This window comes from Miscanthus floridulus, chromosome 3, assembly GCF_019320115.1.
Source record: "Miscanthus floridulus cultivar M001 chromosome 3, ASM1932011v1, whole genome shotgun sequence".
Lineage (NCBI taxonomy): Eukaryota > Viridiplantae > Streptophyta > Magnoliopsida > Poales > Poaceae > Miscanthus > Miscanthus floridulus.
This window is the reverse complement of record NC_089582.1, coordinates 101,454,068-101,516,018: the sequence shown is the minus strand read 5'-3', so window position 1 is coordinate 101,516,018 and position 61,951 is coordinate 101,454,068. Positions and strand designations below refer to the sequence as shown.

The 61,951-nt window shown below is 45.5% G+C and overlaps 2 protein-coding genes, 1 long non-coding RNA gene and 1 pseudogene across 3 annotated transcripts; all 4 read left to right on the top strand.

Annotated features, from left to right (window-relative positions):
* The first annotated feature begins 2,237 nt into the window (after positions 1–2,237).
* LOC136544124 (glutamate receptor 2.8-like) lies at positions 2,238–13,656 on the top strand (annotated as a pseudogene).
* A 2,376-nt stretch (positions 13,657–16,032) lies between these two features.
* On the top strand, positions 16,033–22,729 carry LOC136544123 (glutamate receptor 2.7-like). Its single transcript, XM_066536389.1, has 5 exons — positions 16,033–17,242; positions 18,202–19,534; positions 20,394–20,707; positions 21,007–21,413; positions 22,208–22,729. The coding sequence occupies exons 1-5, from the start codon at positions 16,915–16,917 to the stop codon at positions 22,727–22,729; spliced, it is 2,904 nt and encodes a 967-aa protein (XP_066392486.1). The 5' UTR covers positions 16,033–16,914.
* Positions 22,730–40,120: 17,391 nt separating this feature from the next.
* Positions 40,121–46,577, top strand: LOC136544122 (glutamate receptor 2.8-like). Its single transcript, XM_066536387.1, has 5 exons — positions 40,121–40,394; positions 42,422–43,773; positions 44,435–44,684; positions 45,218–45,624; positions 46,137–46,577. Exons 1-5 carry the CDS (start codon positions 40,121–40,123, stop codon positions 46,575–46,577), a joined length of 2,724 nt encoding a protein of 907 aa, XP_066392484.1.
* Positions 46,578–46,705: 128 nt separating this feature from the next.
* Positions 46,706–49,334, top strand: LOC136546272 (uncharacterized). The gene is made up of 3 exons (XR_010781319.1): positions 46,706–47,007; positions 48,044–48,124; positions 49,080–49,334. It is a non-coding gene; the product is annotated as an uncharacterized lncRNA (long non-coding RNA).
* The last annotated feature ends 12,617 nt before the right edge of the window (positions 49,335–61,951 follow it).

Below are 61,951 nucleotides of genomic sequence, written 5' to 3'. Positions count from 1 at the left end.
AGCGGCCATCCATAGGGGTGGCTGCGGCGAGGCATCCCGACGGCACCGAGACGCCTTGGCACGTGCGCCCAGCGGCCATCCACAGGGGCAGCTGCGGCGAGGCATCCCGACGGCGTTTGGGGTTGGAGAAGAGGCCGGGGAGGTGCTCTACTGCCATCGGGCACGAGATAGAGAGCGAGAGATGGGAAGAGCAGAGGGGGCGCGCGCGAGGGATGGCCGTGGTGGGTGGGCTGCACGATGTGGGTGTCTAATCCGCATGGATCGGGCGCGTGATGGGCGGGGCGAGCGACGGAAAGGAGCGATTGGTGCAGGCAAGAGCGAGCAACACAGGCGAAAAGTGGCGAGGTGAAGTGTGGCGCGCGGCGTACGAACATGGAGCATTGGGAAATTTGAATATTTACCATCGTTGCCGGAGGCACTTGCCAGTTGCCAACTTTAGTTTTGCAATTACATATTTGTCATATGAACAGTAGACAGTGCTATATATTTTCCACTTTGAACGACGTGGCAAGCCAACTCACCCCAACAGCGTGTACAGACCGTGGGAAGTTGCGCTTGTGCCCTTGCCTGATCTCTTTCAGCCCATCTCCTCTCTCGCTGTCTCACTTCCATGTGGACCTGCTTGTCATCATCTACCTCCCGCCGGCTCTCACCTTCCGTCCATGGTGACGAAGAAGCCGGCCTGGCACAAGGCGGGCGCGCGCGTGGCCGGGGCTCACCGGGCCAGCCCAGCGCGGCGCGGCGGGAGCACAGGCGCGCGTGGCCGGCCAGTGTGGTGCCAGGACAGTGCGGCAGCGGCGGCAAGCTCGTCCTCCATCTCCGTCGATCTGCTGGCGGCGGGCGTCGATCCGGTGGCAGCTCGTTCTCTTCCTCCATCTGCCCAAGCTTCGCCCAGCTCTATCCGCCATGGCTACTGTCGAGGGGCCCAGCTCCTCCCCGCCGCCTGGGACTGGCCGCGCCGAGAAGAGGGCTTGACGGCGGGGCGGCGACGGTGTCGCGACGGGAGGAAGGGGAAGAGAAGTCGCGGACGGGTCGCAGCCCACGGGGAGGTGACAGCGCGGGTCCGAGGTGGCGTGAGTGCGGTGAGGAAGGGGTGCGGCTGGGGTGGCCGGGACGACGCATGAACAAAGGTAGAAGTCCTTCAGAAACAGAGACCGGCAAGGCCGGCTGGAGGAGAGGACGAGAGGATAAAGAGACAGACGGTCATTTTGCACGTCTTCTCCACGCTGGCACGGTTCATGTGGCAAATGTGTAATTACCAAGCTAAAGTTTACAACTGGCCCAGTGTCTCTAGCAAGGATGACAAATATTTAAATTTCCCGGGGGCATTAACCTTTGAATACGCATGCATGGGGTACATGCATGTAGATGAGAAGTCAGATGAATTGCGACTACAGATCACCGTTGCCATTCTGAATATTTTTCTCTAACAATTTCGAGTGCTACCGTCAGAAAATCTATTTGCCGCAACTACCAGCAGCATAAATTAAAGAAAAAAACTGTTATGCAGCACATATTTCAAAAGTCAACAATCACCGATCAGATTCTAACGTATTCCCTCGAGGTCACTCGTCATGAATCATGATACTTTAATTCCCTCACAAGAAAGCTAAGCCCCCACTGACTTGACTGCTCATTGTCAACACTGTCTTGATTGCTTCTAGACGGCAATCATTCTTGGTTTATTCGCCAGGAATTTCCTTGAATCTCCACTGCCACCGGCCGGCTTCAGCATGCAGGTACATCCGATGTTATATATTTAATTTAAAGGTTAGCACCTTTCACAAGAAAAAGAGATATGGAAGAGTTTTAAATTTTATTTCAGAGCTTACAGAACTGAAATGTAACTGGACCAAGTCAAAGCAAAAAAAAAAAAAAAAAAATCCAGACCTATAAGATTTTCCATATAAGACTGCTTTGGCACACACACACATTCTCCAAAACTGACACAACTCAAGGGGATGGAGTTAGCAGCTACAACCAGCGGCGGAAACACAGGGGGGCTGGGGCCTAATTTCTGGATTTCGCTTAATCACTGTAGCAAAAGCTTGATTTCACCATTAAATCTTCATGCAAATCAACATCTCCATTGTTTTAGCCCCCCCTTATCCCGCATCGTGCATACGCCACTGGCTACAACCACCTTCTTTGTTGTGTTCGTTATCCTCAGTTTTGCTCGTAGAGCTCCAATAAGTGGCGCAGCAACACTCAATGTTGGAGTGATCCTCAACTTGCAGTCATTGGTGGGTAAGATGGCACGAACCAGTATTTTGATGGACATGGAAGATTTCTACGCAGTTCACAGGAACTATAAGACAAAGCTGGTTCTTCACATCAGAGATTCCAATGCAGACAAGCTGCATCAGAAGGTAACTTTTTGGGTTATATGTAACTATCAATAAATTTTACTGGATGGAACTTACGAAACAAAAACCACCAAACTACGCCATATACTATTTGTAGAGACGACTCTAGAGATTTTTTAAGGTCCGGTTTGCCTAGCCGCCTCTACAAATCATGTATTTGTAGAAGCGGTTCCCAGACCGCTCTTACAAATCGATTTGTAGAGATGGCTGGTGTTATCAGCCGTCCCTACAAATCGATTTATAGAGACGACTGGTAACACCGTTGATGTTGGAATCGAGGCGGTTGGTGATTCAGACGCCCAGCAGGGGCGGCTATAAATCGACGTATTTGTAGGAGCAGCTCATATTACCGGCCGCCCCTACTGTGCTATTTATAGGAGCGGCTGCTGTGCAAGAGCCCGAGCACGTCACTGTACCCTAAAAAACTCGTTACTACAAACTGTTTTTCACGTAGTGAATTGTATTTGGGTTTGTGTATCATAAAGAGGTTAATCCATTTTAGTCCATAGTAAACACATCGAAGGAGCAGGTTCTAGCGTATTCTAACAACAAACTATCTATTATGTGTTCTATGTAAGCAGTTGACTAGTTTGCACCTCGAATCTCCTATCTCCTATACGGAGAACCCCATTAGCAGATTTTGCTGCGATCTCATGAAGCCACGTCATCATCTAGGGCCCGCTTCTCCACCTTCGTTGATGCATCAATGACTACTTTGCCTCTTCTCCTTTCCAGTGCAGCAAACGCCGGCGCCTGTTGCCACTCACGAGCAAATAAACAACCACTCTAGCATCTGAACATACCAAGAAGTAAGAACTGCGCAACTCACAAGCAAATAAACAACCACTCAATGGCTCCTTCATTAGTGTGAATGATTGTCAGGAACCGAGGAGTCGATTGATCAGACATATAAGCTAGCTACCTTCAATTCCATTCACCCTTTCATCTCGCCCATGAATTAGGTGTAAGCCTTCTCGATTGTGAGAACCATGCCGGCCATCTCCCTTGGCGCCAGCTTTGTCATGTTGGAAGGGCAGGGGCGATCAGCACGCTGCAGCAGCATGGCACATCACATGTAGCCCCGGTGGTAAGAGGCGAGGTCAGCAAGGAGAAGCGTCGCTTGCGCTCAAGAGACAGCTAGCAGTGGCGGCAACTAAGGGGGCGAGCGACAGGGGAAGAACGGGGGTGGCCTCCATGCCATGGTTGGCACTGAAGTTCCAGTGGCCATGGCTATACCGCCGCCACTGCACCGGAGACGGAGTCGCGCCGAGATCTCCAACCTCGCTCACGCGCACCGCGCGCTCTGGCGACATCCAGCCTCGCGCGCTTGCTGCGCACTGCGCGTGCTTTACTGCACTGCGCTTCACACTGCTGTCTCGCGTCGCTCGCTGGCACCCGTCGTTCCTCGGCTGGCACCAAAGGAAGAGATGGCGATTCTTTTTCTTAACTGAGAGATGGCGATTCGGTCATGAGAGGAAGGAGAGCAGCGAGTAGGCCGGACATGATGCTGTGGAGAAGGCATGGTAGCTCAATCATTTCTCCTATTTTCTTTTCTTCATTCTTTTAAATATTCAACTTTAATATGTAAAAGTTGCTCTATACCGCAGTATGTACAACGCTACAAATAAAAGTATCCGCAGCAACGCGCGGGGTATTATCTAGTATCTGGAAACTTGAATCCACTTATCCACCACTATCCCAAGAAATGTCTAGATAGCATGTCATTGCATCATCTCTACTTGATATCTATATTCTTAACCACAGTAGAATCTTCATAGATGTTCTTAAAATTATTCTTTCCTAATTCAATTACACAGCTGTTGACCTGCTGAAGAAGTACAATGTCAGAGCCATAATTGGACCACAAAAGTCTTCAGAGGCTACTTTTGTGTCTGATCTTGGGAACAAGAGTCAAGTACCAGTTATCTCCTTCACTGCAACTAGTCCCACTCTTACATCTGGCTCCATGCCTTACTTTTTGCGTGCAACACCAAGTGATGCAGCTCAAGTGAACTGTATTGCGGCTCTAATTAAGGGATATGGATGGAGAGAAGTGGTACCAATCTATGAATACACAGGCTATGGTAGGGGCTGTTATAAAACATGTTGCCAGGCGGTTAAGATATTTCCCTCTTCGTCTCTCATAATCAATATTGTAGATGAAAGTAATAAAACACATAGACACGAGATAGGGAGACTATTCTTTATTATTTGAATATTGGTGATTACACCATAAAACTCCCACGTATATATAGTCCTGCCAAGGCCTAAGAGTTCGGTAAGAGCCCACATGCAAACAGACTAAGATTAGAATTCCTCTTTTTTCTTTCCTTCTATGATAGAGTCCGTATGTTTTACAACACTTCTCCTTGAGCGATTACCACGATATGCACATGTCTCATTAAAAACTCAATTCGAAAAGCGAGTGGGAAAAAATGGTTCTCGGAGAAAAGAGTACATTGCATTCGTTAATTGCATTGCACATGTTGTCTCATTAAAAACCTTGTGTGAGAAACCTTCAAGTAAAAACTCACGTAGGGAAAAAAAAGAGTACAACATTTAACCTTCTTGGTCATGTATTCTTCATGATATTCTATTCTTTGTGAATAGATATTTATCTTCATGATAAATGCATAAACTTCAACATTTTAGCAAATATGATCTACTTGATCTGTGTAATTCTAGTGGTTTTAATTACCTTCAAGGTAGATTCAATCAAATTGCCCCCCCTCCCTCGTAAAGCCATCCTTTGAACATCATTGTTCAAACCACACTTTTCATAAATGTGTGCTTAATAATGGTATGCAGTACCACAATACTATATCTTTCAAAATATTGACTCGCAATTCTTCTATGAATTATAATATGAGCAAACAAGAGCAATATGCTTCATGCATAAATGGCCACTTATTAGTTGTATAAAGCAAATAAAATTTATCCTTCAGGATAATCCTTTTAGAGGATTTTGGGGTTAAATAGTTTATAATATTCAATATTTTCTAGATAGTACATCAAACTTATACCAGAGTTTGAATACTTTAGTGGATTTTCAAATTATATGTTATACAAATCTTTAGGACTTTTATTGTATCACTAAAATGATAGATCCAGTCATGTATTTGGCATTTAGGGGATAATTCAATTGCCAAATTCACCATTATTCTTATACCTTCTATGGTATTTAGAGGATATCATCACTTTAATGTTAGCTTTTCAATATGCACTTTCTAAGTGTTTATATGACACCTTCATGATGTTTATGATTCCTCATTTGCTTTCTCTCGGGTCTATATTCACTTCAGGGATTAATGGTGTTTATTTAAGAATCGACTGGTAAATCCTTCGTGGATTAATTCCTTCAAGGATGTTCTCATTCTTAGCGAATAGTATTTCTCTTCTACGAGATAGTCTCTGTCGGGATAAAAAACCCGGGGTCCCTAATGGACCCGCTTCCCTGCAAAACTCGGCCCAACAGGCGGCACAGCGACAGCACGTGCCTGGGCCAGCCCAGATACACAATGACAGGTCAAGACCACGATCCGATCCTCGACCGGCACCTTCGGCCAGGAGATCTGATCGGAGGTGCGACCGGAAGGCCTGGCCATGGTGGGACCACAGTCCGACTCCGACCTCCTTTCTCCGACCGAGAATACGACAGGACCTCTGCTCGCTGCTCTTTCCCGACCGACACGATCGGGGACGACTGGGAGCAATCGACCAGGGACGCCCGCTCGATATGGGCCCAGGGAGTAGGTGGAGCAGATAAGGTAAGGCGCTCAAGTCAACCGTAATACCGAGGACCGTACCCTGTCATGCCCTGCGTGCCTATAGGACGGTGCCATCAGGGCATGTTAGGCGAACACGATAGAGCCTGCCAGAAGCATCTGAACATAAACATTATTATAGACACCGACGGCCATCCCGTACCCGATGACATGGGCAACAAGACTAGGCAACGCCCGTATAAACTCTCTCTTTCTCTTTGACTTGTAAGGCGATCCCCTTTAACTATAAAAGGAGATGCGCTCTTTCCTACTAGAAAGATAGAAGCTTCGAACCCCCGAAGCCCCAAAGACTCGAAGACTCGAGGACTCGAGGACAACAACACAACGGCTCTAGAGCTCGACAGCTACACAGTCTACACGCTCTCAACAACTGATAAGCTCAGACACACAGAGCATACGCTCTAATACTTAGCGCACGTTTGAGCATCTGTCACTCTCTTTCACTCAGCTCAGAGTCCGACCGGGCCTCTAACACCCCCTTCTCATTCCTTATTCGTTTGTAACCCCACAACAAACTTCGAGCACCTGGGCTCAGGAATAAAGTCACCGACCGACCTCAACTAAACGTAGGGCCTGTTGCCTGAACCAGTATAAATCATGTGTCATTAAGTGCTAGGCGATATCCGATCACAATGCACGGTAAAACTACAAATATTTACTTGTTGGCCACATTTCGCACCGACAGTCTCTACTACATGAAAGATTATTATGTGACATACATAATGAAATAGTGTCATTCACTACAAAATCGTTCAATGACTCTTTTCCTTTCAGTACATGCTCTTCTTGAGACTTCAATATTCAATCAGGAATATATTCTACCTTAGACTTCTTCTTAATACTTAGTATAAGATTCAATTTCCATATGTTGCGATTTTCTATTCTTCGAGAATTATATGGATTTTCAGAATCCACTTATTAACTGCGTATTTCATATTTAATCATTTCATTTGCCAGAGATATAACAGAGCATTTATTTCTTCTTAGTAGAAGATTCAACCTCAATTGCTTTCTTCATCGACCCGATATAATCGCTACATGCAACTTTGCCATGTACTTTGTTTTCCAGATATGGGTTCTCATAAAAGAAACATTTACAATTGTAGAGGTAGTGTTGTCGAAACTATTATTTTCTCCCAATATTCTCACAACGTGAGATTATTCTGTCTTTTTGTAATTTTTCAAACAAGAGATGATTTATTGTTCTGCATCCCAACACTAATGATGCGCGTGTTTATTGTGTTGGATTTTATCTTCATGATGATCCTCTTCATGAGGTGCTTAACCTTCTTCATGAGGTGTTCCCTTCATGAGAATGGAGGAGTTTCATTTTATTTCTATTCAAACAAGTACACACTAAACTAGAACCTACAGGCGTCCCCGTGGATTTTAGCTTGGTAGCATACAACATTTAGTTTACTACTAGTAAACACATCTTCTAGTTTATAACTTTAAGTTACTCCTCTCATTTTTCTAAAATATCTGGCATATGCTCCGCTTCATGCTTCACAAGAGCATTAATCAAACTATTGTTTGATTTAGTGCGTGATAATATTCCCGCTTCAAGTTTCAAAGAATATTTTTCTCTTAAGATCATTTTCCTTCTATAAAAATAATATTTGACATTCAAAATAGGCTCTCTCTCCCCCTAATGCCAATATTAGATCTTTAATAGCATACTTCAAAAGATATTCCCTGTCATGGGCTTAAAATAGTTAAAATTCATGTATCTCCAACTACAAGGGGATGCCCATTCATGTATGCTATGATGAAATTTTATGGAAAATATTCACACACATATTTAAACATGGGGGTTAATATTCATTAAATGCAGCAAGCTAGAATATAATACATAAAGTGCGCTTAAGAATGTTCAGCATTCCTATAAACTCAGGGATGTTCTCCCCCTAATTTGCACATATCATAGTTTACAAAAAGTATTTCATTATCTAGCTCCTTTATTGTTTAGCCCAAAATTTTGATCCAAGTACACATACATAAAAAAATAGGCCATAACTTCAAATATATAAAATATGCAACATTCAACCTCACATGAAATTGCTTCTAGAATTTTCTAATTGCCATTAATGCAAAATTTCTCAAATGCCTTTTCTTCGTAAATCACAAATCATTGTAAGTGTTTTATCTATCAACTCAATTTCCACTATAATCTATCCCATTCAATTGGGTCACTTCTCCATTTAACCAATTTCAATTTAAACAACTCCCCCTGATCTTAGGCTACTTGGCCTAGACCAATTTATTATTTTTACATGCAATCCATTGAAAGCAAGATATTTCTTAGTTCAACAGGAACTACAAACATAGCGTATTAGCTAGCCAATCTAATTATGGGGAAGTGCAAGGTAGCTACTAGCTACAAATATAACTTCTATGCTAATATTCATGCAGGAGATAGTTGCAGCTCGATGAGAGCACAACATAGTGATACACATTCGAGTGTGTGGAATGTTGGTATTCAATCCAACGTAATAGATAACAACAAAATGCAAAATCACAAGCTTGCTTGTAATTAGTGCAATGTAGAGAAAGTTAACTCGGCCAGAAGGACGCGACGAGAATTTCAAGTCCTTATACATGCACTTAAAGATAGATTTAGGAAGGCTACGCCTATTAAATATTTATTACCCACATTTTCTCATGCCTTTACCCAAGTTCCTCCCCCTTTTCGTGCCATTAATTTGCTTCATGCATCATCTATGAATAATTATTTTTAATGTTCCATATAATCCAATCATACTTCTATAATATTCATTGGTTCGGGCATGAAATTCACATATCAAGTTTACTATTCATGTACAACAACATATTCAGGGTAGGACATAGACTTTAAGCTTTTGGGCTATTAATACTTAGTTTTAGGGCCAGCGGTTAGGACCTTTCCCTCTCCGTCTCTCATGATCAACATTGTAGATGAAAGTAGAAAAACACATAGACACAAGATAGGGAGACTATTCTTTATTATCTGAATATTGGTGATTACAACATAAAGCTCCCACATATATATAGTCCTGCCAAGGCCTCAGAGTTTGGTAAGAGCCCACATACAAACGGATTAGAATTAGGATTTCTCCTTTTCTTTTCCTTCTATGATAGAGTCCATATGTTTACAACAGGGCTATCATACCATACCTGGTTGATTCCCTCCAAGAATTTGGGGCTCCTGTAACTTATCGTAGTGTGATCCCTGTATCAGCAAGCAATGATCAAGTTGAGAAAGAACTCTACAAGCTAATGACAATGCAAACAAGGGTCTACATTGTGCACATGTCATCCTCAATTGCCTCTACTCTCTTCACGAAGGCCAAGGAGTTTGGAATGATGAGTGAAATGTATGCATGGATTTTAACAGATGGGATTGCGAATATCGTTAACTCACTCAACCCTCCAATTCTTGATTCAATGAATGGTGCACTGGGTGTCAAATTTTATGTGCCTAAATCAAAGAAACTTGATGACTTCACTGCAAGATGGGACAAGAGATTCAAACAGGACAACCCAAATTATCCGTCAGCTCAGTTAGGCACCTTTGGACTCTGGGGTTATGATACTATTTGGGCATTGGCACAAGCAACAGAAAAGGTTAACATGGACGATGCCATATTTCAGAAGCAGCAGGACAAGAAGCCCTCAACATGTCTTGGAACTCTGGGTGTCTCTACTATTGGTCCGAAACTCATAGATGCAATCTTACATAATCAGTTCAGAGGCCTAAGTGGCGACTTTGACCTTAAAAACAGGCAGCTGCAACCTTCCACATTCCAGATAATTAATGTCGTTGGAAGAAGTTCACAACAGATAGGCTTTTGGACAGCAAAGCATGGAATCATCAGGACACTGGATCAAAATGGATCAAAAACAACAAATGCAAACTCCATGCCTGAACTTAATCCAGTGATTTGGCCAGGAAAAGTATATGTTGTGCCTAAAGGATGGCAGATTCCTACTAATGGAAAGAAGCTCCGAGTAGGTGTAACAACAAGTGGATATCCTGAATCTATGAAGGTAGAAAGGGATCCTATCACCAATGAAACAACTGCTACCGGATATGCCATTGATGTATTTGAAGAGGTGCTGAAGGGACTACCATATGCAATACCTTATGAATATGTAGCATTTGATAATTAAGAGTCGAGCTATAATGATTTTGTCTACCAAGTTCATCTTGGGGTAAGAAATTGCTATTCCCATTTTGTTAGTAAGATCAAGGGTCATATATTGGTTGTTCTCTCTGGATTTTTTTTTCAATTTTTTTTATAAAGAATTTAACAATCACAAGTGAATTGGTGCTAGAATCAGATATGCAGGAAGACAATTAATAGGGTGTGTGAAAAGTGGAAACTAAGGCATTAATTCAATGTTTTATTAGCACAGATCTAAAACCATATTTAGTCAGCATTAGTATTTGTACGAATCCACTAGTTAAGGCATAACTCGCTGGATATTTACTCAATGCATAACAGCAATATGATTCCTTTTCAATTTGTAAAAGAATGATACAATGTAAGTTGTAACTGTTGACATTATCTGTTTTTGTTGTCCAGAAACCCTAATAATTGTCAGTGCGCAGAGATCAAGGAGTTACATATTGATCATTCAGTAATTCAAGTAAAACTAACATCATTGTATTTATATAACACCAAAGGTCATGTTTGCAGGTATATGATGCGGCAATCGGAGATATAACCATCAGGTACAATAGAACTTCCCATGTTGACTTTACCCTACCTTACACCGAGTCTGGAGTAGCAATGATTGTGCCAGTGAAGGATGACACAAATAAGAACGCATGGGTTTTCTTAAAGCCATTAACTACTGATTTGTGGCTTGGAAGCATCGCATTCTTCATTTACACAGGGATTGTCATCTGGTTATTGGAGCGACGAATCAATAATGCTGAACTGACTGGTTCATTTTTTCGCTAGCCTGGGATAGCAATATATTTCTCCATTTTTGCAGATAGTGAGTGATGATATTTGATATCTGAATTTCTTATTTCCGCTTGACATACTGCATTGTGTGGAAAAGAGACATAAGTCTGACTTTTATATTTACTAATGTTAGGATGAGCAGGAAGGGCAAAATAAGTAAAATATCTTCCTATATTTTCGCATAATTCATTTTTCACAAATGTTTGAAAACACATTATTTAGAAAGTACAAGAAGGGTATTTTCATAATAAGAACCATTCATATTTAATTTGAAGTTTCTTATTTGGCAGTTTCCCATCATTTTGCAGGGGAGAGGGTGGACAGTATTTTACCTAGATTGGTTGTCATATGGGTCCTTGTACTTCTCATGATTACGTCAAGTTATACAGCCAATCTATCATCAATTCTCACTGTGCAACAGCTTCAACCTACAGTAACTGATGTTCATGAACCCATTAGAAAAGGTGAATATGTAGGGTATCATAATGGTTCTTATGGGGGGGGGGGGGGGGGGGGGGGGGGGTGTCTATTAGAAGAACTTGGCTTTGACAGAAGAAAGATCAGGGCATACAAAACTTCAGAAGATTTTGCTGATGCACTCTCTAAAGGGAGCAAAAATGGTGGTATTGCTGCTGTCATACATGAAGTTCCATACATCAAGATATTTCTTGCAAAGCATTGCAAAGGTTACACAATGGTTGGACCAATTTACAAATCCGAAGGCTTTGGCTTTGTAAGTTAACTACACCAGATATGTTTATCCGTATGCTATAGGAAATGTATAGTTTTGAGCTTCTCGGGATCAAGAAAGAAATGTTAACTCCTGAAAAAAATACTTATTAGAACAGAAAGAACATTTGGAAATAAGGATATAAACTAATGCACTTTCTAAGAGCCTAAGACCCAAGATAATAACAAACAGGTCTACTCAAACAAGGCCAGCATGGAAAGATCTTCTGCACGACCAGTTATCACAAAAGGCACTATACGAATACTGTAAGTCATACAATCACTTGTAAGAAACTTTTTGTTATTATAAGAAAATTATGGTAACAGACACCATTGGAAAATATTGTGAGTTAATGCACTGATGACTGGCAGCTATTCGCTATTATCTTTCTTGCTATTGCAAATTGAATAGTGGCATGCAAACTCTAACTTTTTTTGAGCAGGAACCGTGGGGTATCAACCCCCCGGCGGCATTTATATTAAAAAAGGAAGAACCCAAGAAAGGGTTCAAGGACTAACAAGAAGTTAGCCAAGAGTTACAAACAAAAACAAAAATTGTGCAAACGTAATGGAAATTGTGCAAAGGTATTTTGGGTGGGTTGGGGTTGGGGACCTTGGATTTGTAATGGTTCTCTCTCTTTAGTGAAATGGTATGCAACTCTCCTGCACATTGAGAAAAAATAATTAAATGAAAATTGTTCAAGAGAACTTCGATTAAAAGTAAATCTGATCCTAATAGGGATGAAAACAATTGGAAATAATATTGCAAAACAGAAAACAGAAACAGCCACAGTCAAGATTTTCCCCATGTTTGTGCAATGAACAGTTAAGTGCCAGTTGCAAGTGAAATTGGTTTAAAGTGACAACTTTAATGTCTTTACAAAATCGGAATAATGCAGAAAACGGTATTTGGACAGTATCAGAATTCTCACACCTGCTTTCACCCCTAATACTAATAGACTAGGACAAGGAGAAGCAACATCCATTCATATATTTTAAAAGGAAAGATAGAATATACCATTCACAGATTTCTGTTTATTATAAATCACTCAAATTTGAATCTGGAATTATTAATGACGAATCTAACCACAAAAATGAATTTGCAAAAGCTGGAAACAACAGTGCAATTCATTTACCTTAACCTTTTTTGGATGATTATTAAGGATCTTAGAATGCTAGCCTTTTTAATTTTTGGAAGAATTAATGCATTACTTAACCAATTTGTATATCACTGAAATTATTTTAATTGTTAACTAGGTATTCCCCAAGAGATCCCCTATGGTCAATGACTTCTCCAGGAGAATCCTCAGCATAACAGAAGGAGATGCCATCATTCAGATAGAAAAGAAATGGATCGGAGATCAACATATCTGTCAAAATGATGATGCCATCGCCAGCCCCAGCAGTCTAAATTTCAGAAGCTTTTCTGGACTCTTTCTGGTCACAGGTGTTGCTTCAACTTCTGCCCTTTTTATAGCCCTGGTGATGTTCCTCTACAAGAATAAACACAAGATAAGGAACAGTATAAGTCGAGTCCAGACTCAGGGAAGATATGGATCAGTGCATGCAAACAGACAGAATGAAGAAAGAGAACTAGATTGCAACCAGGCCCAGAGCATGCAGGTGACAGTGCCAAATGATCTAGAAGATGATGCATGCCAACAAGAGATAGAAATATCCATAGAAGTCACTAGTCCTGGTTCTGGATTCCCATCGAGTCCGGGCTTTGCATCTTGCGAAACACCAAGCAACAGTGTTTGTGCAATGACAAGTCAGCCTAATCCAGAATTTTCACACCTCCATTCTCTAGAATTTACCATTTGACATGTAAACGCATGAGCACATGTGCGTCCCCTCATTTCAGTCAGTACTCAGTACACCAGCTGATGAGCATTTCCAACAGTAAACTAGATGCATATGTAAGCTAGTGCGTCCCTGCATTTCAGTCAAATGAACCAGCAACCCAACAGTAAGATTATTGCCTGCGGAAACTAGTCAGGTGTCAAATGTACATCAACCAGGAATAACTGTAATCCAAGCCCCGCAAGAGCAAATAAACTAGTAAAATGGTTATTCATTCACTTGTTTGTATAGGATTAACTACCCCACTATACCATCAGAGATGCAAGCATAAGAACAATACAACTAGGCGTGTACCCTTACGGAAACAGGAATCTAGCATGAGTGCGTGCAAATGCGCCCGCGAGCTTGTGCTCACCTAACTTCCCATGGGCGCCGACGAGCAGAGCAGGAGCAATCCTCAGCGCCTCCAGCCACATCTGCCTTCCTGCCGTCGCATGCTGCAGAGGCCCCCCTCCGCCCGATAGACAGTAAGACTGCACCGTGGCCTCACCGTCCCCAACTACCCGTCAGCTGGTTACATGGCACCACCGCACCACCCAAGGGCCAAGGCGACTTCCTGCTTCGGCGGCGGTGGCCGCCGGGCGCCGGCAGTTCCATTTTCCCGTGGCTAATGTGGACCGGGGACGGTTACCAGTTTTAAGCAAGGCCGTCCTAGTAAAGAGATAGTGGACCGAAAAGCGGGGTGCGTTGTGAATTACGGACTGGGCTGGACGAAACCAGTTTCGTCGTGTTGGCCGACGTTGACGGATACGTTGATGTGTTCCGTTACGCAAGTTCCCGGAAGACAAATATATTTAGAAGGAAAATTAATCACCTTATGATTATTATATACTATTGATGGAGTATTATTTAAAAACTGACTTGCTAGCGGCTGGAGTTCGATCCGGAGCGCTATGGTCCGGATGGTGCCCGCACCGCGAGTGAGCGCTCCAGCAGCGGGCCCGCTTCCCAGGCGTCGCCCGTGCCGCCTAGGACGTCGCCCGCACCGTCTGCTGTTTCCCACGCACATCTCATGTACAACGTCCGATCTATTTTGAAACATCTAGATACAACATATAAAATAAGATAGATGAAACACTTGAAATAAGCGTATGAAACACTTGCAAAAACGTCTGAAAACACTTGAAAATCATTGCAAACATATGTAATATCCAGATAAAACATTTGCAACAAGTATGAAACACTTAAAACATATGCTTTACAACATGCATGTATATGCAACATCCAGATCTATTTTTACAACATCCAAATAAAAAACTTGCAGATGAAATATTTGTAATATACACTTGAACACACACGTGTATAGCCTTTACAACAGTGCAACATCCCAATATACTTTTATAATATCAATATAAACACTTGCAACATACCTCTAAAATATCTAAAACACTTTAAACATACTCTTGCAACATGCGTTTTTCAGCAAAACCTGGCAAGCGTTCATACGTAGCACTGCACAGCGAGATCCGGCGCTAAGCCACGATGGAGAAAGAGGATGGCAGTGGGCACACGGCCCCTGTTGAGCACTGCACAGCGAGATCCGACGCTAAGCCACGATGGAGAAGGAGGATGGCAGTGGGCACACGGCTGCGCGGCCCCTGTTGAGCGGCCATGTGCCCCCCCCCCCCCCCCCCCCCCCCGCGCGGTGAGTGGTGGTGCCCCGGCAAGCGATACCCGCATTGGAGGCAGCAACGACGATCGGGCAAGTGTGGCCTTGCACGGCGAGGCGCCCCCGCGCCAGAGAAGGTCACAGCAGGCTGGTGCCGTGCCCGTGGCGAGGCGCCCCCGCGCTGGAGAAGGCCGCGGCGAGCGGCAATCGCGCTGGAGGAGGTGAGCGGCTGGCGAGCGGTGGGGAACACCGGTGGGGAACACCGCGACAGTTGTGTGAGTTGAAAAATGTCAGTATTTTTTTTAAAGCCGTGAAGAGAGGTAGAGGGGAGTAGCGCACAGGCCATGAAGCGCGGTGTCCGGACGTTGGGACGGCCGCACCACGACATTTCCGTTTTAAAAATAAAAATAATAATAGTTTGCATGATTGAAAGCACTTTTAAAAACGCATTGTTTTATGGCACCGTTTTTATGCCGCGTGGTCAGTCATATCGCGGGTGGCTCTGACTATTGATTTATTGAGTCTCATGGCAGTATGGCAGTTCGCAATCAGTGAGTCTACGCGTCCAACACCCCGATACCACGTAGCACAGGTCTCATGGGAAAAAAAGAAAAAGAAATCCCAGGCGCACCCCTCCCTCTTGCTTAACTTCGGACTTCTAGTTCTGACCGAGTGCTCTTGCTTAACTTCGGACTTCTAGTTCTGACCGAGTGATCTTGCCGAAGAAATCTCAGGAGGTGTGGACAAGAGCGAGCCAGAGAGCAAACATGAAAGTGCAGAAACGTAGCCCACACAGCACAAACGTTAGCACGTAGCTTCCGACGAGCAGCAGCTGAGGTTCGCAAAAAACAAAAAAAAAAGACTAATCCAATGGATCTTGCAGACTTCGATGACCAGCGATCTGATTCTCAAGCAACCAACTCCATGGCATTTGCAACTTGCAAGTCGACCACGAAGGTTTTCTTTTGACTTTTTGAGGGTCATATAAATGGGGACTTGGGACTTCATCCTCACAACAGAAGCACATTGACTTCCGCACCGCATGCTGTCTTACAGCAGCATGAGCTGTGTATGACAAGGCCATTCTTCAATCTGCAGAAATCTCAAAGCCTCTTTTGAAAGAACGAGTAAAGATCATCGCTGCGCATACAAGTTAGGTCAAATGACAGTGGGTCAGTGGCTACATTTCTATTTGTGAGGAGAGACAACTAAGTTCATATACCTTAATTCTCATAAAAAAGAGGCTTAATAGCGGTCCAATGCATAGGATAGTTCTAGTGTCCATTGCATGCTAAACGTCACCTTTGACTTCTCACAGTCCCAGACCCCCAGTTCTTTGGGCCAAAAGATTGACTATATATGTAACCCATCCAGCTCATTGATTCTTCTTGGATTTCTCATTTTCACCCTCATCACTGTAGAAAGTAAGTTTCCAGAAACAATGGCGTTGTACACTTGTACCTGTCATTCCTGTCCAACTAAAAAAAACATTGTGTTTGTCAACAGTGAGGTGTCTCTTTTCGCAAGCAAAATGTAAGAGGAAAAGGTAATCAGAATGGAAACTTGGCATTGTAGATCAGAGCTGACCAAGCCAAAACCTAGTTAGAATAATGGTGCCTCGAACCAGTTATATAAGGCATCACAGTGGCTCCACAGGTCATGTAGAACTCAACCCTCGGGGGATGGAGATGCCATCCAGGATCATCTTCTTGTTGGTATTAATCTCCAATATCACAGCTACTCAAAATGCAACTGAAACAGAGCCCAGAACAGTAAATGTTGGAGTCATCCTCAATCTGCAGTCATTGGTGGGCAAAATTGCCCATATGAGTATTTTGATGGCCTTGGAAGATTTCTATTCAGTTCACAGTAGCTACAGAACAAAGTTAGTTCTCCACATGAGGGATTCCAATGAAGATATCCAAGCTGCCTCAGCAGGTACATTTACAATTTGTTCATTGTTAGAACTTAGAAATGAAAGCATAAACTAGCTGTGGAATTTTGTTTTGTATATCATGCGAAGACTAGAGCGTTAAGAATGTGTGTGTGTGTGTGCGCGCGCGCGCTTGGTAGTCCTAGCTTCAAAAGGTCTGCACCGAAGATGCCATCTGTACAGGTAGTCCTACCTTTTTTTCTTGGATACACAGGAGAACTGTGTATCATTACACTAAGAAGGGACAAAATTCCATATTTACAAGAGAAACACCCACACCATCCCTCTCTACTTAAGAAGGTAGTCCTAGTAAAAAAAGTGGGGTTCATGACTAGAATCCATTAGTAATATGTATGGTGCGGTGCATGCTACAAATTTTATTTATACCATTCTATTTGTTGTTGTACATACGAACATCTGGCATGTTTTGTCCATAACTGAAATGTTATGTTCACTAAAGTGTTAGTCTGATATGTTGTTCAATATCTCCCCTAATCATCAGAAAGTAGAGCTGACGTATATGCAGAAAGTTAGTGACAAGGTATACCTAAGAAGAATGAAATAAATAAAAGAAAAACACATGCTACAAAACTAAACGAACAACAATGAGGCACCCAAAGATAAGGGTAATTTCTGCTTTCAGTACTTTGATACTTATATTTGCACCTGTTCTGAAGTACTCATGTTTTATTTGCCCACATTAACACCATAGGAATTTCTTCCAAAAACTCCAACTAAGAATAATGCCATTCTTAGCTAAAATCAGAAAGTTTTTTAATATGTATAATCAAAAGACTGAAACAGGGAATATGGATTATTATACGGGCCAGTGAAAGTGATAATATTTTGAGTTATAGCACTACTGCTTTGCATACGATTTCAGATATCTTAGCTACAACCAGAATATAAACAAATGCACTTGTAAACTAAAGTTCATCCCTGTTACAATTATTCAATTTTACAGCAGTAGACCTGCTGGAGAATTATAATGTGCAAGCAATAGTTGGTCCCCAAAAATCTTCAGAGGCTATTTTTGTGTCTGATATTGGAAACAAGAGCCATGTTCCGGTCATCTCCTTCACTGCAACAAGCCCCACTCTTTCATCTGGAAATGTCCCATACTTTTTGCGTGCAACACTAAGTGATGCAGATCAAGTGAATTGCATCGCTTCTCTCATTAAAGCCTATGGTTGGAAGGAAGTGGTACCCATCTACGAGGACACAGACTATGGCAGAGGTATAATACCATATCTGGCTGATGCACTTCAAGAGTTTGGAGGGTTTATGCCTTATCGTAGTCCAATCTCTGAATCAGCAAACAGCGACCAAGTTGAGCAAGAACTCTACAAGCTAATGACAATGCAAACCAGGGTCTATATCGTGCATATGTCATCTGCTATTGCCTCTATTCTGTTCATGAAAGCCAAGGAGCTAGGAATGATGAGTGATACGTATGCTTGGATCTTGACAGATGGGATCACAAATATTGCTAGTTCACTCAGCCCTTCAATACTTGAAGCAATGAATGGTGCACTAGGTGTGAAGTTCTATGTGCCTAAATCAAAGGAACTCGATAATTTCACTGCAAGATGGAATAAGAGATTCAAACAAGACAATCCAAATGTTGCAGTTGCACCATCTCAGCTAAGCATTTTTGGACTCTGGAGTTATGATACAATTTGGGCCTTGGCGCAAGCAGCAGAAAATGTTAGCATGGGCAATGCAGTATTTCAGAAGCAGTGGCACAGGAAGAACATAACATGTTTTGGAGGTTTGGGTATTTCTACAATTGGTCAAAACCTCCTAGATGCAATCTTACATAGTAAGTTCAGAGGTCTAAGTGGTGATTTTGACCTTAAAAATAGGCAGCTGCAGCCTTCCACATTCCAGATAATTAATGTGGTTGGAGGAGCTCCACAAGAGATAGGCTTTTGGACAGAAAAGCATGGAATCATTAGGAAGCTGGATCAAAACAAATTAGAAACGACAAATGTAAACTCTATGCCTGATCTTAATCAAGTAATTTGGCCAGGAGAATCATATGCAGTGCCTAAAGGATGGCAAATTCCTACTAATGGAAAGAAGCTCCGAGTAGGTGTACGGTATAGTGGATATCCAGAGTTCATGAAGGTGGAAAGAGATCCTACTACTAATGCAACAACTGCTACTGGTTATGCCATCGATGTATTTGAAGAGGTGCTGAAGAGATTACCATATGCAATACCTTATGAATATGTATCATTTGGTACTGCAGACTCTGGGAACTATAATGATTTTGTCTACCAAGTTCATCTTGGGGTAAGGGAATTCTTATTTTGTTAGGCAAGGTTCAGAAATTATTTTTTTAAGAATTGAACCATCGTAAGTGAATTGGTACCAGTATCAGATAGAAGTTTTTTAGGAACTAAGCCAACCTCAGTTAGTGGGAGATGTTGATATACATTGTCCATCACCCAAGTTCAAGCCAATTTCGTCTTGAAATGAGGTTGAGTGGCTATTTCATATTTACAATGCCGCCTGGTTCGTAGTTCCTTCTAGGTGGTCGATTTTTTTTAAGCGCTGTTTTCTTTTCAAAATGTGTGAACAGTGAAACAACTAAGATATTAATTCCCTGCTTTATGAGCACAGAACTCAAACCATATTTACTCAGGAGCATTATTAGTTGTACGAACCAACTAGTTAAGGCACAACTGACTAGATGTTTTGTCTTCCGTTCTGCTTGTAGATAGAATGCCGACTGTGATGTTTCTATTATCCTTATGTTATTCACAAACCCACATGATTGCCAGTGTACAGAGCTTAAGGATTGGCATAGTGATCATCCTGTAATTCAAGTAAAACAAACAGCTTCTACAAGGAGTAAGGACAGAGTTTAAAGTATATGTACACGTTATCTCTAATACTAAATTTACTTTGTATAGAGGGATATCATTGCCTGAACCTTGATTGCTTCTGCTGGGTTTCAACTCTAGCCTACCCCAACTTGTTTGGGACTTAAAGGCTTTGTTGTTGTTGTTGTTGTATAGAGGAATATCATTAGTTTTATGGGTCCAGTAGTTAGCACAACTGATCAGATGTTTAAGTAGAGGTACAGTTATCTTCCAAAAGTTCAAGTAAAAGAAGTGACTTAATGCCTTATAACACTATATAAATGTTATGCTTACAGATATATGATGCAGCAATTGGAGATATAACCATCAGGTACAATAGAACTTCCTATACTGACTTCACACTACCCTACACTGAATCTGGGGTAGCAATGATTGTGCCAGTCAAGGACAACAAGAATAAGAATATATGGGTATTCACGAAGCCGTTAACTACTGATTTGTGGTTTGGAAGCATTGCATTCTTCATCTACACAGGGATTGTCATCTGGCTATTGGAGCGGCGAATCAATAATGCCGAACTGACTGGTTCATTTTTCCGACAGCTTGGGATAGCAATATATTTTTCCTTCTTTGCAGATAGTGAGTGATGATTCTTGTCATCTAATTTATTGCATTTGCAATAGCTAATAAATCCTTTAATAGGTGATGAATTTCTTAATGAATTGTTTGGAAAACAAAATTAATCTGACTTGTACTATTAAAGTTAGGGTGAACAGAAAATCTTATATATGTAAATATTCTCCCATTGCAGTCTATCACCATAAATTCATTTCAATAATTGTTTAAATTTCTCAGTACAGACATGACCGATAGTACGTTTAGCATTCACGATTTATTTGAAGGCACATTGATGGTTGTTATTGCTCATCGTGTTGCAGGGGAGAGAGTGGACAGTATTTTGTCTAGATTGGTTGTTATTGTATGGGTATTTGTACTTCTTGTGATTACATCAAGTTATACAGCCAATCTATCATCAATTCTCACCGTGCAACAGCTTCAACCCACAGTAACTGATGTTCATGAACTGCTTAGGAAAGGAGAATATGTAGGCTATCATAATGGTTCTTATGTAGTGGATCTATTAGAAGAGCTTGGCTTTGACAGAAGAAAGATCAGGGCATACAATACTCCAGATGATTTTGCTGATGCTCTCTCTAGAGGGAGCAAAAATGGTGGCATTGCTGCCCTCATACATGAAGTTCCATATATCAAAATATTTCTAGCAGAGAATTGCAAAGGTTATACAATGGTTGGACCAATATACAAGTCTGAAGGTTTTGGCTTTGTAAGTTAGCTACACCAGATATGTTGTGTGCATTATAGGCCTCTAAATGTTATGAACTAGGAAACATATACTTGAAATCTGCTTAAACTTGAGAAAATAATAATGGAGAATCCCTGACGGAATTTCTATAAAAACACAGACCACATCTGAAAATAACAATGCACAGTAGCTAAGGCTTTATTTGGCATTGTGGTGGCTTTTCAAAAACAGTTATTTCTTTGTAAATTCAGATTTTGCAGAAAAAATCTTACTAAAACTATTGGCTAATGCTGCAAGTTACATGCAGTCATAACTTGCAGCACTTGTGGCTCAACACATTTCATGTTATTTCAAACAGAATACTGAAATGGAGATGCAAACATGTAAATACATACACAGTGGAGTAGGATTGTGTATATTTAAAGTTTTGTTATTGGTTCTTGAATACAAATTGTTCTGAGAAGATGCCAGATGACCAAAAGTACATGAAGACATTAAATGTACTGACACGCATCAACAAAATTTATGTATCCTACTTTGATCAACACCAGGGGAAAATGGAAAAATGTAGGTTACCATTCACATATTTCTGTTAATCATAATGTTCATCCAACCAGAAACTGGCACTTCCAATGATAGTAGATCACTCCAAAAGTTGGAAACTGCAAGAACCATGCAATTTCATTAATCTTTAATGCATGTTTTTTGTGGATGTTTGTGAAGCTAAGAATGCTAACCATTTCATTTTTTTTAAAAAAAATAACTATTAGGTATTTGGTTTGTGTATTACTGAATCTGTTGTTTTTGTTGAATAGGCATTCCCCAAGAGATCCCCTATGGTCAACGACTTTTCTAGAGCAATCCTCAGCATAACAGAAGGGGACACTATCATCCACATAGAAAATAAATGGATCAGAGAACGACATACCTGTCAAAATGATGGAACCATCGCCAGCTCGAGTAGTCTAAACTTCAAAAGCTTTTCAGGACTCTTTCTAGTCACAGGGATTGCTTCAACTTCTGCCCTTTTACTAGCCCTGATGATGTTCCTCTACAAAAACAAGCACAAGATAAAGAACAGCATAGGTTGTGATCACCAGACTGAGGAAGGATATGGATCAGAGCATAGCAACGAGCAGAACCAAGACAGGGAACAGGATAGCAACCAGGCACAAAATATGCAGATGACCGTGCCAAATGATGCACAAGATGACGCTTGCCAACAAGAGATAGAAATATCCTTAGAACTCATCAGCTCAACTGGTTCAGGAGTCCAAACATGTCCAGATATTTCATCTCATGGAGCAGCAAGCAATGGTTTGTTGTGCCAAGATTGAGTCGATGAACCTAATCCAAATTTCTATTGGGTCCATTCTCCAGAATTCACCCAGACACATTCAAGATGTATTCAAGATGTATTATGTATATGCATGTGCACATGTGCGTCCCAGAATTTCAGTCAATAAAACCAGCTAACGAGCAACCCAACTGAAAGCTAATTGCATTGCAAACTAGCGCATCTTAGCTTTTCAACCAGCCATTATTGTAAAATAAAAAACATCTCAACATTTCAACCAGCCATTATTGTCAAAAAATTATTAAAACAAAACTAGTCTGGTAGTCCACTTCATATCATGTTTATATGCCATAATACCAACACAAAATGTGTATAAGAAACCAACACAAAATGTGTATAAGAATAATCTGGCGAGAGAAATCAAGCAATATGGCATGCGCGTTTGGGCATGCCCAATCGACGACGATCTGCGCAGTAAAACCTCTAGACCAGAGGAAATGAAATTGAGGAATCCTCGTGCAGGACAGACAGCCTCACCGGCCGCACAACTTCGTGGCCGCTGTCACGGCGTCACCTGCGGGATCCCCTTTGCCGACCGACGAGCCGCCCAGCGGCCGGCCAGCCGTCCGTCCCCAGCCCGAGAAGCGGCTTCCTTGTTTTGCGGAGGCTCCATTTTTCCGTGGTGGGTGTGGACCACGACGCAGGAAGCGGACTGCCTAATGGGCCAAAAGGGTTGCGAATACCGGCCGGACTCCTTCTGGCCTGCTTTGTTGGGCCGAAACCCCGACCCGTCCGTGGGAAAGAAAAATGATTTATCCAGTGAGAAATAGTGAAATAAAAAATTTCTAGAGTTTGCTTTTAGTGCACATGAACCTCGTATTTGTCATTTTCGTATGATTTTTTTCTAGTTTGAATGTTGCATCATTTTTTTTGTGTGAGTACATATTTGTATGTACTATAGATGTGCTAAATTTCAAAATTTTAAACCGAAATACACCACATATTTTGCATAATGGGATTTGCTAGCGCCCGGACGTCTGATCCGGGATGCTAGCGTCGGACGGTACCCGCTCAGCGAGCGAGCGAGCGCCCTATCAACGGGCCCACACCACCTCGGACGCTGCCCACGCCGCCAGCCGCTTGCCACGCGCATCCCATGTGCTACACCCGATCTACTTTTAAAACATTCAGATGCAACAGTCGCAATAAAGAAAGACAGATGAAACACTTGAAATATACGTCTAAAACACTTGCAAAAACACCTAAAATACTTGAAAACCATTGCAAACATATGCGACATCCAGATGAAACACTTGCAACAGACGTATGAAACACTTGAAACATACGCTTGCAACATACATGTATATGCAACGTCCAGATCTACTTTTGCAACATCTAGATGAAAGCACTCGCAACATACGTCTGATACAGATAAAACATTTGAAACATATACTTGAAACATATGTGCATAGCCATTGCAATATATGCAACATCTTGATCTACTTTTGCAACATCGATACAAAACACTTACAATATATATCTGAAACACCTAAAACATATGTTTGCAATATGCGCTTTCAGCGCAACATCTCCTTGGCTCGTCGCCATGTGGAGTTCACTGGTGTAGAGCTTGCCAATGGCGCAGAGCTTGCCACTCCGGTGGAGAAGGCCACGATAGATCTGGCGCGAGTGTCACCGCTCCGATGGAGAAGGCCGTCCGTGCGATGGAAAAGGCCGCGACGATGGGAGGCGCAGCGGAGATGGAGGGGATGGCGGGCGGCCACGGTGGGCTGGATGTGTCGGTGCAAAAAGTGACCAACACGTAAATATTTATAGTTTTGTCATACGTTGTGATCGGAGGTGGCCTAGCACTCAATGACACAGTGTTTATACTGATTTAGGCAATGTGCCCTATGTCCAGTTTGAGTCGATCAGTGATTTTATTCTTGGGCCTAGGTGCTCGAAGTTTGCAGTGGAGTTACAAACGAGAAGAAGAAAGATGGGGGTACAAAAAGTCTGGTCAGACTCTGGTCAGAGGGGCCGAGAGTGACAGGAGCTCCACTGTGTGCTATGTGTTCGAGCGTGTACTCGAGGTTTGAACCTGGTGGTTCTATTGTTGTGTACTAGTGAACTTGGTCGATCTAAGTGAACTGAGTCTTTTAGGAGAGAGCGCATCCCCTTTTATAGATGAAGGAGATAGCCTTACAAGTGAGAGGGAGAGAGTACGTATGATGCTAAGTCTTGCTGCCCACGCCGACGGGTATAAGATGATGGTAGGCGCCCACAATATTGTTTAATGTCAGATGCATGTGGGAGGTTGCGTCGTCTTCTTTAGGTATGGCAGATGTCGGCGCTTGCCACACTGTTTTACCATGTTCGCCCGGTATGGTAAATACCGGCGCCCACAATACTGTTGATGCCCCAGAGGCATGTGGGGAGCCTTACCGTATTTGTCTGGTACGGGAGTTGATGGCGCCCATAACACTATAGGAAAAAATGTCGGTGCCTACAACATTGCTTGGGTTCTGTCATGTCACGGAGGTCGCAGGGTACTATCTGGCAGGTGCACAAGGTATGGTCCCTGGTATTACGGTTTCACTTGTGCGCCCTACCTTACTTTCTTCGTTCGTTTCCTGGTCCTTACCGAGCGGGCGTCCTCGGTCGATTGGTCCCAGTCGGCTCTGATTGCGCCAGTTAGAGAAGAGCAGTGAGCATAGGTTTGGCGCATCCTCGGTCGGAGATGCGAGTCGGAGTCAGAAGTGGTGTTTATCTAGGCCTTCTGGTCGGAGAGGCCGTTAGGAGGCGGGCTGGAGATTGAAGCAAGCGCTCTGGTCGGAGAGGTGGGCCAGAGTCAGAAGCGGGTGCCGTTCCTCCTCGATCAGGCCTTCTGGTCGGAGATTGGATCGCCCTTCTGGCCTATCGTTTAGGTTTTTAGGTCGGCCCAAGAGTTATGCGTTGTCGCAACATTGTCTGCTAGGCCGAGCCTTTGCTTAAAAGCCGGTCCATGAGAGACCCTAGGTTTATGAACCCGACAGGAGCCCCCGAGCCCCCGGGTGATTCGGGTAGAATCATCTGGGGGATTTTTTTTGTTTTGACGATCAGGTGCACGCGAGCGCACCCGCGGGTGTAGCCCCCGAGTCCCCAGGTGATTCGGGCAGAATCGCCTGGGGGGTTTCATCAGCGGCATGTGTGCGTGCATTTTAGTCGAGACAGTTAGTTTAGGGATCGTGCGAGACAGAGCTCGTGGATCCTGGTGTCAGTGTAGTCCCGCGCAGCCGAGGTAGTTAGTTTAGGGATCAGGCGAAATGGGACTCGCGGATCCTGGCGTTGGTGCAGTCCCGTGCAGCCGAGGCATAGCCGAGGGATGGGGCGAGTTTGGGGTCATAGACCCATGCGTTTGGTGTGCAGCCGAGACATAGCCGAGGGATGGGGCAAGTTCAGAGTCACAGACCCATGCATTTGGTGTGTAGCCGAGACATAGCCGAGGGATGGGGTGAGTTCAGGGTCGTAGACCCATGCGTTTGGTGTCTTGAGCCCCCGAGCTCCGTTGGGCTTGGTAGGGGTCGGTTTGAGTTTTGTGTGTTACCCCATCCTTGATTTCTCATAACCGGAGGGGCTAAGCTTTGTCGCTTGCCTCGATCACTCGGGCTCGAGTGACATGCTCGGTGAGCTCGCTAACGGGTATGATCAAGTGGAATCCAGGTCCATCGTTCATGACGGGGTCGGCATAGCCCTCTTGTGACATTCCACTGCTCCCTTACCTGTAACCCGGTAGATGCCTAGGTCATTCCAGAGACCGACCCAGGTGGCCCGCTGGCCTCCCCTCGATGGAGATTCTGTGGATCTGGCAGAGGTTTAGAATCGAACGAGAAGGTTGAAATGATCCTATCCGCTTCGGGGTAGACTGGGCAAGGGCCACACGGGGCTCATCTGTGTTTTTCTCCCCGGGCTCTATTTGACACGAGCCAGCCTCAATCCCTTTGTGGGCCGGCCTTCGAACCCTGGTCGGTCGTTGCTCATGTTTGAATGAGGCAACTGCCGCTTCATGACGCAACACGGAGCGTTGTGATGCATTTGACTACATACGTAATGCTTTAGTTCTTGAGCCCCCGGACAATTCAGGTAGAATCGTTCAGGGGGCATGGGCGAATGGAATGAATGTGTGTATGGATGTATGAATGATTATAAAGAAAAAGCGGGGGTCAGTAATATTACCTTGATGACTCGAGTGACGGGGTTTGAAGAGCTCCAATCGAAAATGTCCGACCAGGACCCGCGCTCGTCGTTCGTGACAGAGTTGGCATGGCCTAAATGGGGCATCCCTTTGCTCCTTACCTATCTCTTGGTGTTTTTTGAGCCGTTTGATTGACTTTAGGAGGCCTGATGGTTTCTCCTAGCGGAGATCCCATTTGTTTCAGTTTTTCCAAGTCCCACCTGAGGAGACGGAGAGCCGCCTGCGCGTGGTGGTGCTTTGTTTTTCATGCCCAGTCGTGCGGTATTGGTGGGCCATACCCAGGCCACGTCCCATCTAATCAGGCGCCGTTCCATCGGGCAGGGTGCATCTCATCGGTTAGGACGCGTCCCATCGTATCTCATCTGCATTAAATGGGGAAGGGAAAGGGTTTTTTGCCCCTGTCATTTCGCCTTTCCCTGATTGCCATGCCTTCCCCAACTGCTGCGCCCTTTTCCTTAAGTAGGAGAAGGGAGAGGGCTTTCGCCCTGTTCTTTCGCCTATTTCTCATCTTCCTTCTTGCCGAGAGCGTTTGAGCGCCGCGGCAGTTCCTAGGAGAGAAAAAAGGGGAGAGCGAGGGAGAGGAGAAAACTCACCGTTTCATTCATAAACCCAAAGCGAAATGTTAGGCTGGAGGTCATCCACTGTGAGGGAGTCGGTGCTAGAGGCCTTCGCCGTCAAGGGGTTTCTGCCACCGAAGGAGGTGGCGCACTGGAGGGCTTCCGGGAGGAAGGAGGTGGTTTCCTTCCTTGCTTTCCAAGAGCGTGGGCTAGGATACCCAGCACACTGGTTCCTGCGCAGGCTCCTCAATGAGTGGGGTTTGGAGTTGCAGCACCTCAATCTGACTAGGGTGCTGCATATCGCTGGCTTCGTCATCGTGAGCGAGGCCTTCCTTGGGATGGAGCCACACGCAGACTTCTTTTGGCGGCTGTTATCTGGGCGAACTTTGTCGGTGGTGGATCCGCCCGAGGCTACATCGATGGGGGGCTTTGCCCTATAGAAGAAACCGAGCGCAGAGGGCTCATATCCCGTGTACATCCCCTGCGACTCCAATCGGGGGTGGCACAAGGAGTGGTTCTATATCAGGAACCTAGTGGAGGCGCCGTTCCTAGCGTTCACCGACGAAAGGCCAGAGAGGTAGGAAAGTTGGTCGTGGGGCCCTTCTCGTCGGGAGAAGAAGAATGTGGAGATCATCAAGGTAGAGCTCTAGAAGTTCATGCAGCATGGCCTTGATGGGGTGCGGGTGTTCCACACCCTCTACCGCCGTCGGGTTGCTCCATTGGCAGAGAGGGCGCGACCGATGTGGAAGTACGGCCGCCCGACAGACCCTGATCATGCATCACCGGAGGAGCTGCCGAACGACAAGGTCTGGAGTCACCTTGACCGGGTGCTATAGCTGAAGCCCAAAGAGAAGGTCGACAGAAAGCCCGGACCTCTCAATGCCTCGGTGGTGTCCAAACTGGTATGCTCCCCTTTCTTTACTCCGTGTTCTTTTTCCCATTTGCTTTCCTGCTTTTTTGATTTGGAGTCGCCTGTTTTGTAGGGACTTGAAGCTTACAAGTCCCAGCCACACCTTTCGAAGGGCGCGGCTCGGTAGGCCACCCAGAAGGAGGCGACAGATGCTAGGAAGAAGAAGAAAACCAAGGAGGTTCGGCAGAAGCAAGAGAAGGAGAAGGAGATCGCCTGACGCATGAAGTCTAGGGAAAATAGGAGCGATGTTGAGTCAGAGCTCGAGTCAAAGGCCCCCATAGAGGTGGGGGATGACATGATCTTCTCTGAGGAGGAGGAAAGCCAGGAGGTGCAGCGATGTCCCCACGCCAAGGAAGCGTGCTACGAGCACGGACACCGTCGATGAATGGGAGGTGAAGCAGATGCGGTCATCGTGCCCTTCGTTGGCATCATTGGCCTCGTCCCCGCCTGCTGTGGATGCGACGGGACAAGCTCGGTGGTCGGAGGAGTGGGCTCGCACCCGCACATCATCGAGGCTGGCGTTAGCGCGTGACTCATAGCGGGAGGATGCCCCACCTGCTACTTCGGTCGTCGTGCCCCAAGCCAAAGGTCACGGTGACTCGTGGGCCGAGCAGGACCGGTTGGATTGACTCCACCCCCGGCTGAAGTGAGGGGGCGCGGGTCGTAGCCTAGGAGCGGTCCTCGCCCTATAGGCCCATCGATGTCGGGTCTTGGTTTTAGAGTCATACCACTTACATCCCGGTATGTCTTTGTTTCTTTTTGATCTTGCCATTGAGTCTCTTTGGAGTATGACTAACCTATACTTTTCACAGTGGTCGGACACTGATGGGGTTGAGCATCACCCCAACTCTCGTACAGGAGGTTTGGAGGCCCACCTTGCAGCGTGTCACGATGAGCGGCGGGGAGAGCAGGGTGGTGGCGGTGAGTCCTTCCCTTCCAGGGGTGGTGCTCCCCGAGTTGGTTGCTAGTACGGCGACAGCGGCAGCGATCCCAGTGGTGACCGCAGAGGCTGCATTAGAGGTGTCCCTCATGGCCCCTCCACCGGCTGTGGTAGAAGAGGAGAGGGAGACTGGGCTTCCTGCCTCGCCAGGTGGAGGGCTGCATGGCTCTCCTTCCTGGTCAGCGCTGGCGGTGCCGGGGGGAGATGTGGCCGGGACAGAGCCAGAACGCCTGTCGGTGGCCTATGAGACCAAGGTGGTGAAGATCACCTCTGACGACGAAGCAGATGATGAGGTGGAGCCGCCGGTGCTATCGTGGGAGCTGGTGGTGGTCTGGTCAGGGGCTGGGCCCTCCCATGGGCTAGAGGAGACCGACCTGGAATGGCCCTACCCTGAGGACCCGACCAAGGTTCGGTTCATCCTTCAGGATTCGCATTAGTGTCAGCTCTAGGACATCCTTAGGGGCAGAGGACTTACCATGGAGTCCGATCTTGTTGATCTGTCCATGAAGCTTGAGGAGGCCCAGGAGCGGGTTAAGGCCATCTAGCGGATGGTTAAGGTTGACCTATGCCATGCTGTGACGGTGAGTTTCCCGTGTTCGTCCTTGATCCCTTGGTCTTTCGTCAGTTGCCTCAGCACACTTGCTTCTTGTTTTTTGCAGGGTTTGGAGGAGATGTCGTGCCACAAGTCCTGTTTCCTCTAGATGGAGCATGCCTAGATGGGGGAGCTCGAGCGTCAGCTAGAGTCCGCCCACCACGAGTCCAAGGACTGGGTGGCGGAGGCGACCGAGGAGCGGTCGACGGAAGCGCTTGCGGTGGAGTGGGCAACTACCGCCGAATAGGGGCTTGAGGCGGCCAAGGCCCGCCAGGTGGAGACCGAGGCGGCACTGCGGAAGTCCCTAGCGGACATCGAGGTGGTGCTCCGAGATTCCCTAGAGGCCCTAGAGATAGAGCAAAATGCCCTAGCATCGGAGCGGAAGGCCTGGTCGGAGGCTGACCAAGAAGTGCTCGCACTTCGAGGCTAGGTGATGGGGACAGATTAGGTGAATGCCCAACTGCGCGAGCAGGTGACCCAACAGGCGAAGGGACTCTTCGCCCTCAAGAACTCCCGCCTCGGTACGTACCTTTTCTGTTTTTCATCGTGTTGGTTTCTTCCTTTAGCTTGCTTCTAAGCTTGTCGCCCTTCTTCCAGAGTTGGGTGGAAAGGTGGAGTCATTGGAGCGGGACCTGGAGACCGCCAAGGCGACATTTAGCCAGAATGTGGAGGCATTGGCCAAGTCCCTTGAAGACTGGCGTGCTCTCGAGGGGGAACTTGACCAGATCCACAATGTTTCCTTGCTTATCGTCTCAGAGATCTTCGGGTCGACGCCAAGTACTAGCGTGCCCGCCATCCGGCTGGCGGAGGTTCCAGATGAGGTCCAGACCCTCATCACCCATGGGCTGTTCTATGGGGCATCGGGGGTGTTGACTTCGGTGGTGACGTACCACCCAAACTAGGATTTTGCCACCATCTGCAGCGGGTATGCCGATGGTTTGAGCACGGAGGACATCCAATCGCTCGGGGAGAGCTTGCTGCCACACGCAAAGTTGGTGGCCGAGCAAGTCTCCATGCAGTGGGTGATGGATGCTCGCCGTGCGAACATGGCCAGAAGCATGCTTCAGGAGGACGTCGCCCAGCGAGCAGATGGCGTGGAGCCTGGGTCGGAAGTGGACGTCGCCCCACCTTCAACCGAGCCGAATGTCGTCCAGCCTAGGAGCGAGCAGCCCGTGCCTTCACCGGTCGCACCGACAACAGATGCCACCGGGCAGCCCCAATAGCTTGTAAAGTATAAGTAGTTCAGTAGATGTAAAAAGTTAAGTTCATGGGGGAGCCCCCGTGTAAACGTTCTTGTGTACTTAATGAATATAATCAGTTTCATTTTTGTGATGGAATCACTCCGTTCAGGGAAACTTGTCCCATTCGTTCCTTAGTTTTACCTTAGCATAATTTTGTTTTTTCATTCTTTCTTTTTTGCACTTGCCCAATCGTCCCATAGGCTGCAACCTTAGGAGACCGAGCGTGGCCCATGAGGCTCAGCTGCTCGTAACCATAGGTAGAGGCGGGGTGCGATCGGTCGGAATATTTAAAGCAAAGCTACGTAAGGTAATTTAAAGGAACAAACTACCCTTTTGTTTGGGTAGGAAGGAGTTTTACCATATGATAGTAAACGAAACGAGAGGTGGTAGTGCACCCCCATGGAGCCCCCGAGCGACCCGGGCTAAAAGTTTTGGGTCGGGGCGCTTTTATAGGAGCAAACATTAAGTAAACAATGGTAAGACTGAATTTTAGGGGAAGAAACGACATAGCTGTTCCTAGCGTTGGTGAGAATGTTGTTGTTGTCATCCTTCAGTTAGTAGGCGTCCGGTCAGATCACCTCGACCTTCAGTCATCTAGATCCTTGCCCGCTACGCCCTCTTTCTCGGTCGTTGCTTCTTTGCCTTTTTTTTCCTTTGGCCCGCCGGCCTATCACAGAAGGCACTTGAGGAGCTCGCAATCCTTGTAGAGATGTTTAACGGGGTAGGCGTGGTTGGTGCACGGACTCTCCATGAGCTCATTGAAGTGGTCCGGAAGGCCATGCTGGGGCTGCTTTCCCATGTGATCAGTCGTGGCGATCAACGCGGAGTTGACCGATCGGCGGTGATCTTTTCTGTTCTTTTTGCCCCTCTGCGTGGAGGGGCCTTCGTCCCGAGCCTCACGCTTGGTCTTGCCTTTGCCTCGGCCTTCGTTGAAGCATTGCAGGAGCGGCGCTCTCTGGATGCGTTGGGCGAAGGCCCATGGTCCTGGGCCATCCGGACTAGGACTCCGGTCGTTCGGCTATCGGCCGCGCCTAGGGTGTGTTTCACCACTCCTTGCGATGGTCCGGCCGGGGTTTTGGCTTGGCCCGAGCCGCTCGCGTATAGGCGGTCGGTGTAGAGCGGGCGCTAGGTCAAGCTAGGGCGCAGATGTGGCCTCCTACGCCGCGCTTGGTGGCTGTAGCGGTGAGCGGGTGGAGCGATTCGTCTGGTGCATCCCCACTCCCCTGGCGAGGAGAGAAGCTGTGAGTCGGTGTCGTGACATGGAGCTCTTCGCCTATTGAACGGCGGCGGTTTCCACCAGTGCCCGGAGGTTCCGGTGGATCGCCTATTCCTGGGGGTCGTTCGGCTCGGGAAGGCCGTGTAGAAGCATTGCCGCAGCGGTGATATTCTGGTCAGCCTGAGCAAACTATGGGGGATCGTTCTCCCCGTCCGCGGTGCTGCGTTGGACCTAGCGAGCGTGACCCTAGGCGCCGCTCGCTAGTTTATGCGCACGGGGCGTAGTGTGGTACGCCGAGTGCGCTGGCGCAAGTGGTGGCTGGTTCTACCGCCGTTGTCGTAGCTCCTCGCCGTGCTCTCATGTGAGCACGAGGGTCCCTACACGAGGGTCCGAAGGGGTGTGAGTCTACAAGGACTCCGCTACCATCGGTGGCTGTCCCAGAGCGTCCGCCATGGCGCTCTCCCGGGACGGACGGTGGCTAGGTGCCACATCACCGATGCTGGAGCCGTCACTCTCAACATCGTCATCCATGAGGTTGAGGAAACATGTGGGAGCATAGCTCGCCATCCCCACGAATTCGGATGCGAGAGGGTGCGGCGTCAGCACTTTTTGGAGCCCCCAGGCATACGCATCCGTGGGGGACGCGAGGCCGTAGGGGAACCGGTCGTACGATGGTTGCGGTGCGAACAGCGCGATCCCTCAGGATAATCAGCGAAAGATAGTAAATAGTGAGTAAATAACAGAACGTATATTACTCACAGTAGGGTTTGAGCAGAGCATTTGCTCAAAATGAAGCGTAGGCGCCTCGTCGTCGAAGTCGTTGGGTGTCCCGGAGCCGGCAGGGGGCGTCCCTCTGACGGGCGCCGGGATGGTTGTCTCCTCGCGGAGGTGTAGTACGCCGAGCCGATCGACGACAAAGTCCAGGCTTCCGAAGATGAAGGCCTGGGACGGCTTGAAGACGGGTGGAATCTGCATCTCAACATGTGGGAGTGCGGGAAACTCCAGTGAGCCGAAGCGAGTCGAATCGCTTGAGCCCGCCGTGGCGAAGGTGGCGCAAAAGTGGGCCATCCGATGACCAAAAGGTGTTGAGCGTACAACGTTTTCCCCACAGACGGCGCCAACTGTCGGTGTAGAAAGTGACCAACACATAAATATTTGTAGTTTTACCGTATGTTGTGATCGGAGATGGCCTAGCACTCAATGACACAGTATTTATACTGGTTCAGACAACGTGCCCTACGTCCAGTTTGAGTCGGTCGGTGATTTTATTCCTGAGCCTAGGTGCTCGAAGTTTGTAGCGGGGTTACAAACGAGAAGGAGAAAGATGGTGGGTACAAGAGGTCCGGTCGAACTCTGGTCAGAGGGGCTGAGAGTGACGGGAGCTCCGCTGTGTGCTATGTGTTCGAGCGTGTGCTCGAGGTTTGAACCTGGTGGTTCTATTGATGTGTACTAGTGAACTTGGTCGATCTAAGTGAACTGAGTCTTTTAGGAGAGAGCGCATCCCCTTTTATAGACGAAGGAGATAGCCTTACAAGTGAGAGGGAGAGAGTACGTATGATGCTAAGTCTTGCTGCCCACGCCGGCGGGTACAAGATGATGGTAGGCGCCCATAATACTGTTTAATGTCAGATGCATGTGGGAGGTTGCGTCGTCTTCTTCAGGTATGGCAGATGTCGGCGCTTGCCACACTGTTTTACCATGTTCGTCCGGTATGGTAAATACCGGCGCCCACAATACTGTTGATGCCCCAGAGACACGTGGGGGAGCCTTACCGTATTTGTCTGGTACGAGAGTTGATGGCGCCCACAACACTATAGGGGAAAATGTCGGTGCCTACAACACTGCTTGGGTTCTGTCATGTCAGGGAGGTCGCAGGGTACTGTCTGGCAGGTGCACAGGGTACGATCCCTGGTATTGCGGTTTGACTTGTGCGCCCTGCCTTACTTTCTCCGTCCGTTTCCTGATCCTTACCGAGCGGGCGTCCCCGGTCGATTGGTCCCAGTCGGCTCTGATTGTGCTAGTTGGAGAAGAGCAGTGAGCAGAGGTTTGACGCATCCCCGGTCGGAGACGTGGGTCGGAGTCGGAAGTGGTGTTTGTCCAGGCCTTCCGGTCGGAGAGACCGTCCGGAGGCGGGCTGGAGACCGAAGCGAACGCTCCGGTCGGAGAGGCGGGCCAGAGTCGAAAGCGGACGCCGTTCCTTCTCGGTCAGGCCTTCCGGTCGGATATTGGATCGCTCTTCTGGCCTGTCGTTTAGGTTTTTGGGCCGGCCCAAGAGTTGCGCGTTGTCGCAACGTTGTCTGCCGGGCCGAGCTTTTGCTGGAAAGCCGGTCCATGAAGGACCCTGGGTTTATGAACCCGACAGGATGCATGATGGAGATGGAGGAAGGCGGGTGGCCGCGCACGGGCGCGATGGAGATGTCGGCCGGCGGGCACTCAGATCGGATGTCGTGGGGAACACCGAGGCAGCGCAACAGAGTGCGGTGGAGAACGAAAGTGTCCGAGTGTCGGAGATATACGACCGTTGGGCCGTTGAGCTGGTCTCGTGGTCTGGTTGCCTCCGGACGATCGGACGCCTCGGCACAGCATTTCCGTTTGCCTAGTATCCATCCACTCAGTTTTTCCGAGGCTTCAATGATCAATCCAAACGTTCTAGATGGTCAGAGTCGTCCCACTTCGTCCAAATCGACGCCCACGCCAAGTTGCCGGAATTGATTCGGGCACTGCTCCTGTTGCTCACTTCGCTGGAAGCACAATTCGGCCGCCCAAGTCAGCCGCGCGCGTTTACTAGTTCAGCTGGAGTATATCTGCATCGGATTGCTTTCATTCTTCCATAGTTTCTGAAGATGTGATTTGCATTGTGGCAAACTTTTGGATTATGTACAGAGCAGTGCAGGTACACTCATACATCAGGTTGTAAAAGGGTTTCACTATCGTCATGGTTTCTGATTCCCCTCACGGGAATCAAAGAAAAATAAGTTGACGCAATAACCAGGATATTAACAGTAGTAAGGTTATTACATACCGTTTTTTTAACTAAAGTTATAAAAGAAACTGAACACAAGCATATTGTTGTGGTACAAACGACTGAATCTGTGTTTTTATTCTCACCATTTGGCTACAATTTTCGTTATTCTTTTTGCAAGTATGAGTGCTATACACATTCGCGAACACAACAGGTATGCCATATCCTTTAGCTCTCAATCGTCTGGCTTAGTGCATACAAGAGCATAAATTCGATAAGCATGTTTGTCTTTCCATAGCAGGATCATTCTACTTTAGAGCACTTTGATCTCGATCATAACTAATTTCAGCTTTATATCACTCCTACAAACCCCCTATGCTGCACTTGTTGTTCACTTGAGAGCACGGGAGGCACAGATTAAGGCGATTGGATGGAGAGAACAGCAGCGCATCATGTCGACATGTCCTACACCAACAAGTCCTTGGAAGCTTCGTTCTCGTTCGTTGCATCGCTAGACACGTTCAGTTCCAAGCGTAGAAAGGAAGGTTTCTTAAACGACTGAAGAAGATCTATTTACTTTAGTATTAAGATATAGGTATAGTTGGTTATATGTAAGTTCTCCATATTTTCCTCCTCTGTTTCCCGTAAAATACATTTGTTGCAAAAGGGAACGGTACTTTGCAAGTAAAGGGGAATAAAACTTTCGGTTAGCCCAAACAAAGTAATAACATATTTCAAAACACATATAGGAACAAAACTTTCGGTTGGCTCCAAGAAACGAAATGTCAAAATGATATGGGCTATGATGCCATTGTGCATGGGTTGGACATGGGTTCATAGGTTTTCTCAACCTGTACGAGAATGTCTTCTTCTTAACAAAACGCTTGGGTTGTTTTACCCTCATAGGTCGAGAGCTTTTTTTAATAAAAATCTAAATTTTATCGATCCCTTCCCGGCTTCCCCATTGATGCAACTGTAAATTCCCATGGCACCACAGTAATCAGGATTGAGAGACACGGGGGGTAAAATTAGGTAGTAATAACGCCGTTCGCTCCTATTCACCTTCGTCGACGTATTTATCAGTTTATCTGTGTACTAACTTGTTGGAACTAGATGACTAATTGCTAGTATGTATTACTCCCCCATTGTAAATTTTAGGACTTTTTGGCTTTTCTAGATATACATTATTTAATGTATCTAGAAAAGTTAAAACGTCTTATAATTTAGAATGGAGGAAGTAATACTGTGATAGCATTCAAATATTCAGTTAGACTTTGATAACTTGCGATCTAATCTTTTACCAATGAACCCCAAGTTGAAGAAGGTTTTCTTCAATAATCAACTTAGAAGATGGGGCTTATCCTCCCAACAGGACCGTATTGACTTGACTGCAAGTTGTCTTATGACGACAACATAAGTTATTATGGCAAAGCCATTCTTCCATCGCAGGAATAATCCTAAGCCTCTTTTTAGAGGAAACATGATAAACAAATTCAACGCGCTCTTTGCTTCCTGAGAAGGGATTCCACTGACCAGCAGTCCAGCACACGCCATTTAGTTCCCGAGAACCAATTGGTTTGGATTTGACTTGACTTTGCATGTAGCTTGCTGCAAACCCAGCAGAATTTCCCAGGGCTTTGGGCTACAGCAAATAAGCAACAAAAGTCATGTAACAGAACCAAACAAACATGGATACCGAGTGTTTCTATTAGTTACTGTTTTCTGTCACCGGTAAAATAAATTAAGCCGTGAGACATTAGATGACAGAAACTACTAACTGAACTTCCTTACAAGTTCCAGATCGATGATCAGTATTCAGAAGCAACACAACCTTTCGTCCCGAGAACAAATTCCAACAACCAATTCGATTTGCATGTAGCTTGCGGCAACTCAGCTGAACTTTCCAGTGCTTGGACTACCGAAACTGATATCTAGAAAAGCTGTAGACCAGAAATCAACTAAAACTAAGGTAGGATATAGAAACAATCAACACCGAAACTGATACAAGATGGCCAGATGTCATTATTAAGTATATTGTATATACTACTTCCTTCGTCCACAAATATAAGTACTACTAGTATTCAAATTTTATCAATAAATATAACAATTTCTTAGTATTTAATCAGGAGCTGGCCAATCGGAAGCTAGCTAACCATCAATTGTGCTAATCAAGACTGGCTGATTCAATGATGGGCATAAATGACTTTCCTTCTCTACTTAATTGCCCCTCTTTGATACCACTTGTAGCATTTGCTTGTATACCATTTACAAAACTTGTATACCACAAGGCTGAGAGTTGTGCTCCTCTATGTCCATGGGATAATCAAATTTCGAATTCTCAGTTTTGGGAATAGACATATATGCAGTCCTCCTTGATCCTTGATTTCCTCCTTTGCAATGACTTCCACCTCTTGTTGAAGCCTTCCCTTTGTCACCAAGAGTTGTGAAAGATTGCTTCAATTGACTTCCAAATCTAGATAGCTTCTTTTATCCTTGTAAGGAGTAGCCCTGCCTTCTTTCCTTCTTGGAAAGAACTTCTCTCTTCAATGGAAAGTTTGATTTGGCTACTAGCTCTCCTCCTTTGTCATCTATCTCAAAAAAGACAGCCATACAAAGAGGGGCATTCATAGAAAAATATTCTTGTGGGGGAAATTCTTACCATTGTTCCACTTAGGAGCACTTGGCATATGGGTGAATCTGATTTGGCTTCATTTCTCCACTTATGACATCTTTTGGGTTGTTCATGATGTTGATTTCTATTTCTTCCATACATGGACGTCAAGCTTTAGTCTCTAAAGGGACTACATAAGATAGTCTTGAAAATATGTTAGTCCAAGAGGCACAAGCCATAGATCATCCTCCCTGTAAGGAAAATGGCAAGGTAGGGCTATCTGTGATTTTAGTGGTCTAATGACAACATGATCATTTGGACTAATGTGATTTGCTAGTATACTGTAATAGCCCATGTCCAAAAACTGCTTATATGGTGTAGCTCCTCACATGGAACGAACCATCATACATGTAGCACCTCTCTTACACTTATGTCATCGCTTCGTGTAAATGGGTTAACCTGGAGGTGCTACATTTGGAGCGACAAGGATTATAAGTTGGCCCTCACCCTCATAACTTCCAAGGTGGTACTAAACCCACCAACCACAAACACACATGGGCCTCATTTGGCAACTAGTACATGCTACTAATGGGCTAGGGTGTTATATTTTTTGGGGGAGGCTAGGGTGTTACATATACAAGGTGTTTAGTGTATTGGATACAAGGATGGACTTGGACAAAAGCAACATAAAGGTCAAGTGATCAACACCTCAAGCAAGACAAAGAGTTGTTGGACACCCTAGAAAACGAAAATCTCTTAAAGATCATTTTTGGGCATCACAGGTAAGTTCAAAAAAAGAAGTATAGAAGGAAGACACATTTTTTTGAAGGCTATACAGGTAAATATCTCTTTCTTCATCACATGTTCTTTAGGTGACCATGTTTTGCTGCTCTAATATATAGTGCTTTTGTAAAAAATGGCAAGCAAATTGGAGAGAGGTGATGAAGGGTCGAGAACAAAATAGCAAGAATGGAGGAGGTGGAGGCTTTAACTTTGCATGAAGCTCCCTGACTGGTAGCATGGTGCCACATTACTTTTGTTGTATGGTGACTCAAATCCTATTTGGACTAGGAATCAAGAGAGGTATGTTATTATGACTTCTAGTTCAATTAGGACTTACGTAGTATAGAATCCTACTAGGAGTAGGACTCCTGCTTACATGTATAGAGGTCTTAGAGGGGACTATATAAATAAGAGGTAGAGGCCATAGACATCAACCAGCAGCCAACACAAGGGTCTTATCCAAGGCTTTGTAAGGAGCAATTAGGAGCGTTCAGGAGGATTAGGCTAGAAGTTCTATTGCACTAGATTCTTGTATAAGGCAAGAATCAATTGGTCCTAAAGGGTCAAGTAGTGTTGTGACTTGTGAGAGAGCAACAATTATTTGTACTCTTTTGAAGTTGTGCTTATAGAATTGCGGCTGGGTCCACCAAAATCTTAATTTCTTGTCGTGTTTGCTTCAACATCATCTCGACTACATTGTTTCTTGATATGGTACAAGCTTGTGTCATACTCGCAATATACTTTCAAAGATCTAAGGGCTGCTATGCATAACTAAGGTACCAAATTCTAACAATTGTGGCAAGCCGGCAGCTGTTTGGCACAACTCTAGCTTTGAAACCTAGATTGGATCTGTAGTTTGTTGATTAAATTAAAGTGATTAAATATTTGTATCTAATTCAAATTATTAATAAAACAAATTATCTAAATTCTCTCAATCTCTTTGTATCTTTCGATCCATGAAACTTCTTGGAGCTACAAATATTGTCTTGGAGCTGAAGCTCAGCCAAACCTGACGGAGCTGAGTTTACCTTCGCAGCGTGTGCAAAGGGAAGAAAATGGATTTGAGTGTGACACGTGGGAATAGTGTTTTCCCCCCTATAAGTGATTATATTGCTGAGGTCATGACATTTATGAAAGTGGACGCCAAGCATTCCACTGCAAAACCACTTATAACATGATACAGCCATACATGCCGTCGATTGATTTGCTTTGATAATAGAGGGATTTTTTCTAGGCGGTTCCACTCAGGCCAAATATAGTTATAAAACATTGAAAAGTAAACTTTTTGATGTTACAAGAATCTAGGCCCTCAACGAGCTGTGCTATAAATGACATGCACAGCAGCGCAAAACAATTCAGTGGCCGTGCATGCAGCTACGGTAGCAATGAAGAAAATACCTCAAACCATACTGTTCCTTCTTCTACTGGTCTTCACTTTCGTTGCAGCTGAAAATAGCACCGCACATAGAGGTGGGGGTGGGGCAGACGAATTCCATGTAGGGGTGATCCTTGACTTGGGTTCGTTGGTGGGGAAAGTATCACTAGCCAGTATTTCACTGGCTGTGGAAGATTTCTATTCAGTCCACCCCAACTACAGCACGAAGCTAGCCATCCACGTCAGGGATTCCATGGGCAGTGAAGTCCAAGCTGTTTCAGCAGGTATGTCGATGTTACAAAATCATAGAAATACGTAGATATACTCTTGCTCAGTTCAGCTTCAATCAACAAAAAAAAAACATCCGTATGTTTTATTACAGAAACCAATAATATTATCCTACACAAACATATATATAGCTTTTGATTGCAACTGTCATATATAGACGAAGGCGACACAAGTCATGGTAGCAGTCGCTCAGATAAATTAAAATAGAATACCACTTGAGCACATTTTTATTAGAAAATGGAAAAATCCGGGCCTCTGCGACCGCACACAGCCAAGACCACTTGAGCACATGAGGTTGAGTATCAATTGCACACCAGATTAGCAGCAGCGAATCCAGGAAAAAATTTAGGAGGGGCTGAACAAAAGTGCGACAGCAACATATCTCCGACTGCTGCTCGATCTTAAGTCTCAGCCCCACCTACACGTAGAACTTTACCTAAAAATTCATGGGACCCAGGGACGCTCCACTGCTCCGGTATCGGTAGGGGGGGCTTGAGCCCCCCCCTCCCCCCCCCAAAATGCCATATCACACAAATCTATTGTAGTCATATAAGGAGGTGGACATGGCACTAATGCACTTCTCCTTGCTACTTTCAATGAAAATACCTATGCACCTCACTCTCATGACCAAAGTCAACAATGTTGACATACAATTATTAGTTTACAAGGTTATAGATAAGCTCACATCTTGTATGTTGGGGCCTATTATAAGGGGCGACCAACTGATCCTCACCAAGTCACAATCACCATCTATCTAGCCATCTCAACCAATCTTCACCTTGGGCTACCACACAATTGAAAACCTTTAGAGAGCCTTCTTGTGGTGAGGAACTTAGACCATCTCCTTTGGACATTTCTTGGTTACTTGGCTAAATATGTGTTTCCCAATGGATCTTGGAGGTCTAGGCAATGATGAGATGTTCCTCTTTGGCATTGTTGTATGCATGAACTGGCTTTCGATGAGCATGATAGATAGCTCTCACATTTTGTTATCTTTCCCTATTAACTACAATAATCCCAACATGATCTCTCACTATTTGAACCTTCTGTGATAGTCTAGGTTGGGGATGTATAGTCTTGTTTCTTCTAGAGGGTCAAATGGATCAGTGACCAATTCATTAAGTCCCTTCCCCTAACCTTTTCCTAATAGTCCCAAGGAGAGAAACGTAAGGACTATCCATGAGGTGCTTAAATCCCATCTTGTTGGGTGTGAGATTTGTGAGGAGGTCTCACCGTCCAAGTGATCCTTGAGTACCTAAACTTATGGATACAGTCTGCCTCCTCCTAGATGCCCCTAACTCCCACATATGGAAGTATATAAGGTATGGGTTGTACTCTATGAGTTCAGCCTCTCTTAGTCTCTTCATTGCACAACCTGTCATGGCTAGGGACATGCCAACCATGTAAGGTTTATTCAACAACAAAGTGTCACTTCTTTGCCTAGCTTGAGGTACACTGACATTTTTTTGGACCTTCAAGCGCTTAGAAGCATCATCAGCTGCCTAATAGTGGCCAACATGCTATTTGCTCATAATGAACTCCTAGATCACCTCTTTATGGATGTGTGTACATTAGGAAAACTTGGCTCAACCTTCTTCAACAACCTCACTTGCCTGGACTAGCACCTATGATTGACACACCTTTTTGGAGTTGTTGAGTGAAATATGGAAGTTGGTAAAGCCGTGAAGATGGAGTTTTGGCTCGATTGTTGTCCTTTGTATTTGTTGGAATGAGTGCAATGCGGTCAGGTTGCGGAATACGTGCAATGTAGTCCCCTTATTTCCCACTAGAGACTAGTCCCGCCCTCGCCTATGTTTGTTGTTGTCGCTACGATTTTCAATATTTATGTTCTGTTGTCTTGTGGTGTTGTCACCAGAATCATTTACAACCTTAAACAAGCCCATCATGCTTAAATAATTTTTTCCAATTTTAAAAGCACTGGAAAACAAAGATGCACAAGAATTGCAAGTCTTTTTTCACTGATATTATTTGATCAAAGTTTCATTCTTATTCAATTCTCAAGCTATTGAATTACGGGAGAACTACAAAGTGCAAGCCATCATTGGCCCGCAGAAATCATCAGAAGCTGCATTTATATCAAAACTTGGGAGTGTAACACAAGTACCTATTGTATCATTCACAGCAACAAGCCCCTCTCTCACTTATGATAGTTCACCATATTTTGTGCGTGCGACATTGAATGACTCAGTTCAAGTGAATAGTATTGCCTCTCTTATCAAAGCGTATGGATGGAGAGAGGTAGTGCTGGTATATGATGACACTGACTATGGGAGAGGCATTCTACCACACCTCATTGATGCACTTCAACATAGTGATACTTATGTTCCATATCACAGTGGTATCTCTTTGTCAGCAACAAGTGAAGACATTATGCAAGAACTATACAAGTTAATGGCAATGCAAACAAGGGTATTCATTGTTCATATGTCATCGACAAGGGCCTCTCTTATCTTTACAATGGCTAAGGATGCAGGGATGATGAGCAAAGGATTTGTGTGGATCATTACAAATGGATTAGCAAACATCATCGATTTACTCAGTCCATCTGCCATTGAGGCAATGAATGGTGTAATAGGAGTAAGATTTCATGTTCCCAAATCACAAAAACTTGATACTAGTTTCTTAATAAGATGGAACAAAATTTACCAGCGATATAACCCTAACAAATTGCCACTTAATAAATCAATAAGCATAGTTGGGCTATGGGCCTATGATACAGTTTGGGCTTTAGCACAGGCTGCAGAAAAGGTTGGGGTGTCTGGCAACAGAAATAAGAGACTGCAGCCCCATAAAAACTCTACATGCTTGGACTCATTGGCTATTTCCATAAATGGTACTGAGCTCCTAACAGAAATTGTACAAAACAAATTTCGAGGTATAAGTGGAAACTTTGACCTTACAGAAAGACAATTGCAAGTTTCTGTATTACAAATAATAAATGTCGTTGGAGGAACTTGGAGACATGTTGGGTTTTGGACTTCGAAAAATGGACTTTCACGGTACTTAAATCAAAATGAATTGGAAACAACAGGGTCATCAGCCTCAATGCCTGATCTGAATCCAGTAACTTGGCCAGGAGAATCAACAGAAATACCAAGGGGCTGGGAATTTCCTGCAAGTGGTAAGAAGCTTAGGGTTGGTGTGACCTCAAGTGCATATCCAGAGTTTATAAGCACATCAAAGGATCCTGTCACGAATGCAACAAGAGTGAGTGGCCTTTCAATAGACATATTTGAGAACGCACTAAAGAGGCTACCTTTTGCACTTAGCTATGAATACCAGGCATTTGATACAGATGGAAATTCAACGAGTTCAAGGAGTTATAATGATTTCGTTTACCAAGTTTATCTTCAGGTAAGAAATGATTTATAAAAGATATTGTCCAGTTTCTCAATCTGCCTTCCATATATATTTTAGTATAGTAAATATTAGAAATGTATAGACAAACTGATCGTATGGTTGTTGTATTCTTTTAACAAAAGTTGCACCAGGCTATATAAGTGCAAGTCACTCCATAGTGGGTGCAAGGTGCTTCCCAACTCCTTTCTACCTTTCCACATAGTATTATGAGTCCAAGTTTAGATATGTCGCTTCTTTTAATACCCGAATATAGTTTGCATGTATAGGCTGAACAAGGAGAGGAAATAGGAAAGAAAGAATGCAAGAGAGGTTGCCACATGCCCCCTCCTTGCGTTTTCTTCCTTAACTAATGGGGGCATTGAGTTATTTCTCCTTCAAAATTGGTCAAATATTTTAATTGGAGCTATGTCCACTAGTAATAACTACCTTTTTCATTAGTGTCTAGGAGCAAACATGAATTTCCCCTTGTCCTCTATCAAAATCCCTGAAAATATAGAGTGGCCAACAGAAAATTTTCCCATCAAATGTCTATTGACCACTAATTTTCTCCCTTTTCTTGGATATAAAAGAGCATGCATTGTTGAATCATTTGTATCTCACCATTTACAATCATTTTTTAAGAAAATAGAAATACAACTAACTATTGCTATTGCAGAGGTATGACATAGCAGTTGGAGACATAACAATCATATACAACCGATCATTGTATGCCGACTTCACGATTCCGTATACGGAATCAGGTGTGGGGATGATTGTCCCAGTCAAGGAAAAAGTGGACACAAATATGTGGATTTTCTTGAAACCACTAAGCCAAGGAATGTGGTTCAGAAGCTTCATATTCATTATTTACACAAGAATTGCTATCTGCCTGTTAGAGTATCTAAGTGGCAACAGATATCTACATGGTTCCTTTTCACTAAAACAACGACTGGGGATTCGGATTCTGATGTTCTTCTTCATATTTGAAGAGAGTTGAGTAAAACACTAAAACATTATTATTTTTTGTTGGTCTATGTATTCAGTTTTTTAACAACCATGGCAATTAGTGCCAAATAATTAGATTATTAATGTACAGTTGTCCTAGATAATACATGCATTGAACCTTCTTAAAAATGTAGAAGCATTGAAAAGTTCCTGCAAGAAGATTTTTAACACTAAAGCTCCATTGTTTTAGAAAGCAGAATGCACTGTATAACTCATCTTGATTTCCTCAGGAAAAAGGTAGATTAAACCTGAAAAGATATAAATTCTAAAAATAAAATAATAATAATAATAAAGGAAATAGCCTCAATGAACAAACACTGGATGTATAGTCTGAGAAAACAAATACTACATATCCGCTTTGTTGAAAATCCCATAGTAGCATGCTTGCTTTACCTCAGCTTTGCACATTGACTTGGTTTATTATAAACACATCTTTTTATATTTACTTCTGCAGAGGACATGCTCGAATCTTTTCTATCTCGAATAGTACACCGTGTATGGAAGATTGTTCTTCTAGCCCTTGCATCAATCTATACAGCAAGCTTTGCTTCAATACTTACTGTACAACGACTTTCACCAGCATTGACTGACATTCATGAACTTCAGAAGCAAGGTGGATATGTAGGATTCCACCAAGGTTCCTATATGGAGGGTCTATTGGTGGATATTGGTTTCGATAGATCAAAAATGAGATCCTATGATACTCCAGATAATTTCCATGCTGCTCTTTCTAATGGAGTTGAAAATGGTGGTGTTGATGCACTTGTTCTAGATGTTCCATACATCAAGTTGTTTCTTGCAAAGTACTGCAAAGGGTACACAATGGTTGGACCTATTTACAAGAGTGCAGGGTTTGCATTTGTAAGTTCAGCTTCATCTATCTCTTAATTTTTGAAAAAAGAATTGCTACTAAGCTACCATGGAACATGTACTGTTGAAAAATTATGCCTTCATGTGCTGAATTAAATTCCATATTCCTATGTCTTACTTTACCTGAAAAGGTTAGATAAATCAGGATGAATAAATTATTTTTTTATATGCATGGTTTTGTTGAATCTGATACAATGTGGTATTCTTTCTCTATTGTGGTCTGGTTGTTGGTATCTCAGATCGGTTAGTGTTAAACTTTCAACTTCTCAGTTGTAACAGGTCTACTTTTTGGCTCCCTAGTCAGGCTTAATTATTTGCTAGACTTGTTCCTTTGGTTTGATGGTCTATTTCTAAACTCTTAGTCTTAAACCTGTTTCTCCATCTGTTTGCCGGGTGTTTCCCTTCATAATAGAAAATGGTTTGCCCTGGTTTGAAAAAATAAGGTACTCTTTGAATAATGTCAGTATGTTTAACCTAATATAAACATTCTCTTTACTGATTAGGCACTTCCCAAGCGGTCTCCACTACTTGCTGAGCTATCTAAGGCGATCATCAACATAACAGGAGGAGATACAATCATTCAAATCGAAAAGAAATGGATTGACCAAAATAGTTGTCAACATGATGAAGAAATGGATGGTTCGGGTGCTATCACTTTTGGCAGTTTTAGGGGGTTATTCCTCCTAACTGGATTTGTCACAGCCTGTTCCATTCTTGCAGCGTTTCTTATGTGCCACTGTAAAAAACAAGAAGAAAGTCGTCATATTCAAGATGCAGATAAAGGTAATGAAGAAAATGGAGACTGCAATGATGATATAGATAATCAAGCAACAATATTGGTGCCTGATAGTCCGAACACAAATAGCATATCTGATGGAGTGTCCGCCGAGCCATTTACACAAACTAACAGTTGTCAGGCTTTGTCAGCGCACTTCGTGCACTAGTGGAGAGTCCACCGAATTTGACGGACTGTCCGTCAAATCAGCCCATGCAGCAGCACTTAGGTGACACTTTGAGAGTTTCTTTTGACCCCACACCCCAGCCCAGCTGTTCACTTTGTGGAGAGCGAAACCAGAAGCACCAGCCAGCCCACACCCTCACTCTCACACTCTCACTCTCACTCTCACTCTCTCTCTAGTTCATCCCTCTCTCTCTCTCTCTCTCTCTCTACTCTCTCACACATCCAAGCAAGTAAGGAGGAGGAAGAGAGGGGGAGGAGATTGGAGGCTAGCACCAGCACCTTGGAGCCATCTCATCCTCGCCATTTGGGAGCTAGGAGGAGAAGGAGGCAAGAAGGAGAACCAAGTCACCAAGGGGGAGTTCCAGCTTCTCCACTACACTGAGGAGCTTGAGATCTTCATCTTGCTGCCCTTGGTAAGCACATTTGAGGGTCCATCACAAATTCTTGCTTCACATGAACCTAAACCTAGAAATGACCAAATCAAGACATAGGAAATGTTTGAACACAATGTAGCTAGAACCACCTGGCTAGATACATCCTATAGTATGCTAGGAACTTCCCTTAGTAAGGTTTTCCACATGCAAACACCATAGCACAAGAATTGCATTTCGAGTTGTACCAAAATAGCACTGTCTAGGATCTGGCGGAGAGTCTGTCCCACCTGGCGGAACATTCCGTCAATGCTACAGCACGCCTAAACACTTAAGCAGAGCACTGAATAATTTCACGGTGCGTCCGTCACCACTAGCGGAGTGTCCGCGAAATTACTCATCAACACAGAGAGGTTAGGAGCTACAGACTTGTCTTGGCGGAGTCTCGTCAAACCCCATGGAAAGTCCGATAGGAATACTTTTAGGATTAAATTCCAACCTGAGAGACGTGAGTTCGTGGTGGAGCATCCGTCGAATCTGGCAGAACATTCCGTGCGAACCCCAACATTTAGAAAAACTAAGTACCCTACAGACTTGCCCGGACGGACTACCCGTCACCCCTGACGTAATGTCCCATCCTCCAATTCTGGAGAACAGAGACCTCCAGAGGCTACATACTTCACTGACGGAGAGTTCGTGCCCTCTAGCGGAGTGTCTGTCACTGCTACACAAACTTGATGGCCAAAATGCCTAAGTCCGTGTATGCTCACTGAGTGTCCGTCTAAATAAATTTTTGCAACCCGAGGCTAGTAAGCTTCTATCCAGCCTTGACGGAGCGTCCGTGCCTAGTGACGGAGTGTCTGTAAGTTCAGACACCCACAATTTCACTAAGTGTCAACCACCGCGGATTGTCCGATAGTATTGACAAGCACCCGTCAATACAGGCCGACAACCCTTACACCCTATGCCACATAAACATAATACATGTGATTAATTCATAATGAAACAACATCAATGCATAGCATGTTACATCATTTACTTTATGCATTTTTACTCATCAAGCATCATACATGTACAGGTGACGGAGCTCTTGAGAAGGTTGTTGTAGAAGAACCCCAGGAGGTTGAGGTCATTGACGAGCCACCTGAGACTGCTCAAGGCAAGCCCCTATGCATCCCTGTGCTTTGAAAATGCACTAATGAACTATGGTTAATTAAATGCATTGCTATGTTACTATATGATTAGTTTACCTATGAGTTTCCTAATTGAGCTTTCATACCTTGATGTTACCACACAACTCAAACATTGTTTGTTTACCTTTAAGTATCGAATATTAGTATGCTTAGATGGTAGAAGTCGGAAAGATGATGGGTTTCTCATCTCTCGTTATGTTTGTCCACTAAAGCAACATAAATGGATTATGATCTAAAACTTGATCAATGGTGAATGAATGGTGATGGATGGTTAGCGAGGGGTAAGGTCATGGCAAAATGGGTAATGGTTTTGGATGACATAGCTCGCTAACCGATTAAGGACCGTGTATCCGTGGTAGCAAGTCATGAACAAAATTGTACAAGCCACTTGTCATAAATGGGGATGACAAGCCAAGTACCTAATTGCGACCGCTCTATCCATGAATTCGGCGTGAAGGTGGCGCTAGGTAGATAGGATGCCATTACCTGGGCACCTATCTAACTGTTCATGGACACCCTTGGCTGGATTGGTGAAAGGTTGAGATACCAAGATATCCCTTATGTACCGACGGGTCTTATGGGCGATATCCCTTGTCTTTGGTAGGGTTAATGTGTTTTGCTGAGTTTCTTATTCGAAAGCTATAAGTTATATACTTCTAGATACAGATTAGAGTTGAATTAAAACAAGGACTCATGGAAGATCGAGATCCAAATGCAAATGCTCATTTCATTTAACAATGCTACGTTCGCGATTGCTTAAGTTTGTAGTTCACATCTATTATTCTTGTATAAAATGTGTTTATGCAAATTCAATTGTATTCCTTGCTACTATCCAAATGCATACTCCTTTGTTTAATATATTGGGTAAGTCCTATGTAGTACAATTGAGTACTCACCCTATGATAATCTTGAATTTTGTAGGTAACGTTGCACCCATGCATGGCTTCTTCTATGCTCCAGAGTCCCAGGAGGACCAAGAGTGGTAGAGAGGCCAAGCCTCGTAGATGTGTGGACATGGCACACGCACACATTGTTATCTTTTAAAACTATGTTAAAGACTTCCGCTAGACTCTAATGATGTTAGACTTGTGATGTATGAACTATGTTGGTGTGATGGACTAAGTTTGTGGAACAACCTGGTATTGTAAACTTAAGTATTTGGACTTGTAATATGTTCTAGTTGTGCTTGTGATATGTGCCTTCCCTTTTGCTTGATCCTAGATGAAGGTTGGTATTATTTAGTACATTGTATAGGAGGTGTACCGGGATGACCGATTAAGTGATTTATCTAACCTAGTGGTCAATGGAAGACTACTGAGCTGGGTACTCATTTAATTAAAAGGGTGTCGATCCTAACAAAGACTACACACCGAATAACCCGGAGACAGAAGCAACTTATTAGATCGCAAAGTTGCTACTATGCCACAAAGTTGCTCAAGTATAGGACAATTTTATTTCAGTGGACCACCTGATTGATGTTGTTTTTTCAAATAATTTTATTTTAGTCATGGGTTACTAGACAAGGCCACAGCGGATAGCCTGGTTGATGTTGGGTTTTGAAATAATTTTATTTCAGTAATGGGTTACTAGACAAGGCCATTCAATCTCCATGCCATATTTCCCTTGAGTGGTTCATCCTTTCTACTCAAATAATTAATCATAACTTCCGACGTTTGCACCAACTATTCTTTAGAGAACAGAAAATGGAGTTCTCTCCTTTTGCATCGCCTCATGCATACATTATTAGAATAACGTACAAATCTTCACTATGTGAAAAGACCAAATAGACAGGCAATAAGTAGCGAAAGTGACGGGCAGCATGCCCGTCATCCGGGATGCATCGGTAATGACTAGTCAAAAGTGACAAGTTAAGGTCCTCACTTTTGACATGCAATTGTGATGGCCATAATAGTTTTCTCTCATTAGTTTGTGTCACCCATGGCCCAGGGAGGATTGTGGTCCGACACTAATGACATAAAAAGTAACATGCCACAGAAAATTAGTTATTTTTATTGAGTCAAAAGTGAATGTTTATTAGGCCAGTCTCAATGAGATTTTTATTAGTTTCATGGCATTAAATAAGCTGACATGGCATAGTATAAATGAGGAGAGAGATGATAAAAGTTTCATGTGATGAAATGAGTTTCATGAGGATAAAACTTGTGTTTACACCGTTTCAACGCTTCAGAGTCTTGAAAACAGGGATATGAAACCCCCACTGAGACTAGCCTTAGGGCACGTACAATGGCCGTCTGTACCCCGTCTCGGAGACGTCCTTTTTGCGAAAAAATCCTCGGCTCGGCTTGCAGACGCTCATCCCGTTGCCTCGCGAGGCGACGGCACGGGCCCGTGCTCCGAGGCGGAACCAGCGAGCGCAGCAGCGTTGTAGGCCTTCGTCTCCGTGACTCGCCCCCGCGCTCGGATCCCACACGGCGCTCGCGATTTTGCTTGTTGCGCGCCAAGAATTCATCCGACAGACGGTCTTGGCGGCGGGCGGGGTAGAGATGCGACATCGGTAGGAGTGGAGGAGGGAGGTAGAGGCGTGTGGCCATCGACGGCGCGAGGACGCTGCGCGAGGAAGGGCCGGGGCGACGCCGGCGCAGTTGTCGTCGGCGGGCAGGCGGGCAGCCCGCTCGGGCTCCCCTATGGCATCGCGCCTTGCGCCGTCCTCGGCGACCTCGACTTCATGCATGCCGCGCTGCTTCTTCTGCCGTCCGTTCCCGCTGACGTCCCCGACCAAGCACATCAAGGCGTTTCTCTCGTGCATCGGCTCGGCCACCGGTCGCCGGCTTCCACGTCGCAGGTGCCCATGCCAACGGCTGGCTTCTCCTTCCGTCATCTTTGTGTGTGCGATTGTTCATTTAGTCTGTTGTTGGTTCTGGCCATTGAAAACTTGTTTGATCTCATCTCGTGCACTGATGACTGATGACTGTTGTTCAGCTATGGCTTTCTGCAAAGATTGGTAGAATCTGAAGGTTCCTTTGATCTGAGCTGATGCTCTGAAATTGACTACTGATCCATTATCTATTTTTCAGCAATAAAGACATACATCCACTGTGCAGTAGAAGTGGAAATTCCAAAGATCTTGTGTACTCTGTACTCTAAATTTTGTCAACCATGTGCCTCGTGCAACAGTACTTGCATGGTATACAAAAATTTATTTATAGTTGATCCTAGCTACATGCAAAGCATTAAACAGTTTAGAGACAGATCCTTATCTGTGGGTTGTATGATATGTCTTTATACTTGTCTGTATGCTATATTCGAGGCGCTTAGAGACGGAGCCCCGTCTATGGGTTGTACATGCCCTTATAGGCCCATCACTTTTTTACTCACTATTAATAGTGGTGTGTTTCCTACATGCCTATCACATTTAATTTACTCATCAGGAGTGATGCTCTTCCTTTATGCCCATGTCTAATTGGATGCATAGTCAGTGCTAATAGAAATATAGGCCTCGGAAGCCATGATGCAGTTATTGCATGTAATGGTCATCAATCCCCATTTGTGAGAATGGCCAGCTGTGACGATCGCCAATGATGCAAACTGCGTTAGGGGTGAAGAAGCACACGGGTGCAACACTACATTATGTGGTTGTGGTAATTTGAGATAACAACAGCTATGGCTACAACAAATCATGCAATGATAGCAGCAGCAACAAGAAGGGACCAACATGCCAACTATCACAAAAGTGGGCACATGGCCATAAACTCCTCACATAGATTCAATGAAATTTTTGTTCATCATGAGATAAACACAGATCATTTAGTGTGGACACCAATTTGTACACAAACACAGGAATAACAATCACGTCACTTGAGAATTGGAGAAGTTAACCATTCGAGACTAGTGTTGTAGTACCTTGTCCAAAATCTACTTATACCCCAGCTCCCATGTGGAACTGTCGATGAAATACGTCCAGCAGTCTATCAAGGGGTATGCCCATGATAGTAGATGAATCGATGGAGGTGCACATGTGGGAACCGGATGGTGACACAGAACGCAAGAGACAGCGATTAGACAGGTTCAGGCCGTCAGCTTTACGTAATATCCTACGTCCTGTGTTTGGATGAAAGCGTGGGGGGTCCCTACCCGCCTTATATAGCATGGGAGTAGGGTTATAGGTTGGTTGCATCTATTCTGTTTGGTTACATGATACGTGTTTACAAGGAATACAATATCTAAGATATCCGATCAGATTCTCCTTCGCCGTCAAGGAGGTTTCACGCGGTCTTGCGGCGCACGCCGACCTGTGTCGTGCCCCGCGCGGCTTGATCTGGTGGGCTGGGCCTCCCCTGGCGGCTCGGCCCATGTACAACCTTGTGGATATCGGGGGTTATACCCCCACAGCTAGTCCCCAAGCGCATTATATCTGTTGAGCAACACCGTCTTGAGCTTGTCCGAGCTGTCCAACTTGTTGTCAATCAGCAGGAGCAGGCTTCCGACTAGTTTAACTGGGAGCTGAGCTGTTGAGGAAGTCGTCCGAGCAGTTGAACGAGCACCCGAGCTATTAGAGCATATGTCCGAGCGGTTCAACTAGGAGCCGAGCTTGAACTCACATGAAGTCGAGATTTGTCAGAAGGGTGTAAGGAGCTCAAGTAAAAAAAATTTGAAGTCTCCATCTTAGATGAAGTGTGCCCACTTAGGTTCCGGGCAGCGAAGTTAGATGCTTAGCGTCCCTGATTTCGTCAGCGCGGAGGAACTTAGTTCCTTAGGAATGAATAGAGATGCTTAGCATCAATGCCTTAGATAGAATTGACTCTTAGAGCCAAAAACAGGGGGCTTGGACGATTACAATCTACGACTTAGTCGCTTTGTAGAGGACCAAGTCCAAAAATAAGCACATTCACCGCTCGGTGAAGTGTGCCCACTTAGTCCCCGAGCCTGATAGTAGGTGAAGTAACCACGTGGTGCCAGGCTCCAAAGTAGGAGTCCTCAGGTGCTAACCCAGTCCCTAGCTTAGCTGAGAAAAGTAGTGTAGAAATAAGTACAGTCACCGTAAGATGACGTGTACACATGTAGTCCCCGAGCCTGCTAGAAGATTTCAAAGATATCTTGTAGTAGGGTAAGAGAAAGAAAATATCTTGTCAAAAATATCTAAAAAACTCCGTCGAAGCAATGCTTAGCGTTGAATTTCGTTTCGTTGGCCCGCGTAAGATGCGGCTTGTCGCAGCGGCCCAGCGGCGTGCGGAGAATGCGAGAGAGGATGTGGCGGGGCGGGCATGGTTTCCCAAAAAGACTAGAAGGCGAAGGGTAAGGTGTCGAACCGTTATAAGAGCACCGTGGCCCCGGCGCGCATTCCCCGCTATTTCTCCGTCACTTCATCTTCTTCCTCGCTCCCACACCGCTGCACCTAGCAACCGCTCCATCGGTAGAGCAACTGCAAGCACGTAGTCTCCTCTAGGCCACAAATCTATTAGATGGCGCCCAAAAGAAACCGCGGTGGCTCGAGTAAGGCAATGTGTGAGCTCAATCACGTCGAGGAGTGGGTGGAGTCCGTCAACAACAAGGCAGCGCTCAATTAGTTGGTGGTGGATGGCGTGCTGCCCAATAGGGCAATGTCGGGATGGTGTCCAGTGGCCGATGAGAGTTGTCCTACTCCTCGTGGCGATGAATTAGTAGTTTTTGAAGATTACTTTATTGTGGATTTGGTGTTCTGATCCATCCGTTCCTCCGTGGGTTGATTGACTATTACGGGATCATTCTTTGCAATCTCAGCCCAAATTCCATCATTCATGTCTCTGTCTTCATCCATTTCTACGAGACCTATCTTGGCATTCTTCCCCATTTTGATCTCTTCCGCGACTTCTTCTGTTTGAAAACCCGGGGGGGTCTAGATCTAGGATCGTGGGCGGTGCATACTTGCAGCTTTGGGATGGGATGGTGGGTCAATACATCATCACCCCATTGAACACAAATGTGAAGTATTGGGTGTAGCAATGGTTCTACATGCCACAGGTGGAACCGTATGTGGCATGCGACGTTGATCAGATCCCCGTGAGCATCGCCAAGTGGTCGGAGAGGCCTAATGCTAACAGAATGGAGCAAGTGACGGAGCTCTTGGCGCTAATGAACCAGAGAAGGTTGGATGGGGTGATAGTAGCAATGAATTTCACTTTTCGATGAATCCAGCCCAACAAGGAGAGGGCACATCATGGGTATGAATTCCGGGGGGAGACCGATGGGACCTGTGAGGTACCCGAGGAGATCAGTCATGATGAAACCAAACAACGCATCTCGATGGTGTTCAACCTCACAGGGTGTCCTAGGATCAACGAGCAGTAGAGGCCCTTTAGTGTAGGGAGCCTCCCACCATGGGTAAGAGTCTTCTTTTTTGTTTCACTTGTTCCCTTATCTATTGCAATGTACTCATTCGTGTTCCTGAAGATTCGTGGGTAGGACCGGGCGGTGTACTTCTTGGCGGTGCCATCGGCTGACTAGCCAAGGGGGGTTGACGCTTGGACGAGTAGTCCCTGGCGTCAAGCTAGTTCAGAGGCTGGTGGGGACAGCTCGGTCGACCTTGACGACGAAGATGAAGATGAGCGGACGTCGTATGTCTGTGAGAAGCTCTAGGGGAAGTGGCCTACTAGCGAGGAGCTATCCCCAAAGAGAAGAAAGATGGCAGGGTCGTCTCATGGCGAGGAGAGGTCGGTGAGCATTGGAGCGTTCATCCAGCCTCGAAGACGGCAGATGATGGTGTCGAGCTCGTTAGACAATGACGGACCGGTGACACCTCCTTCACCGAGGGCCGTGACACCTCCGCCAGCTACACCAGCTGGGGCGGAGACACGCGAGAGATGGCAGATGCAGGAGGCCATGGCAACGATGCCCGATAGTACTCGGGCAACACCAGCGGCGACAGCTCGGGCGACCACTATAGTCCCTGAGACCGTGCGGATGACTCTGGTGGCAGCGGTGTAGGCAGCCACCGTAGTCCCCAGGACCGCGCGGGTGACTCCGGCGGCGGCAGTGGAGACGCCGAGCAGTTTGGGTGCTGGAGAGAGCGGTTCTAGGCGAGCGCACCAGTTCCAAACCGTGCGGCGGGAGTTCAAATTATAAGTTCCCTTCTTTATGCATGATTTTTCTCCAGCATGATGTTTTGTTACTTGATGAATTGCTTGCTTGTTGAAGTACGGAGTCTACTGAGGTCCTACAGCCTTCTACTATTGATGATGGGGGGTGTAGAGGAACCAAAAACTCCCCACACCCAGCAGGGACAAGGGGGGGCAGATCTGGTTGCCCCCACCGTGGAGCAACCTACGGCTGCGGAGCCGGTCGTCCCTGCAATGGAGGAGCCACCAGCTACTAGACCGACCTCGCCTAGCAGTGGGGTGCACGACAAGGGTGATCCGGGTGATGAGGGGTTGTGGAGTGTTACGACGATGTCGACTAATCCTGCTAGAGTAGGAGCAGGGGATGCACCGAGCAGCGCGACATGGGATCTGCCCAAGCGGCTGCACCGATGGCGTCGACAGTGAGAACAGGGCTCGGATGACCTATCCGAGCATAGCAGCGACCAAGGAGGGCACCTCTACAAGCGGCTGCTATGGAAGTTAAAGAGATTGCGAGGGGCCTGCTCTGCCTCCCTAGCTCCTCCGCATAGTTATCCAGTGTGGTGAGGAGTTTGAGATGCTAAAGGAGGGGGAAGCGAGCGCAGAGATGAAGAGGCTAAGAACCGACCTGGTGGCAATGATTGGCCGCATTGAGGTAAGCCTAAAAATCATTCTATTGTGTCCCTTGAAGATCGCATTCTTTTGACCCCTTGCTCTTTGCAGAATGTCATGAAAGTGTCCGAGCAGCGCCACTGGCAACTAGAGGAGATGGCCCCGGTGCTGGAGGAGAATAAGAATCTGTAGGCATTGGTGAATGTCCTACAGGTGCGCCTACTCCAAGAATGCCACCACAGAGAAGATTTGGAGGTGAAAGTCCTGGCATTGGAGATGGAGCGCCAGCAGATGGAGGTGGAGAGCCAGTCACTGGCCAAACAGCTTGGCCATAGTATCGACCAGCAGAAAGGTATGATTTTGGATCCTATTTTGTTAATGCTCAACGTTGTGAGATGTCTGGCTGTGATGAGCAGTGCTGGAGATGGAGCTTGGCCTTTCCTAGGAGGCCGTCATGCAACTGACTGTGGGGAAGGAGGAGGCAGAGGAGAAGGCCAAGAGGGTCATTGAAGATATTCAATGTGAGTGCTTTCCACTTTATTTTTACTTGTGTAGCATTGGATGCATGCTTAGCATACAACTACTTTTTTTGTAGAGTATCGGCACCAAGCGCACGCGTAGTTCAAGGTCTTTGGAGACCAGGTGAAAGCACGTGATGAGAAGATTGAAGCGATGATAGCAGGGATCAAGCCCGTGCTTGATTGCATTGGCTTCCAACCATCCAACAAGAGAGAGCGGCTGCCTAGAGACCCACCACCTCGGTCAATCATGGACTGGTGCCGTGTGGCATGGTCGGACTTCAAAGAGTTCACATGCAGTGCCGCCCAAGGAGCCATCATCCATGCACTTGATCAGCTGCGATCGCACTACCCTTTGGTGGATCTCCAGTGGGTGGTGACCGTCTATGCCTGAGGGATAGATGTGACAACGATCGCCAAGCTGGAGGACGAGGCAGAAGAACTAGTGAAGAGGTTGGCTAGAGACGTCGACCTGTTCGGCGAAGGAGGGAGCAGTACCCAGTAGATTAGGAAAAACTTATGTTGCAACATTGTGTAAAAGTACTTAGCAACTTTTGGTGAACACTTAGTGTTTATGGTAGGTTTTGTGTTTATATTTAATATAAACCATTCAAGCAGTTTGTGTGTAGCTGAGCCTCCAGCCTTAGCTAGCCTATTACCCATAACGTGGAGCGCGGAGCCTGTGTGTATGTAGGAAGAACAAAGCATCGCCAAGGAGCCGTTGTCGGCCACCCATAATGTAGAGGGCAGACGCTCGTGCACGTGTAGGGAGAAGCCAAAGATAGGGTCATCTCTGGAAACATCCGAGCATCAACATGATTGTTCAGGGATTTGCCTTAGGCATAGTTTGCATGTCATCTTTAAGATGTATGCAGAAAAAGATTCGCTTAGCGAAAGAGCATGGAGAAAACAATATGGAGAAACATCAGGGCAAAAAACTTTATTTAATACTCAAATATGAAAGGTATATATCTTTGAAATGAACGCTTCAAGTGTAGAAATGCCTAAGGAGATCGATGTGCCAAGAGTTTGGGACATCTCTCTCGTTCATGTCGCATAATCTATAGAATTCTAGTCAGGTGACCACCTTGATGATGAAGGGTCCTCCTAGGGTGAGGAAAGCTTGTGCATCCCGTCAGTCTTCTGCTTCTTGCGGAGTACTAAGTCTTCAGCCATGAAAAATCGATTGTTGATGTTGCGGTTATAGTATCTTCACATGCTATCTAGGTACTTCGCCATCCGAACACATGAGACCAGGCGCTCCTCTTCTAAGCTGTCCACTTCATTGAGCCAAGCTTGGTCGGAGTTCTCCTTGTTGTAGTTCTCCACCCTGGGTGCTCGAAAGGCAATGTTAGCAGGTAGAACAACCTCGGAGCCAAAAACCATGAAGTATGGAGAGACACTGGTGTTGCGACTGGACTGGGTCCTTAGTCCCTAGACCATAGCTTGTAGTTCCTTGAGCCATTTGCCAGGGTGCTTCTACTTGTTCTTGTAGAGCCTCTTCTTCAACATGTCTAAGATCATACCATTGGCGCGCTCGACCTAGATGTTAGCCCTGGGCTATGCCACCAAGACGTACTTGACCGAGATGCACCTTTTGTCGCAAAAGTCCTAGAAATCAGCGCCGATGAATGTAGACCCCAAGGCAGTGATGATGCTGTTCGGAAGGCTGAATCGATGAATGATGCTATCGAGCAGCTCGGCTGCCTTCTTCGCTGCAGCTTGGACCAGGGGTTTGTATTCGATCCACTTGGAAAATTTGTCGATGCAGACATAGACCTAGCGAAATCCTCCTATGGCGGGCTTGAAGGGCCTGATCATATCCAATCCCTAGCATGCGAAGGGCCAAGATGCAGGAATCATTTGTAAGGCCTAGGCTGGGACATGGATTTGCTTAGCAAAAAACTGACAGTTCTCACACCGATGAACTAGTGACTCCGCATCGGCGACCGCTGAAGGCCAATAGAAACTAGCTCAGAAGGCTTTGCTGACCAGTGTTCTAGAGGCTGCGTGGTTGCCACAAGTGCCATTGTGGATCTCCTTGAGTATCTTCTCACCCTCTTCCATGGTGATGCACTTCTAGAGTAGCTCCTCCTTAGCGTTCTTGTGATATAGCTTTCCTTCAACTAGGACGTAATGCTTGCTGTAATGAGTGAGGTGTTCCCTCTATGTGTTGTCAGCCAGGATGTCCATAGTGGTGCAGTATTTAAAGAAGGGCTCCCTCTAATCACTACTCAGCCTAGGGACCGTTGCGACTATCTGCTCAGCAGGTGGCTTTTCTTCAATGCCTTCTTGCCCCTGCTTGATGGACGGTGTCACAAGGTCCTAGACGAACACTCTAGCTGGGACTTCATCCTAGGTCGACCCTAACTTTTATAGCTCATTGGCTGCTTGGTTGTCAGCCCAGACCACGTGGTGGTACTCGATGTCGTAGAACTTGTCTTCTAACTTTCTTATCGCGGCGTAGTAAGTGTCAATCTTCATATTGGTTCAATTCCAATCCATGTTGAGCTGATTGATCATGAGTACGGAGTCACGGTACACCTGCAGGCATTTAATGCTAAGCTTGATAGCTATACGAGGACCATGAAGTGTTGCCTCATATTCAATGGTATTATTGGAAGCTTATCCCCCAATGGCGAGATGAAATATACACCTGCTCTAGCACCGTCGAGGTTGAGAAACCCATCAAAGTACATGGTCAAGTGCTTAGGGTGGTCAACCAAGATAGGAGTCTGCATATCCATCCACTCAGCGATGAAGTCGGTGAGCGCCTATGACTTGATCGTGTGGCAAGGCTTGAAGTTGATGGTATAGGTGCCGAGCTCGACCACCAATTTAATGATGGGGCCGCTGGCTTCCTTGTTCCGTAGGATGTCACCGAGTGGGTACTCAGTGACTACTACTATGTGGTAGGCGTTGAAGTAATGGTGGAGCTTCCAGGATGTGATCAAGATGGCGTACAATAGCTTATGGACCTAGGGGTAGCGAGTCTTAGACTCGTTTAGGACCTTGTTGATGAAGTAGACTAGGCACTGGACTTTGTATGCATGTTCGGCCTCTTCATGTTCAACAATGATGGCGGTGCTAACTACTCAGTTGGTCGCCGTGTTGTAGATTAGCAGGGTTTCATCCTTTTGGGGGTGGTCATGATTGGAGGTGTGGTGAGGAACCACGTAAGCTCGGAGAATACCTTGTTAGTGTCCTCCGACCAGATGAATTTCTCTTGAGCCTTCAGTAGCTTGAAGAAGGGGAGTCCCTTTTTGCCTAGATGGGATATGAAACAACTTAAAGCCACCATGCACCCCATTAGCTTCTAGACATCCTTGACGCAGGTCGGCGGCTTCATGTTGGTCACCGCCGCTATCTTCTCTAGGTTGGCTTCGATGCTACGGTGGCTGATGATGTTGCCTAGCAGGATACTGAATGGAATGACAAAAATGCACTTAGTAGGATTGAGCTTCCATCGGTATACTTTTAGGGCTTTGAAAACTTTGGTGAGTTCAGCGATGAGGGTGTCGGTAGTCTTAGACTTAACCACCATGTCATCGATGTAGGCCTTGATGTTCTTTTGAATCTGGTCCTTGATTCAGCGTTGGATGGCTCTTTGATAAGTCACACCTAGGTTCTTGAGACCAAAGGACATGGTCATGTAGCAGTAGGTGCCAAAGGGCATGATGAACGATGTCTTGATCTGGTCTTCTTCCTTCAACGCGATCTGGTGATAACTAGAGTAGCAATCTAAAAAGCATAGGAGCTCACAACTGGCCATGGAATCTATGACCTTGTCAATGCGAGGTAGGACGAAGGGGTCTTTAGGGTAGTGTTTGTTGAGATTGGTGTAATCAACGCACATTCTCCATTCTTTATTCTTTTTTTCTTACAAGAATCGAGTTGTCTAACTACTCTGGATGATACACCTCTTTGATAAAGCCAACAGCTAAGAGCTAGGTTATTTCTACCCTAATAGCCTCCTTTTTGTCCAGCATGAATCATCGAAGCTTCTACTTGATTGGCTTGGTGGTCGCCGAGACATTCAAGGAGTGCTCGATTAGCTCTCGAGGCACGCCGGGCATGTCCATAGGTTTCCACATGAACATGTCGACATACTCCCTTAGGAAGCTGATGAGCACGTCTTCCTATTTGGGATCGAGGTTGGCCCCGATCCAAGCTATCTTAGACTGGTCACCGAGGACGAGGACCACTTCCTTTACCTCCTTGGACTTGGTTGATGCTCGGGCGGCCTCCATGGTTGGGATCTCTAGGTCCTCTAGGGAAATCTGCTGCAAAGTCACGAGGCAGTCCTACATGAGGATGGAGATGTCGGTAGCCTCGGTGAGCGCAAAGCTTTCCTTCTCATAGGAGTAGGCAATGTTGAGGTTGGTGCATGGGGAGAGGACCCTCTGCTCCATCAGCATCTTCAGCACTAGGTACGTGTAGTGTGGCATGGCCATGAACTTGGCGAGAGCTGGTTGGCCAAGGATGGCATGGTACGCCGTGTTGAAGTCAGCAACCAGGAAGTTGACGTAGTCGATGTGGAAGTGCTTGGTGGTGCTGAACTGTACCGATAGTGTAATCTATCCTACAGATAGGGATGCTTTTCCAAGAATGATCCCCTAGAACGTAGAATCCATGGGGGTGAGATCTTCCTTCTTGAGCCCTAGCTCCTCTAGGGATCCGATGAACAAGATGTTGAGTTCACTCCCACCGTTGATGAGGACCTTCTAGAAGTGTACGTCCTTAATGATGGGATCCAAGATGAGCAGGAAATGCCCTGGATATGGGATGTTGGACCACTAGTCAGCCCTAGAGAAAGTGATCGGGTGCTCTGAGAAGTCGAGGTGCTTGGGATCAGCAATGGGGCCATCATACATAGCGACCAACAAGGCACGTTGGGCTACAAGCTTATGCTCATGCTTGTTATCAGAGATGGCTCTCCCACCAAAGATAGTGGCAACAGTCTTGGTGGTGCCCTGGTATGTAGGGCCCATGCTCTTGTCTTGATCTCTGCCTTGGCCATCTTCGGTCTCATCATCGTTGCGCCATGGCCTTTTCGATGGTTCACCATAGAATGCTTTGTTTAGGCCTCTACAGTCTCCCATGGTGTGCTTGGCATCCTTGTGGATAGGACAAAGATCGTTCATGAGCTTGGCGTAGTTAGCGTCGTAGGTGCGCTTAGCGCGGGTGTTGATGGCATTAACAGAGTTATCAGGCTAGTGGCGGTGGCCTTGTCTAGCTCTCAAGCCCTCCAAGCGGTCATCGCGCTGGTGCTCGTGGTCATCTTGGTGTCATTCATGATCATCATGGTGGCGGTTGCGATCATCGTGGCGATGATCTTGATTGTTGTAGCGCCTATCCTCATGACGTTGGATGCAATCAGGATGGGCAGCCCATTTGGCTTCCTTGGTGTTGGCATAGTCATTTGGTATTTGTATTAGTTCATCGATGGTCATGGGCCTCTTTGGGTATAGCTTTCCGCGGAGCTATTAATGCTATAGCCCTTTGCTGAATGCGGCAAAGGCCTCATTGTCGCTAATGTTGGGGATGGAGTTCCTTGTCTCCGAGAAGCACCTAATGAAGTTATGCAGGGACTCCTCGGAGGTTTGGTGAA

Excerpts from the sequence above, each read along its gene's own strand:
- LOC136544123 (XM_066536389.1), top strand. The coding sequence starts at position 16,915 with ATGGTGCCTCGAACCAGTTATATAAGGCATCACAGTGGCTCCACAGGT. Across the intron at positions 17,243-18,201 it reads TATCCAAGCTGCCTCAGCAG|CAGTAGACCTGCTGGAGAAT; the intron begins GTACATTTACAA and ends TCAATTTTACAG. Across the intron at positions 21,414-22,207 it reads AGTCTGAAGGTTTTGGCTTT|GCATTCCCCAAGAGATCCCC; the intron begins GTAAGTTAGCTA and ends TTTGTTGAATAG.
- LOC136544122 (XM_066536387.1), top strand. The coding sequence starts at position 40,121 with ATGAAGAAAATACCTCAAACCATACTGTTCCTTCTTCTACTGGTCTTC. Across the intron at positions 43,774-44,434 it reads TTTACCAAGTTTATCTTCAG|AGGTATGACATAGCAGTTGG; the intron begins GTAAGAAATGAT and ends TTGCTATTGCAG. Across the intron at positions 44,685-45,217 it reads TGGCAACAGATATCTACATG|AGGACATGCTCGAATCTTTT; the intron begins GTTCCTTTTCAC and ends TTACTTCTGCAG.